Here is a 72,089-nt window from a genome sequence, read left to right as displayed (position 1 = left end):
ACCACAGATGTCATTGCTAAAACAGTTGTAAACTTGGATTTTTATCAATGGTTTACCCGACTGTGTCCGGTTATTTGAAGGGTGTCCGGAACATTAGCTGACGTAAAATTAGACCATGTCAAAAGAAGAAAAATTAGAAGCACTAACTGTTGAGATAACTACTGTAAGCAAAAATGATTGGTACGCGTAATTATCTAATTTTTAACCCACGGCTCAGCGGCCTATGGAACTTGATATAAACCTATCACAACCAAAAATATCACGACCGATCATGTCACTCTCGCATTGCCATCTATCGGTTCTGTAATCTGCTTGCATAATGTCTCCTTTTGCAGCTAATATTTCATTCGCTTGATGACATTTGGGGTCTTTCCCATTATAGCCCCCCCCCAGCTTAGTGGTCACATACAGTGTAGCCCTCCATCAATTGTAGCCATCCTAATTGTTGTGATAAACTTTTAAATAGTTTCAGAGGAAGCTGAACGATGGTTCTGGATACAAAAAGTCAACCCAAGCTGCTGACGAGAATGGGAGTTATCATATGGTGGAGTGCACTGGTGTTGGCTGTGAAGGGAATGGCTACATTGTCTGGTCGAGGATCTGGCTCCCAGAACGCTTCCCCAAGAACTTCCTGGCCCGGCTATTCCTTTGCTGGTTTTGTGCTCACTACAAGATCTCAGAGAGGAGCAGTCAAGCATGTGCCCCAGTACTGGAGGGACAAGCAAATTTCGAGGCAGACTGATTGCTTGTTTTGTTCGAAGAGAGAAAATAGAATTGATGCGGAACAAGAGAAACCTGCAATCTTAATCAGCTAAAATTTATCTAAACGATGATTTGACACCATTGTATGCACATTGTATGGCACATTGCTAAACACATTGTATGATGTTCAAAGAGCGTTTCCCAAAATTGTCGAATAGCTAAAAAGTGTTAAAAGTTGATATAAAATTGCTAAATTACTCGAACGTTTTCGCAATAACTTCCATCGTCAGGAGTTTTAAACTTGTTAAGTAAATATTAACAGATATGCAAATATACAGCAACGTGTCTTGATTATCCATTTACGTTTTCGAATTGTTCTAAAACTTTTACAGGTTTCAAACTTAAAATTTGTTAAAATGTTAAACGAAAAAGCTTTAAACCAGGCAAACAGTTCTTTTCAGTAGGGTATTTTTCTCCTTTTCCAAAACTCATAGTATTGATAGCTATAGTAATTCTACATTGACAAACCATACTATTTATCATGTCATTTTTCGGTCTTTAAAAAAAATTTTACGAACTTCAATATCATGTTACCAAAAACTTCAATAATACTATCGTTTGTCTCACAGAGACCTCGTTGGAGGAAGAATCGATTGCAACTCAATTCAAAATCGATATTTTTTCAACCGTTGTCACGTTAGGAAACATCAGAGCACATTTGTATATGCACGATTCTATTAAAGTTGAAGTATTTGTTACAGAGTTTGAAAAAACTTTAATGCTGAAATATAAGACTGTTTTGAATAATTCGTTTTTTCTGGGCTGTGATCATAGTTTGCCATCCAACTCCAAAGCAAAATTCACTGTGGACTTTGATAAAATTCTGGAAGAATTCTCTGAAAAAATTGATTGCTTGTACTTAGTGGGTGATATGAACATCGACCGACTCAAGCAAGACAGCTGACTGAAAAGTACACGAATAATCTCATAAATCACAAATCTTTCTGAGGCAACCTGGATCGGCGAGAGATAATCTACGCTGATTGATCATATATTGTGTAAAAGAATTATGTTTCTGTAGCAAAATTATTCTAGTTACTGTAACCGATGACTACGCTACATCTGTCACAACTCCAAATGAAGTTTTGAGCAACCGACCGAGCTTGCGAAAGCAACATGTTAGCTTTCTCCACAATGAAGTTGATCATAGCAGAATGTTGCTTGATCTCGAAAGACAGCTTTATAGTGTAGAGTGTAATGATGTGCCATATGTTGACATGGAATTTTTCGAAAATGTTCTTGTGTCTGTCGTCCAGAGTTATGCAACAATAAAGACAATAGTTTCTTGTATGTAGGAAAAGTATCTTGGCTTGATAAGGAAGTTCATCGCGCAATAGTAGAAGAAATAGTAATATCAAAAAGTAAGAAAACATTCAGATTCCTTCCGGGATTCAAATTGGTCATGAAAGCGGTCAACAGGCTAGTCGCGAATAAGAAGCACCAGTATTATAACAACAAAGTCCTGTGTACAATTTCAACAAACGACAAAATTTTCAGAGACATAAACGAATAAACGGTCACCGGGTAAAGAGCAAACAAAGCTCAGTTTGAATCGAAAGTGACGCTACTATTGATGATGGTGAGACCGTAGCTGATTTGTTTAATGAGTATTTCACGAACATTGCTGGCAAAAAGAAAGAGAACAATTTGATCAGACTTCGACGAAAATTATTTTGTCACCAGCCGTAAAGTCAATGTTTTTTTTTCCTGCGGGTGATGAAGAGGTAGAGAAAATAGTTACCACACTTAATGCCAATAAATCAACTGGACTCAATTGTATATCTGTGAAAATACTGAAACCTATGCTTCCGGTTATTTTTCCGTACTTAAGTGGACTTATGAATAGTTCATTTTCCCGAAAAAATTTTTCAAATTGTCTCAAAAAGGCAAGTGTAACTCCGCTTTTCAAACAAGGCTCAAAATTTGCGGCGATTAATTATCGACCAGTATCAATCTTGCCTGTTGTTAGCATAGTCTTGAAACGACCTATGTATATCACTTTGCATAGATTTATGAACAAACGATTCAATTAAAAACATTTAGTTTTTCGAAATACGTGCAGTGGAGTATTGCCAATCGCAGGGATAGTTGAGTAACAACGATTTAACATGTCAATTGAAAAGTTTTGTGTTTTCCTTGAATTTAATGAAAAATTCCATACCTTTAATCATGATTTGACGATTGAGAAACTGGAAAATTATGGTGTGAGAGGAATCATTGTGAGTTGGTTCTGCAGTGATTTCTTAAACCGGCAACAGACTGTGTTCATCAAAGGAGCATTCTCAGGTTTCTCATCAATAATCGGCCCTCTCCTTTTCATTATATATACGAACGACTCTTTTAAATATTTGCAAATATTTTGACATGGATATGTTTGCCAATGATGCAACACTTTTGTACTCTGCCAAAACTCTGAATGACAGATGCAAAAGTGGATCACTTGTAATCATTTAGATTTGAATGTTAAGAAATATGAACTCATGTGGATCTGTCAACGAATGACATATTTTTGGCTCCAGAATCAGAGGTTCAAAAACTCAGATTCTTTAAATTACCTGGGCATTCACTTTTCATGTTGATAAGGTTGTAAAACGCTTGCTTGTCGAATCATGTGTTTGCGATCGCGAGAATTAGGAGGTTCGTGAGTAGAAACGTTCTCATTCTTTATTACCGTTCCTTTATCGAACCGATAGTTCAATATGGTCTTTTAATCTATGGATAAACACTATTTTCTTAGATACATTAACTCTTTAATGAAAACATCTCGATCCATAGCCAAGCAATTTTTTCCTTCAAATTATCTCGAAATCTCAAAATCAATTCTTTGCCAGGATAAAAAAAATATAGCTGCATATTCCCTGTAGAATTAGCTTTCATTTTGTGATAACCCTGGCTATAGGGTACAATCGTGTTGTGAATCCACGTAGATTTAGATGTATGGATTCGAGGTGCGAATCCAAGTTTCCAACGTCAAATGGATTGTTACTTTTAGAATTGACTACAATCGCGGTGCGAATGTAGACAGATTAAATGAGGATGGATTTCTCCTTCAAATCCGCTAAGATTTTATCTAGTGGAAAAGAGATTAGATTGCGAACGACTGAATTCAATAAGAAGATTCAAAAGAATGAATAGTTGAGTAAAAGTGGGAGGTGTGAACAGTATGAAATAATGACTTTTTAGTCGGCGGTAATTTATAATTATGTGAACATTGACTTTTAGTTTTACAAGGACAAGTATAAAATAATTAAGTACATTTTACTAAATGAGAACTAAATTATGGTACAACCGTACCACATATCCTGCGCTGAGCGAAAAATTTTAAACTGCATCAGTATAAAATTTAGAATAGTTTTAAAATATGTACTGGTTATTGTAGATAGTATACATAGTGAGTAGCGATAAATGAGTGCCGTAGGATTAATGTAATTGAGTCTCGAATGTAAGAGAAAACTAACATAACGGAAACTGACAACATATGCAGTAAATTTTATGCACGCGATATAAATTAATGCACAAACGTGATGCGAATCCATCCAACTTATAATACGCGAATTAGCTTTACAAATGCAACATCAAATTAAAGGAATGTAGAACTAACACACATAGAGAATTAAAATTGAACAAAAACACGAAATTAATGGAAAAGCAGGGCAATTCCGAAAAGATTTGAACAATTACAGATTGGAAATAATTCATTAAGTTAACAATGAAAGTTTGAAATAGTTTTAGTTTAAATTTGGTTTTCCGCATCGAATACACTCATGCTAACTTCCCGAGCGTAATCTTCGTAATTGTACTCTTCAGGAGACCAAGTTCCCACTGGTGGTGGTGCAGAGGGGCTTGCAATCGTCAGTTCATAATCTGTATCAGAAACTGGCGGCCGTGTAGCTTCTTCTTGAAGAATTGTCTCAATCACCGGATTTGTTCGTTTCGGTTTCTTGGAAACCGGAGCTGTTGAGTCGTCACTAACCGAATTGACCGAACTTTCAAATCCGTAATATTCTGGGGCTCGTCGGTTTCGTTTAGTACTAGTATTTGATGGAGATGTGGTTGAAGACGTTACTGAAGGGGCAGCAACAGACGATGCATTTGATGTGTTCAGACTCACCGATGTGTGACGTGACCGTTTTCCTCCGGCTTGGGGCTTTCGTGGTTTTCGTGCCAACATTGCTTTTGAGATGTTACTATTTGCAGATGACACGCCCGATGCTGCATCTGACTGTGTTGGGCGGTGTCGAATTTTGATCTCCCCGCGAAACTTTTTCTTTAGATCCTTCGTGTGCTGTGCGATTTTTTCTTCCGTGGTTTTGTCGTATGGGAGGGGTCGACGTTGCGCATATTGCCATAATTCAGTATTCCTTTTGGCGCGAGTACCGAATTTAGCAATATCGCTATTGCGAACACTTACTTCGGGTACTCCTGGTTCTTTGATGACGGTTGTCGTATCCGATGTACGAACAACCGTACTTCCTGATGCCAGTGTTTCCCAAAGACCGCGAAGGTCTCGTTTGGATCGTTTAGTCACCTTGCGAGCGAGCTTCAAATCCAGTGACTTTTCCGATCTGGGGATGGGGTTATTTAGTTTTGGGTGTAATAAGAAGCGAGATACAGATTTGTTGTGTTCGCCGTTGTAGCGGCGTCCGGCGTCAACTTGTGCTCTTTGCATTGCTTCTTCAATTAGAATGTCGCTTCTGTCTCCCGTCACCCATCCATTGTCATCCAGGTAGTCCTCAACAGGGACAGTATCGGCGTCTAAATAGTGGTGAAGAATGTTTTCATATGACAGATTAGATGATTTAGGTGTTGTACTTATATTACTTAGTGGTGTGTTTGGCTTTCGTCCAAAATGCGCTTGGAAAGGTGTTACATTTGTAGTCTTTTGTTTACATATACGTAATTGATATACAATTGACTTTATTGCTTCTTTAATTGTGAATGTTTTATTTCTATTGTCTAATTTCATGCAGCCTAAGCGTCTTTTAATTGTTTTTATCAAACGCTCCAATAATCCTATGGCTCTATGATCGTTTACAGGGGCAGGTAGTATGTTAATATTATGTTGTTTGCAAAAGTTTTTAACTTTATAACCTATTAAACATCGTGCTTGATCAAGTCTAATATTTCGGGGAACACCGTGGATTTGAATGTAATCGTCTAAAAATTTTAGTACATTTGGTCCATTTGCTTTATCAAATACTTCTACAGAAGGATATTTGGAAAAACGATCAATACATGCAAGAAAATATGTATCTTGATCTTTTTCATTCGTGATAGGACCTCCAAAGTCAATCTGTATTTCTTCATTGGGCTCTGTACATGGCAATAAAGGTTTCCAATTAGACGCCGGAATAACAGGTTTAAGGTTCTTACCAATATCAGTGCAAGGCTTGCACTTGGCCGCTTTATTTAGGATTTCGCGGTGCATGTACGGCCAGAACGCGTATTGGCCCAGCGTTATCATCCCCCAACTTCCTGGATGCGTTAAGTGGAGGCTTTCCAAGACCGCGTCTTGAATTGAGTGTGGAATCGCAACCCGTTCGTCCACACAAACAAATCCCGAGCGGACGTGCAAGTCTCGCCAGTACGAGAATAGGTACGGGTTGACTTCCTTGCATCTCTGGGGTCATCTTGAAGTATGCAATCCCGTACCTCCTTCAGAACTGCGTCCTTGCTGGTCAGTACTGCCGGAAAGCCTTTTGTGAACAACTGTGTCAAGTTGTTCTCAAACACCTCTTCTTTGGACAATTCTACACTAGGGGAAGGGTGTCCATCATTTGAAGATCGAGTTGTTCCTGAATTTGGAGTGGATTGAAATGTCACTCGGCTGTGAGTAGGGGGAGTTTGCGGGTTTCGGCTGTGTGAAGCAGAAGTACTCATTTTGTGGTTTTCAATTACGTGGATATGAGTTTGGTTGGATTTAGTATTTAATTGTGATTGGATTTGAGTTGGATTTGTACTGGTATTAGAATGAGTTTGCAATTGTGCTGCGTGTGCAGTGTATTTAAGAAGCAACTGATTTGTGTTTCGATTAATGGCAGAAAGCGAATTGGAATAGTTTGTTGAGCGAGGATGTGAGGCACGTGTGGAATGTGTGTTAATGACGCTGTTAAAGTGTCGTGATTGGCAGGTTTGTGGTGTGGTATTTACATAAATTGCTGCAATTGCGTCACGAATGCGGGTAATTGTTGCTACCGCAAATTCCTCGTCATATTTGTTTGTAACTTTTGCTTTTTGATTTGGTTGGCGAGAAATATAATCTACCAGCCCCATTTTTGCACCAGGGATATGTTCAATGTTAAAGTCGAAAGGTAAAAGACGATCAATCCATCGCGGTAATCTACTATTATAAGATTTATTTGATCTATGTTCTTTCATCATTGAGAGTAATGCTCGAAGATCTGTGATGATTGTAAATGATTTGCCAAATAAATAATATTTGAATTATTCGACGGACCACACAACACCTAGTAATTCAAGTTCGTTAATGCTATAACGTTCCTCATTGGAGTTAAGGAATCGAGATGCAAATGCAACTGTATGCCAACCTGTAGGTGAACGTTGTTCTAATGCTGCTCCTAACCCTGCTCTAGAGGCATCGCATTTGATCCGCGTTTCCAAGTGAGGATTGTAGTGTGTGTTTTCTATGGCGTTTGCTACTCTATTTTTAATTGCTTGGAAATGTGTGTCATGTTCCGTGTTCCAAATGAATTTTGTGTTCTTTTTTAATAATGGACGAAGAGGATGACATAATTGGGATAAGTTAGGAATGAATTTACCAAGGTAGTGTACAGAACCTAAAAATGATCGAAGTTGTCTTAAATTTTTAGGTGCTGTTAGTGATGCGATTGCCGCTGTTTTTGACTCAAGTGGAGCTATTCCAGATTGACTGAATGTATATCCCAACCATTCTATTTCGGTTTTTGCAAAATGACATTTAGGTAAGTTGATTCGTAGATTATCCTCATCTAATTTTTGTAAGCACTGATAGACAAGTTTTAAGTGGTCTTCTTTGGACCCACGGCTAACCACTACAATGTCATCTAGAAAACAGTAAGTATTTTTTTAGTCCGACTAAAGTATAGTCCATTACTTTTTGGAAAGCTGCTGGCATATCAGTTAAACCGTAGAAACCTGTAATGAACCGATATGTTCCCGTTCTCTCACCGTTAATAATATTAAGGTTACAATGTCTGGCCGTTTCCGGGTCTAATTTAAATTGGCTGTATGCGTACTTCAAATCCAGTGTGGAATAATATGCTGTTTCTTGTGATGCGGATGTGTTTAAGTTTTGCTGAATTGTGTCAATCAAATTATCAATATTTGGTATTTGATATTTGTTTTTGTGCATAGACTTATTTAAAATTTTTGAATCTAGAGCTAATTTAACTGTTTTATCTCTTTTAACTGTAATAACTATAGGTGAGATGAAATTTTTGTCAGAACAACTGTTTAATTTTATGATGTGTTTTTCATCAAGTAATTTTTTAAGTTCTATATTAACTAATGGTTGTAAATTAATAGGTACTCGTCTTCCTTTTTGATGAGTAGTTGTAAATTCACTATGAAATGTAGACTTTACTGAATGTTTTAAAGATTTACCGACACAGGTGATGAGTTCAGGAAAGTCAAAAGAAATCTGCCGCTTAATTGGGCATTGATTTTGATCAATGTTTGCCACTTGTTTTGATTGGATAACTTAGAAACCTAGTTTTGGGAAAAGATCTCGTTCAATGATCGGTCGGTGACCATCTTCAACGACAGTTACATCAACATCTGTGGCTATCCCGTCGATACACTTTATTGATGTCTTGATTATACCTATTATCTTGATTATGTCATTGGAGAAAGTTTTTAAATCGTGTATTTCAGGAGACTGTATCCAATAGCTATCTTTACATTCCGATACCACTTTGTCTGCTAGATTTTTGTTAACGATCGTACAAACACTTCCTGAATCCACCAATGCTTTCGTGCTTGTATTTCCAACTCGAATGTCCAAATTTACGGGTTCTACCTCACGGGTGTCAGTTTTGTATGAAATTGCCGCTACACAATTATCATCGTAATCGTCGTAGTCTGAATCGTAATTGGCATCGTATATGCTCTTTTGTTGTAGGAGTTTGCTAATATTATTTACTTGTTCGGTTACTGATGTCGTGGTGCCGACTGTAGCCGCTTCCGAAATTGAGTCATCTACGTAATTTACTCGAAATCTAGGTTTGCTAGCTTGTTTTGGTTTTCGACAAACCTTAGCGAAATGGTTAGAGATTCCACAATTTTTACATATTTTCCCACGGGCGGGACAATTTTGTCTATGAGAGGGAGTCCAACCATACCCACAATTTGGACAGATTGTCGGTTTTACGAATTGATTTGTAGATGGTCGCTTTCTATTCCACGATACTTGGACATTGTTTATCGAATGGACTTCATTAGTTGAATTGGTTGTTGGGGTTCCAGAGATTTTTAGTTGTGTTTGTATGCCCATTTCGATACTGATCGCAACTTCAAGAGCTTTTTTAGGTTCTCGTGTTTCTTTTAGCAATTCTCTTTGGTTTTCTCCATCTTGCATGTTAGCGATAAACACATCCCGTATTATCGATTCCTCATGGCTTCCTAAATCACAATTTAGGGAAAGTTCTCGAAGGCACCCGTAGAACTTTTCCACTGGTTCGCCTTTCATTTGTTTTCGAGATAAGAATGTATATCTGTCAAATGTAATATTCCTTTGTTTGGTGAACACTTCATCAAGGCATTCCCAAAGAACTTTCATGGTCACTCTGTCAATTTGAATACTTGGTTCCTGTGAACCAAAAATTCGTCTCCCTTCAACTCCCAGGCTGAGATACGTTAGGGATACCGCTTTACTGTCGCAGTATTTCCAAGGCTTTTCCCCACATAGTATGCCAACAAGTTCTGCTTTCTGGCATCGGTTAAGCCATGAGTTTTTTAGCTGTTCATTCCTAGTACGTCTGTCTCTTTCGCTTTGAGCAGTGCTGTTTTGAACGTCCTCCTCGTAGATGGGTTCTGGAGGTAGGGTAACGTTGTCTGGGGGGTCGTCAAGAAGAGTATCAATTGATATTCCTTCTTTAGCCATGATGGCTAACTTTAGCATGACCTGCCATCTGTCCCATTGCAATGGAGGTTCCAACGTCGGTTTTTCCCAAAAGGGCTCGATTCCCAAGAGTGCGCGTTCTTTTGTAGCTGACTGCGCCATGTGATAACCCTGACTATAGGGTACAATCGTGCTGTGAATCCACGTAGATTTAGATGTATGGATTCGAGGTGCGAATCCAAATTTCCAACGTCAAATGGATTGTTACTTTTAGAATTGACTACAATCGCGGTGCGAATGTAGACAGATTAAATGAGGATGGATTTCTCCTTCAAATCCGCTAAGATTTTATCTAGTGGAAAAGAGATTAGATTGCGAACGACTGAATTCAATAAGAAGATTCAAAAGAATGAATAGTTGAGTAAAAGTGGGAGGTGTGAACAGTATGAAATAATGACCTTTTAGTCGGCGGTAATTTATAATTATGCGAACATTGACTTTTAGTTTTACAAGGACAAGTATAGAATAATTAAGTACATTTTACTAAATGAGAACTAAATTATGGTACAACCGTACCACACATTTAAATCAGTACATAAAAATTCTGCGAATATAAAATACCCCTTTCAACAGATTCGGCAAAAGCTTTGCACAAAGTACCCTTCGAACGGCTGAGAAAAGTCTCCGACCTCGGGGTCGTTGGCTGTTTCCCTCAAGTTTTGTTTGATAACCTAGGAAACAAGAAACAATTTGTCTCAGTTGACAAGATCAGATCGAACACAAGCAAGGGTCAGCTCTAAAAACCACAGATGTCATTGCTAAAACAGTTGTAAACTTGGATTCTTATCAATGGTTTACCCGACTGTGTCCGGTTATTTGAAGGGTGTCCGGAACATAAGCTGACGTAAAATTAGACCATGTCAAAAGAAGAAAAATTAGAAGCACTAACTGTTGAGATAACTACTGTAAGCAAAAATGATTGGTACGCGTAATTATCTAATTTTTAACACATAAAACCATCACATTTTGCCATGCCTCGCGGGCCACGGCTCAGCGGCCTATGGAACTTGATATAAACCTATCACAACCAAAAATATCACGACCGATCATGTCACTCTCGCATTGCCATCTATCGGTTCTGTAATCTGCTTGCATAATGTCTCCTTTTGCAGCTAATATTTCATTCGCTTGATGACATTTGGGGTCTTTCCCATTATAGCCCCCCCAGCTTAGTGGTCACATACAGTGTAGCCCTCCATCAATTGTAGCCATCCTAATTGTTGTGATAAACTTTTAAATAGTTTCAGAGGAAGCTGAACGATGGTTCTGGATACAAAAAGTCAACCCAAGCTGCTGACGAGAATGGGAGTTATCATATGGTGGAGTGCACTGGTGTTGGCTGTGAAGGGAATGGCTGCATTGTCTGGTCGAGGATCTGGCTCCCAGAACGCATCCCCAAGAACTTCCTGGCCCGGCTACTCCTTTGCTGGTTTTGTGCTCACTACAAGATCTCAGAGAGGAGCAGTCAAGCATGTGCCCCAGAACTGGAGGGACAAGCAAACTTCGAGGCAGACTGATTGCTTGTTTTGTTCGAAGAGAGAAAATAGAATTGATGCGGAACAAGAGAAACCTGCAATCTTAATCAGCTAAAATTTATCTAAACGATGATTTGACACCATTGTATGCACATTGTATGGCACATTGCTAAACACATTGTATGATGTTCAAAGAGCGTTTCCCAAAAATGTCGAATAGCTAAAAAGTGTTAAAAGTTGATATAAAATTGCTAAACTACTCGAACGTTTTCGCAATAACTTCCATCGTCAGGAGTTTAAAACTTGTTAAGTAAATATTTACAGATATGCAAATATACAACAACGTGTCTTGATTATCTATATACATTTTCGAGTTGTTCTAAAACTTTTACAGGTTTCAAACTTAAAATTTGTTAAAATGGTAAACGAAAAAGCTTTAAAACAGGCAAAAAATCCTTTTCAGTAGGGTATTCTTCTCGTTCTCAAAAAACTCATCGTACTGATAGCTACAGTAATTCTACATTAACAAATCATACTATTTATCATGTCATTTTTCGGTCTTTAAAAAAATTTAATGAACTTCAATATCATCTTAGCAAAAACTTCAAAAATACTATCGTTTGTCTCACAGAGACCTCGTTGGAGGAAGAATCGATTGCAACTCAATTCAAAATCGATATTTTTTCAACCGTTGTCACGTTAGGAAACATCAGAGCACATTTGTATATGCACGATTCTATTAAAGTTGAAGTATTTGTTACAGAGTTTGGAAAAACTTTAATGCTGAAATATAAGACTGTTTTGAATAATTTGTTTTTTGTGGGCTGTGATCATAGTTTGCCATCCAACTCCAAAGCGAAATTCACTGTGGATTTTGATAAAATTCTGGAAGAATTCTCTGAAAAAATTGATTGCTTGTACTTAGTGGGTGATATGAACATCGACCGACTCAAGCAAGACAGCTAACTGAAAAGTACCCGAATAATCTCATAAATCACAAATCTTTCTGAGGCAACCCGGATCGGCGGGAGATAGTCTACTCTGATTGATCATATAATGTGTAAAAGAATTATGTTTCTGTAGCGAAATTATTCTAGTTACTGTAACCGATGACTACGCTACATCTGTCACAACTCCAAATGAAGTTTTGAGCAACCAACCGAGCTTGCGAAAGCAACATGTTAGCTTTCTCCACAATGAAGCTGATCATAGCAGAATGTTGCTTGATCTCGAAAGACAGCTTTATAGTGTTGAGTATAATGATGTGCCATATGTTGACAAGGAATTTTTCGATAAGTTCTTGTGTCTGTCGTCCAGAGTTATGCAACAATAAAGACAATAGTTTCTTGTATGTAGGAAAAGTACCTCCGTTTGATAAGGAAGTTCAGCGCGCAATAGTAGAAGAGATAGTAATATCAAAAGGTAAAGAAAACATTCAGATTCCTTCCGGGATTCAAATTGGTCATGAAAGCGGTCAACAGGCTAGTCAGGAATAAGAAGCACCAGTATTATAACAACAAAGTCCTGTGTACAATTTCAACAAACGACAAAATTTTCAGAGACATAAACGAATAAACGGTCACCGGGTAAAGAGCAAACAAAGCTCAGTTCGAATCGAAGGTGACGCTACTATTAATGATGGTGAGACCGTAGCTGATTTGTTTAATGAGTATTTCACGAACATTGCTGGCAAAAAAATAGAATAATTTGATCAGACTTCGACGAAAATTATTTTGTCACCAGCCGTAAAGTCAATGTTTTTTTTCCTGTGGGTGATGAAGAGGTAGAGAAAATAGTTACCACACTTAATGCCAATAAATCAACTGGACTCAATTGTATATCTGTGAAAATACTGAAACCTATGCTTCCGGTTATTTTTCCCTACTTAAGTGGACTTATGAATAGTTCATTTTCCCGAAAAATTTTTCAGATTGTCTCAAAAAGGCAAGTGTAACTCCGCTTTTCAAACAAGGCTCAAAATTTGCGGCGATTAATTATCGACCAGTATCAATCTTGCCTGTTGTTAGCATAATCTTGAAACGACATATGAATATCACTTTGCATAGATTTATGAACAAACGATTCAATGAAAAACATTTAGTTTTTCGAAATACATGCAGTGGAGTATTGCCAATCGCAGGTATAGTTGAGTAACAACGATTTAACATGTCAATTAAAAAGTTTTGTGTTTTCCTTGAATTTAATGAAGAATTCCATACCTTTAATCATGATTTGACGATTGAGAAACTGGAAAATTATGTTGTGAGAGGAATCATTTTGAGTTGGTTCTGCAGTGATTTCTTAAACCGGCAACAGACTGTGTTCATCAATGGAGCATTCTCAGGTTTCTCATCAATAATCGGCCCTCTCCTTTTCATTATATATACGAACGACTCTTTTAAATATCTGCAAATGTTTTGACATGGATATGTTTGCCATTGATACAACACTTTTGTACTCTGCCAAAACTCTGGATGACAGATGCAAAAGTGGATCACTTGTAATCATTTAGATTTGAATGTTAAGAAATATAAACTCATGTGGATCTGTCAACGGCTGACATTTTTTTGGCTCCAGAATCAGAGGTTCAAAAACTCAGATTCTGTAAATTACCTGGGCATTCATTTTTCATGTTGATAAGGTTGTAAAACGCTTGTCGAATCATGTGTTTGCGATCGCGAGAATTAGGAGGTTCGTGAGTAGAAACGTTCTCATTCTTTATTACCGTTCCTTTATAGAAACGATAGTTCAATATGGTCTTCTAATCTATGGATAAACACTATTTTCTTAGTTACGTCGTATCTATATGGTGCAGAGAAAACTGTTTATTTTGATATTTTTCAAAAAAAAGAGAGAAGAAGTATATCTCGCCGTGAATCTACTATGCTAATTGTATACAATCTCAACATTTTGAACAATTTCAATGGAATTATTGAAATGTGTTTTGAAGTCGTTCTACGCTAAATTGCCTGCTTGCTATATTAACAACCTTTATCAGCATGACGTGAAAAATTGCCTTATTGAGAGGGGCGTCTCATCTGGCCTCTTCAAGAAACGAAGCCCGTTTTAAGCCTCAAAAAAGAATTCATTTGACTAGAGAGGATGCGATCCGTTGAAATATTTGATTAGTAATGGCTTTATTGTTCATCTTGTTTGTTGAGACAATATATCTTTAAAACGTTCCATAGACCATCTCAAAGTTTTGTTAATAAAAAAGAAGTTACTCCATAATTTGTTCAAGTATGAGTTGAAATTTATTTCTTTATTTTTTTAAACTAGTCTTATCTGTAACTATTGTGGAGCTTCTAGCTTCTCTGGGAAAATTTTTCAGAGTAGGTCTCTTTCAGGTGCTTTGGTAAATCTTTTCGAATGCACAAACTTATGTACCATGTAAAACACCAGAAAAAAAATTTTTTTCGTCCTCTTCTTCCTGATAATTATACCATAAGTGGGCTATAATTTTATGGGGGGGGCTATATTGGGAAAGACCAGATTTTTTGATCCTGAAAACATTCAGCAGGTTTGATTGTGCACGAAGTTTTTGAGGAATGTGTATTAGTGATCAAATTGGATATTGCAGCGAGCAAGTGCAACTGTTGTTGCTGTCGATGTGGTTTCAAAGGACACAACAGCATGGCGCATGCGGTTCGCTTCTTTCAATCTTTGTATCATACCGACACCAGGCAATCTCTGTTTCAATTCATTAACCCTTACAAATTTTAAAACCGAAAAAGTAATACTTTGCTGTAGTTACATGTCACCATCCGCTAACTACCATGTTTTTCTAAACGATTTTGAAATATTACTCACAAGTCTAGCACAGCTTGACCTAAAATGAATTATATTTAGAGGTTTCAACATAGATTCAATTCATATTTCTAAATTTGTTGACGACTACTATGCAAAAATTACACAAAATGGTTTCACTTAACATTCAGACTTTCCTACGAGAGTAACAGGCACCACCATAACGTTGATTGATCACGTGCTTTATAAAGAAAGAGTTAGCTCCGTTGAATGTTGTTTTTTTCCAATCATTACCGATCGTTATGAAATAAATACAAACTTTGGTCGGTCAATTAAAAATGAAGTTAAAAATATGACAATCAGACGGTATACTTTTTTGAACAATGTGAATGCCCTAAATGATATTCGAAACCTACTAGCATCTAAATTCAATGGTTTTCCTACGGTAACAGACTGTGCTTTGGAATGTGCAAAGAACCTTATTGAATTTATAAATTAAGCGCTAGACAAAAATGCTGTAATTGAAACAAAAAAAAATAAAACTAAAAAGTGTCCGTGGCAAACAATAATTTAAAAAGTCTTAAAACAAAAAAGGAACTATTTCTTCAAAAACTTAGTCAAATGCCTGAATCCTAAAATACGAACATTAAAAAATTGTAATGTTTGGAAATAAAGTAAACAAACTTCTTCGCTCAAACAAAAAACAAAATTTTATTAAAAAAATTCAAAAACCTACAAAACTGTAGGCGATCTTTTTTATAAAAGTTTGAGCTCAATTAGTGGAAGTAATAACAAAAATGATACAATTTTGACTGAAGATGAAGATGGAACTACCATTGAAAGTGATCACGAAGCTGATGGCTTTAGTAAATACTTTTGTTCCGTTGGTAAGAAAACTAAAAACTTGATAGAGAAACCAATGAATAAAGTTAACATAAGCCCAGCAAATAATCCAAAATCTATTTATATTTTCGATTGTACCTTTGCAGAAGCTTTCAATTTGTTGCAAAACCTTGATGTTAATAAAGGAAACTGGGTTGTATAGAATTCCTGCTACGGTTCTAAAACTTTGTGCAAAAATTCTTGAGTATCCTGTCTCATACTTAGTTAGTCTAACTATAACAAAAAATACTTTTCTTGACTACTTGAAACATGCAAATTTTTGTCCAACACATAAAGCTGGATCAAAACAGAAAGTTGAGAATTATCATTCCATATCAAAGCTTCCTGCATTGAGCAAATCTTTTGAAAGGGCAATGTTCAACCGTCTCCAAAACTCTCTAAAGAATGAAAATGTGTTATATAGAAAGCCATTTGGTCTCCAACGCAAGCGCTCTACAAAATATGCTCTAATTAAAATAACAGAGAGCATTCGTTTTGTGCAAAATAAATTTACCTACTACATTTTACTTCACATTAAGAAAGCTTTTGACACTATTGATCTTTATAAACCTCTTAAAAAACTTTCTGAAGATGGTGTTAGAGGTGTTGCATTGGAATGTTTTAATTGTTATTTGACAAACAGAACCCATTCCGTTGAATTAGGCGATTGCCTACCTCAAGTGGTGGTCATCATATTTGCCGTACCACAGGGTTCTGTTTAAGTACCATTGTTATTTTTTCTTTGTATAAATGATTTGCCTCTCTGTTGTGATCCATATATGTTCGCAGAAGACACAAATCTACTTTATGAATCCAACTTGTTAAACATTTATGCTTTGAATGATGAGATCAATCAGACTTAATCATGGTTTGCGGAAAAAAAGCTGCGTTTTAATTCTTCTAAGACACAACTGAAAACTTTTTCCTATAAAAATCTTAATGTCGCTCTGAGCGGTAAAAATTTTCATCAATATGAATGTGTAAAATATCCAGGTTTTTATTTTTATCGAAAATTCAAATATGGTTGTCATATAAGAGAAGTCGTTTAAAAGATTTTGCCTCAAGTTTTCGATCTATTCGATCTAAAGCGATTGAGAAAGCTTGTCACAAATCAATTTTTGCTTGTTTACTATAAAACCTATATACAACCTATCATGTCGTATGGTTTGTTACTGTAAGGATGCATCTCCAAAAAATTGAGTCGATTATACGTACTTCAGAAAAGAGTTTTACGGATAATTTACTACAAAGGCAAATGTGAACACTTTAAGGAGTATTTTTCGAAAAAAAACGTGCTATCCATATACAAATTTTAAAGAAAAGAATTATTAAAATACACCTTGATCTATGTTCAAAATAGCAAAGTAACTGAGAATTATTCTAAAAATAATACGTTTTTTTTTACAAGATCGATCAAAGCAGGTAAAAAAAATGCTAAAAATTTCACTTACGTACAAACGTCTGGTTCTGTACAACTTTTCGTTAGATCAAAATGCAATACCGCCCGTTAAAATAATTTATCAGAGTTTGCACTTAAGAGGTTAACAGACCGTATAATGAATACAATAAATATAAATGAAAACGTTTTTGAAAGACTGTTCATGTAATCTACATTTATTACTGAGTTATATGTTAATTATTCACTTTTTGCTCCCATGCGGCCTCCTGGCTTTGGAGTGTCCACTTCTGTGCCACATTTTCAAACTTGTCAGACATTTTTGCCAAACATTTGATCATGCATCGGAAAAATTTATTTCATGCTTCTAAATTAGAGTCCACTAGCTTCTGCACAGACTCGTTACAGAATAATTGCCATGTGACGAATTTTACTACAGAAAACTCGGCATTAAAAAATTTCCACATCACGTTGAGCATCCTCCTTCTCTAGTCCAGACCAGCTTGTGATGTCAACGCATTTATCGAGCCAATTTTCTTACCTACAAGTTCTGTAGAAGAGTTCCTTTAGTTTTTCTCTCGAATTCACTCTTCATCAGGACATTTGGTTAGTTCAGGTTCTCACTATTGTCACTTTCTAGATTGCAAAGCAAAAGCACGTCACTCATTAGCATGAAGATCGAGAGAGACAAATTTTTCAGACAGAGAAGTTGATCGACATAATTGGTTAACTTGTTTCCTTTTATCCACTTTACCATTTTGTTGGAATCATTCCAAGAGTTGAAATTCAGCGGATTTCGTTGAGACGCAGGGCAAATCATTTAAAAGGACTGGCGACACTTAAGACATGGATAGTTTTAGTTTTGTGAAGATCTTCAACTTGACCGCCAATATGTTTTTCAATAATAAAAACACTTTCGAAAAATCCAGGCACTAGGCATCTTTGTTCTTAACTTTGGGGGTTTCTAAAGCATTTCAAACCTCGGGGTCACCGTTAACTTACCAGGAAAATTTGATGAAAGAAGCGAAAGTTAGAGAAGGTTTTATTGCTCAGAAAAACAGAGGTGGCTGACTTTGCATGTATAGCTTTAGTAATATGGCGGTTGATTTCGGTCCTATGAAACGTTGTTTTCTTTTGGTTTTTTAAGCTCATTTTCTTTTAATTGTTTTGGGAGTGTTGTGACGGCTGTTTCTACCGCCTGGAGTTCTGTTAGCTAAAAAACAGATAAAAGGTTTACCTGCTCAAGTAATCCCGTGAATAACAACAATTCCTTGACGTATCCCGTCAGAACGAAAATACCGTGGTGAATCTTAACTATATTTACGATGCAGTGAGTGTCAAGCGTATAAAAAGATGTACTAAAAGACCGTGGTTTTCACGGTTGAAGATTTAGCTGCACACATTTTGTTAGGTGTAAAGAAAACAAAATAGACATTTGTTTGGTCGATGCTCAGTTTTGGAGCATATCACTGAAAATGACATTCCTTTGTTGACTTGGTTAATTTACCACAGTGTTAGAACCGATATTGGGTACTGACCAAAGTGAGGATTGAATTCAATCTTTGAACACTAAACCTACCATCAGAGCTAATCACTCTATTGAAGCTTCGTTTTTTGTTAAAGGCGTTGCATTGGAATGGATTAAATCTTATTTGACAAATAGAAACCATTGCGTTAAATTATGCGATTGCCTATGTCATGTAAAGGTCATCATATTTGGTGTAATACAGGGTTCTGTTTCTGTACCATTGTTATTTGTTCGTCGTATATTTGATTTGCCTCTCTGTTGTGATCCATATATGTTCGCAGATGACACAAATCTACTTTATGAATCCAACTTAAAAATTTATGCTTTGAATGATGAGCTCAATCAGATTGAATCATGGTTTGCAGAAAATATGCTGCGTTTTAACTCTTCAAGACACAACAGAAAACTTTTTCTTATGTAAGTCTTAATGTCACTCTGAGCGGTAATACTTTACATCAATCTGAATGTGTAAAATATCAAGGTCTTTTTCTTCATCGCGAATTCAAATATGATTGTCATATAAGAGAAGTTGTCAAAAAGATTTGGCCTCAAAATCTTGTTCTTAAGCGATTGAGAACGCTTGTCACAAATCAATTTTTGCTTGTTTATTGTAAAAACTGTATACAGCCTATCATGTCGTATGGTTTGTAAATGTATGGATGCACCTCCAAAAACAAATTGAATCGATTTTACGTTTTTCAGAAAAAAAATTTATAAACTTTATTATATACTATAAAGGCCAATGTGAACACTTTACTGAGTTGTTTTGAAAATTATTGTACTGTCCATATACAAATTTTACCTAAAAGAGCTCATAAAATACAAGTTGATCTATGCTCAATTTAGCAAAGTAACTGAAAATTATTCTACCAATAATACGTTTTGTTTTACAAGATCGCAGATAGCAGGTAAATTTAAAGCACCGAACTTAAAAAAAATGCTAAAAAACTAACTTGCAATACCGCCCGTTAAATATAATTTAACTGAATTTGCACTCAAGAAGTTAACAGAACGTATAATGAATACAATAATTATAAACTGAAACGTTTTTGAAAGACTGTTCATGTATTCTACATTTATTATTGAGGTATAAGTTAATTATTCAATGCTTGCTCCCATGAAGCTTCCTGGCTTATAAGGGTCCCTTTTCGTGCTATATTTTAAATTTTGTAAATTTTTATAAAACTTTTGATCATGTATCGGAGAAAATCAATTCATGCATCTAAATTAGAGTCCACTTGCTTCTGTACAGGCTAGTTACAGAAAAACTGCCACGTGCAGACTTTGATTTCAAAAAACTTGGCATTAACGCATTTCCACATCAAGTTGAGCATCGTCCTTCTCTAGTCCAGACCAGCTTGTGATGTCAACACATTTATCGAGCCAATTTTCCTTTAGTTTTTCTCTCTAATTCACTCTTCATCTGGACATTTGGTGAGTTCAGTTTCTCACTATTGTCAATTACAAGATTTCAAAGCAGAAGCACGTCACTCATCACTCATTAGCATGAAGATCGAGAGAGACAAAATATTCAGAAAGCGAAAGTGACTGATATAATTGGTTAACTTGTTTCCATTTATCTACTTTACCATTTTTTTTGAAAACATTCCAAGAGTTGGAGTTCAGTGGATTTTGTTGATCCGCAGTGCAAAACATTTAAAAGGACTGGCAATACTAGAGACATTTTTAGGCTCAGCTTTGTGAAGATCTTCAACTTGACCGCCTTTTTGCTTTTCATTAAAAAAAACACTTTCAAAAAATCCAGGCACTAGGCATCTTTGTTCTTAACTTTGGGAGTTTCTAAAGCATTTTAAACTTCGGGGTCACCGTTAACTTACCCGGAAAGTTCAAAGATGAAAGAAGCAAAAGTTAGAGAAGTTTTTTTGCTCAGAAAAAGAGAGGTGATTGATTTTATGATTTTGCATGTATAGGTTTAGTAATATGGCGGTTGATTTCCGTCCTATGAAACGTTGTTTTCTTTTTGTTTCTTTAACTCATTTTCATTTAATTGTTTTGGAGTGTTCTGACGGCTGCTTTCTACCGCCTGGAGTTCTATAGCTAAATAACAGATAACAGATTTACCTGCTCAATGAATCCCGTGAAGAACAACAATTCCTTGACTTATCCCGTCAGGACAAAAATTCCGTGGTACAGCGGAATTTTCTGTGCACAAGTTTGATAGATGTAAAGAAAGCAAAATAGACATTTGATTGGTCAAAGCTCAGTTTTCGAGCAATACCAATGAAAATGACATTTTTTTGTTGACTTGGTTAAATTACCACGGTGATAGAACCGACATTGGGTACTGAACAAAATGAAGATTGATTTCATTCCTTGTACACCAAACCTACCATCAGAGCTAACCACTCTAGTGAAGCTTCGTTTTTTGAACCAATATTCTTCTACTTTAATCTACTTATTATTTTAACTTCCAACTTTTTATTTCAAAAAGTACCACACTCAACTAATTGAAGATATAAAATATTGCACACGAGCGGCTGCTAATGGTGACAGAGATTTCAACCTAATAGAAAACCAACACCCAATAATATTGAGCGTTGTACTGATTTCAAGAAAAATCTTGTTTTTGTTTAAAAACCGATTTTTAACTCGAGTTTGAGGCCTTAACATCATGACACAAAAGAAGAAATGTGAACTGGTGTCAGGTTTTGACAAGAAAAGCCGCCATCTTTAGATTTTCAAGTGAGTACTCCCTAAAGTGTCGAATAGTATTTATCAAGTCGTACATGTTTTCTCTATAACAGAATAGCGTTCAAAGTCATCCGGATTTGAAATTGACATTATTTGAATTAAATTATACCATAAAACCTAAAATTTATTTGAAATCTTCAAAAAAACAACAGTTTCAAAGAATTGAAAAGACGTTGAGTTAAGTGTCAAAAACGTCGAAAAAGAGTTCGGGCTTCGAACAAAATTATTGAAACAGTTTGAACAACAAAAGCCTATAAATAAAACACAGATGGAACCGTATTCCTCAAAAACACTGTTACCGGACCGTTTCACGGGATCAAATGGTTTTGCAAGCTTTCCTGCACACTGTGAGCTCTTGTCAATAATAAAAACACTTTCAAAAAATCCGGGCACTAGACATTTTTGTTCTTAACTTTGGGGGTTTCTAAAGCATTTCAAACCTCGGGGTCACCGTTAACGTACCTGGAAAGTTCGATGAAAGAAGCGAAAGTTAGAGAAGTTTTAATGCTCAGAAAAAGAGAGGTGGCTGATCTTGCATGTATAGGTTTAGTAATATGGCGGTTGCTTTCGGTCCTATGAAACGTTGTTCTCTTTTGGTTTTTTTAACTCATTTTCAATGAATTGTTTCGGATTGTTCTGACAGCTGTTTTCTACCGCCTGAAGTTCTGTTACCTAAATAACAGATAACAGATTTACCTGCTCAATGAATCCCATGAAGAACAACAATTCCTTGACTTATCCCGTCAGGACGAAAATTCCGTGGTACAGCGGAATTTTCTGCACACAAATTTGATAGATGTAAAGAAAGCATAATAGACGTTTGATTGGTCAAAGCTCAGTTTTCAAGCAATATCAAGGAAAATGACATTTCTTTGCTGATTTGGTTAAATTACCACGGTGATAGAACCGATATTGGGTACTGAACAAAGTGAGGATTGAAATCAATCTTTGAACACCAAACCTACCATCAGAGCTAATCACTCTATTGAAGCTTCGTTTTTTGTTAAAGGCGTTGCATTGGAATGGATTAAATCTTATTTGACAAACAGAAACCATTGCGTTAAATTATGCGATTGCCTATCTCATGTAGAGGTCATCATATTTGGTGTAATACAGGGTTCTGTTTCGGTACCATTGTTATTTGTTCGTCGTATTATTGATTTGCCTCTCTGTTGTGATCCATATATGTTCGCAGATGACACAAATCCACTTTATGAATCCAACTTAAAAATTTATGCTTTGAATGATGAGCCCCCAAGAGTCTACTCAGATAACAGAACTTTTAATTTGAAGGAGGATTGCATGAGGACATAGAAACAGTCAGGTGCAACTCGACCCCAGAAAGGACTTGGGCGACCCGAATAAGACTTTACACAAAGCTTTAGAAAGAGCACTAAATAATGAAGCAGTCACGAGAATTGAAGAGGAGGACAATTAGCCGCGGATGTCTGCCATCCAGTTGAACAAAAATTTTTATTTAGTTAGTTTGATTAATGATTTAGTGCAAACATTGCAGACTAATAAATCTAACAAGCAAGATAATCAAAAGCTTTCATCGCAAAAAACGAGGCCAAAAGAGTTTCTTCGGGGAAATGAGCGAAGTTCAAGAGAAACCGGAGACAGAAACAGAACTTTTAATAGCTATACATGATGAGCGCTGATAATAGGCGAACATGGTGAGCGCTGATTACGACAGCAGAGCGCGATCTCAAACACAAGGAGGCGAGAACAGAAGCAAAAATTGGTCGCACGAAAGTCGTACCGAGCGGTCAAAAGCAGCGGTCATACCCGAGATAAAAAATGTCGCCGTTGACGTCAACGAAATATTTCATCTAAGGAAGGAAAAAAATGTTTCAAATGCTGCAGTCCAGATCAATTAAAACGAAATTGTCAGATTTAACACAAGAAGAAGCTGAGGAGGGCAGGGCTTCATTTTCAGCGGAATACGTAAAACCATTACTGAAAATGAAGCCATGCCCTCCTCAGCTTGTTCTTGTTTTAATATTGACAATTTTGTTTTAATTGATGTGGACTGCCGCATTTGAAACAATTTTTGCCTTCCTTAGACGAATTATTTCGTTGACCGCAACGGCGACATTTTTATCTCGAGTCTGATCGCTGCTTTTGACTGCTCGGTCCGACTCTCGTGCGATCAATTTTTTCTTCTGTTCTCGCCTCCTTGTGTTGGAGATTGCGCTCTCTTGTCGTAATCAGCACTCATCATGTTCGCCTGTTATCAGTGCTCATCATGTATAGCTACTATAAGTTCTGTTTCTATCTCCGATATCTCTTGAAATTACGACACTAGAGCGCGATCTCCAACACAAGGAGGCGAGAATAGAAGCAAAAATTGGTCGCACGAGAGTTGTACTGAGCAGTCAAAAGTAGCGGTCAGACTCGAGATAAAAACGTCGTCGTTGCTGTCAACGAAATAATTCATCTAAGGAAGGCAAAAATTATTTCAACTGCGTCAGTCCAGATTAATTAAAACGAAATCGTCAATATTAAAACAAGATTAAGCTGAGGAGGGCAGGGCTTCATTTTCAGCTGAATACGTAAAAACATTACGTGGCGGACACAGACAAGTTTGCAAAAATAATGTTAAAAAACAAACTATTAATGGCCTTAACAGATAAATGTTAAACTTTTCAGTGACACACTCTACCAGCACCTGGGAGACCTGAGCCAGAACAGTAAAAATATAAAAGCTGCCAACATTGGAAAAAGGCCTCTAAAGGGGTCAACAGCTTTTCAAGTCCAATTTCAAAAATTCGCATCAGAAACAACAGTTGAGTTTTTAGTGACCAAAACTGAAATAACGCCTTGTTGTTTAAGCTTGGAAATCGTATACAATTTTGACTGTATTTTAAATCCAAGAAAGAACAATCTATTTTGCGGAAAAATTGGAGAAACATTACAATTGTCCCCATCATAACGAAGTAAGATAAATCTGCTTTTTATTGCCGCACAGGAAAGTTCAAAAGTGAGGTCAGTTTGCACAATTTATGAGATAAATTTTTAAGAATTTCAAACGGTATGGGACTTTGCGGCCGAATGTACAATAAAATATAACTAATAAAGAACGCTGTACCATTCAGACGAATTTACTTAAAACTTACATGGGTAATCAGCAGTTCTTTTTGCAACCAATACACAATATATTTTTACCAACATTCCTAATATATGCATTATGCAACATGCGTTATTTTACATGAAAACTGTTTATATGTGCATGGTGAATTAGCAGCAGCCACAGACTCTTACAGAAAGAAAAATGGGACAAAAATACATTCAAACAAACCTATTAAAGTAATCAAAAGCAAAATAAAAAGTCTTCCTCTTTTTCATATCATGAATATCCGAAACTTCAAGAAAGAAAATACCTCTTCCGCTCGGACCGTTTATCGTAACATGCGTTTTGTTAGCCGAAATGAGAGTAACTTTCTCATAGCTATGAAGCATCAGGTTCTCTGCTGTTCCATCATTATTACTGGCTTCGGTATCCGATATGAAAACAACTTTGACCTCATTGTATTCAACCTCAACCTTTTAAAACAAAGCGAGGTTCTCCACTTGCGTCATTAGCAAACTCTTCTTCGAGGCTTTCAACTTCTTGCAGCTCAAAAAGTGAAACATGCACGGCTTCATCAGTCACTAAATATGTATTAAAATCAAAAAATGACTCGAAACAACATCCCCACCCAGGTTGAGGTGCCATCCGGAAGTGACCTCTGATCAGACCACGTCCAACGCACACGGTATGTTCCAAGACCAAAGTTACAGGGTCTGAGATTTGGTTCGAGCGCACAATAGTATGATCAGATGTCACTTCGGTCTGGGGATGGTATGATCAGAGGACACTTCGGTCTGGGGATGGTATGATCAGAGGTCACTTCGGTCTGGGATGGTATGATCAGAGGTCACTTCAGCATGGGAATGGTCTCATCAGAGGTGGATTCAAGCGCACATTAGTCTGATCAGAAATCATTTCGAGCGGAAGTTTTTTTGTTTGTTTTTTTTTTACCGAGAGATGTTGGCCCTGCCAGGAGGCAACAAAAAGCAGCATTCTGATCACAGAAACATCCAGAGGAAATTTTGATTACGAAGTTTTATCTGGAAAGCTGTCTAAATTCAACCATTGAGTTCGAAACATGCATTAATGGTATACTAAAAAAAATTTTTTCTTCGCAGTTGGGTTTTCTTTTCCTTACCAATTATACATTTAGAAGGGTTTTTCTTTATATGAATTTAATAATGCAAAAATCAATTTTTATTAAATAAAAATATTATATAAAAATTCTTTCATAGTGAAAACCATTCACTTATCAGATTCTTTCGATCGCAATTGAGTCGGATCAGAGGAGATTTCGAGCGCGCAAAAGTCTAATCAGGAGTGATTTTTGTGCGCACAATAGTCTAATTAGAAGTGATTTTGAGCGCACAATCGTTTGGACAATGGTATGATTTTGGTCTGATCAGAGGTCCTTTCCGTCTCGAAAAGTCTGATCAGAGACAGTTTCGAGCGCACTTCAACTGCACGCGGTCTTTCGAATGCACTTTAGTCTGATCAGATGATACTTTGGTCGGGGATGGTCTTATCAGAGGTTACTTTTATCTGGCACGGTCTGATTAGAGGCCACTTCCGGATGGCATTTCCAACTGGGCAGTAGGAAGCATTCAGCTTATTAAAGCCCACATTCTGACTTTGTTCTTTTTCCTAGGAATATGTTGACTTTGAAGAAAATATATATTGTAAGGAAACCCCAGTTGAGAGATCGACTTTATGGAAAGACTTATAAAGTAAACCTTGGGGGTATTTCCCCATCTTAAATACACAGTCGATATCCTGGTAGGGGTCAACCTAAAGTCTTTCCATAAGTCGACCAACGGTCTTTCCATGCCCGATATAGGTCAACCACGGTCTTTTCATATCCGGTACAGTTGACCTAAAGTCTGCTCATAGGTCTTTTTTTTAACCAAAATTATAGGGTTTCTCAGAAGCAGATTTTTGCAGCAGTAAACTTGTCTTAGCTTTTGGTAAGAGCCTTTTTAGTTTCTTTGAAGACTAGAGCCTGTGCACTACTGAGCTCCGTAAGGAGTGCACCTGACTTAGCAGCCAAAGAAAAACCAAAGACCCTAAAATAGCTAAGGCTAAAATCTTTTTCACCGCATTAACCACCTGAGTTATGTAATGGCACCGCACTCACCGCTTGTCTCTTATGATTTTGCGTCAAAGTCGATCATGACCAATATCGGTCGGTCGATCTAAGATCAAACTTGACCAATACCGTCGACCTAAGATTGACCATGACCAATATCTGTCAACCTGAACTCGACCATGTCCAATTTCGGTCGCCCTAAAGTCAACCATGACAATTAAGGTCGACCTAAAGCCGGATCATATCCATTACCCAATTTCATATCCATTATCATATCCATTCCAGTCGACCACTGTCTTTCCATACCCAATTTTGGTCGACCACGGTTTTTTCATAAGTCGACCTCTCAACTGGGGAAGTGACCAAAAATGCACATCAATTTGGGGTCTGATTCAATATGTGCTATGTCAGTTAGTTTATTTTGTTATTTCCATCGATTTATTTGATTTAAACAGGGGAAGTTAAAACATAAATTGTCAATTTTAACACAAGATAAAAATAAGCAAAAAACTAATACCAAAAAATGGCGAAATGAGTTTTTTAGAGCAAATGAATAAATTAATGCGTTGAGTCGGCAAAATACACGAAGGAGGCCCAATCTTGAAGAGTTAAATCGAGGCCTTCAGCAAACAACGCACAGATAAAGTAGCCAAAACAATCAATAAAAGTAAACAGGCATTGCACAAAATGTGGAAAATTTCAAGTATTCCAGACAAATGCTGGGTCATTGCAGGCTAAGTTTACAAATTTTCTTCATCTAGGTGTTTATAAAAGTAGATATGAGGGCTTCGGAAATGTCAGGCAGACACTAAACTGAAAATTAGTCAAGCAATTCAGTGTGCTCCTGAGCAACTGTTTAGGATTAGCCCAAATATAAATTGTTGCCTATGAGTTTCTTTATTTTCAAACAACTAAATATTTCATGGCTAGTAAAATTTGTGTCTTGGTGCCGCAGAGTACGCCCATTGAAATAAAATATGAATAGCAACCACAAACACAATTAACAACGGTTAAGCAAACAAACGCTACAGTCGCCAGTCTGGATGATAAATCAAACTGAATAAAAAAATTAAAAACGTCTCAGAGAATCGAAAAATAAACAAAACCAAAACAAATTCAAGAAAAGGAAAATCAGCGGGGACGTTTTTTGCTGTAGGTGGACCCCTAGTATTAATTCACAACTATTTATTATACTACTCATATTCTCACAAAAATGCTTATATTATCTGAAACATTCAATATTTTAATTCAAAAACTTTGAACAGGAAAAAGTTACTGAACACCAAACTATGTCAAAAACGCACCATCTGTGAAAGAAAATCGTAGTCCAGGAGTTTATGCTCTGGTTTCAGGTTTCTAACCCGGGCAAATATGGTTTAAATTTTCTTCAATAAGTGGGAAATTAATTGTGTCGTTCCAATCAATTATTGCAATTAAATTAGAGTCACCGATCATTTATTGCAGTCAATAATAGCCAATTATTGGAAATCCAATTAATTTCTCCAAATCGTTTAGTCGGGCAAAGATTGATACTTATCGGCCATCCAAATCCAGATCCAAACAAAGCAAGGTAAATTACCTTGAGTACTTGACGGAGCATCTAAAATGAATAGTATTCCACTGAAACATTTTTAATTCACAGGAAAAAAGTTTGTTTAAAAAACCACCATTTGACACACTTTTCGCAAAAACAGTTTGCAGTGTTAGTTTCTTTGAAATAATGATCAATAAAGTTTTTATTTCATCTTCTGACCAGCCTTCTTTACGTTTTTTTTGGCATACAGCCTACAAAAAGCTTGAAACGTATCAAACTACAATGCACACTTTTGCCACTAAAGACTCATTAACATCTACTGGATATGAATCTGATGATGCAGCCAGGTCTATTGACTAGAACGAGTTGAAATTGCGAAAAAACTCTCTTCAATTTTCTATATTCACGAGGGGCAGGATTTTGGCGAATGTAAAAAAAATAATAACTGAAACAACTTATCCATCAAATTAGGTTTTCAATATAAATTTAATCGGTTTGCAATACATAGACGTAAATTATTCGACGCTCTAGTTGATGACTTTTTCTACTACAGAAACCTGGTTTCAACTCAACCTTCATAAAAAGCAATTTTAATAAATGTCAATATTTATAGAAGACGCTCCAAAATTATGCAGAGTAGCCATTCGACATAATACCTTACGACAATAAAAATTGAAACTTTTATCAAGCCAGTTGACTTTTGAAAATGTGGTTATGTAACTGGAAAATAGATTTATTTTGAGATAACCCTATTTTATGTTGTCCTTTGTGAGCCGGTATCCAGCGATAACCGGCCCGCTTTTTTCCGATTTCATCCCACAGTGGATTAGAAGCATGGTCATGGACAGCGGTACGTTAGAGCTTGAATTCACAAGATCTCATAAAAGTGACCGTATTTTTGTTTTTGTAGTGCACTGGAAAACATTTTAAATTGCAAATGCTATGCGCAACTCTTTTTTACACTACTCATATTGTCACAAAAATGCAGATAATATCCGAAGCATTCAATTTTTTAATTCAAAAACTTTGAACGGAAAAACTTTCTGAACACCAAACTATGTAAAATACGCACCATCTGTGAAAGAAAATCGTAGTCCAGGAGTTTTTGCTCTGGTTTCAGGTTTCTAACCAGGACAAAAATGGTTTAAATTTTCTCCAATAAGTGGGAAATTAATTGTGTCGTTCCAATCAATTATTGCAATTAAATTAGAGTCACCGATCATTTATTGCAGTCAATAATAGCCAATTATTGGAAATCCAATTAATTTCTCCAAATCTTTTAGTCGGGCAAAGATTGATACTTATCGGCCATCCAAATCCAGATCCAAACAAGCAAGGTAAATTACCTTGAGTACTTGACGGAGCATCTAAAATGAACAGTATTCAACTGAAACATTTTTAATTCACAGAAAAAAAGTTTGTTTAAAAAACCACCATTTGACACACTTTTCGCAAAAACAGTTTGCAGTGTTAGTTTCTTTGAAATAATGATCAATAAAGTTTTTATTTCATCTTCTGACTAGCCTTCTTTACGTTTTTTGTGGCATAAAGCCTACAAAAAGCTTGAAACGTATCAAACTACAATGCACACTTTTGCCACTAAAGACTCATTAACATCTACTGGATATGAATCTGATGATGCAGCCAGGTCTATTGACTAGAACCAGTGGAAATTGCGAAAAAACTCTCTTCAATTTTCTATATTCACGAGGGGCAGGATTTTGGCGAATGTAAAAAAAATAATAACTGAAACAACTTATCCATCAAATTAGGTTTTCAATATAAATTTAATCGGTTTGCAATACATAGACGTAAAATATTCTACGCTCTAGTTGATGACTTTTTCTACTACAGAAACCTGGTTTCAACTCAACCTTCATAAAAAGCAATTTTAATAAAAGTCAATATTTATAGAAGACGCTCCAAAATTATGCAGAGTAGCCATTGGACATAATACTTTACGACAATAAAAATTGAAACTTTTATCAAGCCAGCTGAGTTTTGAAAATGAGGTTAAGTAAGCGGAAAATAGACTTATTTTGAGATAACCCTATTTTAAGTTGTCTTTTGTGAGCCCGTATCCAATGATAACCAGCCCGCATTTTCCCGATTGCATCCCACAGTGGATGAGAAGCATGGCCATGGACAGCGGTACGTTAGAGCTTGAATTCACAAGATCTCATAAAAGTGACCGTGTTTTTGTTTTTGTAGTGCACTGGAAAACATTTTAAATTGCAAATGCTATGCGCAACTCTTTTTTACACTACTCATATTGTCACAAAAATGCAGATAATATCCGAAGCATTCAATTTTTTAATTCAAAAACTTTGAACGGAAAAATTTTCTGAACACCAAACTATGTCAAATACGCACCATCTGTGAAAGAAAATCGTAGTCCAAGAATTTTTACTTTGTTTTCAGGTTTCTAACCCAGTCAAATATAGTTTAAATTTTCTCCAATACATGGGAATAAATTGGTGTGGTTTCAATCAATTATTGCAATTAGATTGGAGTCACCGATCATTTATTGCAGTCAATTAATTGCCAATTATTGGAAATCCAATTGATTTTTCCAATTCATTTAGTCGGGCAAAGATTGATACTTAACGGCCATCTAATTCCAGATCCAAACAAGCACGGTAAATTACTTTGAGTACTTGACGGAGCGTCTAAAATGAACAGTATTCCACTAAAGTATTTTTATTTCACAGGAAAGAAGTTTGTTAAAAAGACCACCATTTGACACAGTTTTCGCAAGAAGTTTGCAGTGTTAGTTTCTTTGGAATAATGCTCAATAAAGTTTTTATTTCATCTTCTGATCAGCCTTCTTTACGTTTTTTATGGCAGAAAGCCTTCAAAAAGCTTGAAACGTATCAAACTACAAAGCACACTTTTGCCACTAAACACTCATTAACATCTGCTGGATATGAATCTGATGATGCAGCCCGGTCTATTGACTAGCACCAGTGGAAATTGTGAAAAAAACTCTGCAATTTTCTATATTCACAACAGGCAGGATTTTGGCGAATGAATAAAGAAGTATAATTATTGAAACAACATATCCATTTAATTAGGTTTTCAATATAAACTTAATCGGTTTGCAATTCATAGACGCGAAATATTAGACGCTCTAGTTAATGACATTTTCTACTACGGAAACCTGGTTTCAACTCAACCTTCATAAAAAGCAATTTTAATAAATGTCAATATTTATAGAAGACGCTCCAAAATTATGCAGAGTAGCCATTCGACATAATACCTTACGACAATAAAAATTGAAACTTTTATCAAGCCAGTTGACTTTTGAAAATGTGGTTATGTAACTGGAAAATAGATTTATTTTGAGATAACCCTATTTTATGTTGTCCTTTGTGAGCCGGTATCCAGCGATAACCGGCCCGCTTTTTTCCGATTTCATCCCACAGTGGATGAGAGGCATGGCCATGGACAGCGGTCCGTTAGAGCTTGAATTCACTAGATCTCTGAAAAGTGACCATATTTTTATTTTTCTAGTGCGCCGGAAAAGTCTTTAAAATTGCAAATGCTATGCGCAGTTTTATTGTAATGGTTAGCAATGTTTTATTTCTAATTTATTACATAACTATTACATTACATTCAGCTTGCTTGATCGTTGGATTCAATTCACTTCGGCTCATTTTCCCTTCAATTGAAGTGTCGATTTCGATCAGACCGTTTGCTTGATTGGGATATTTTCCTGTAGCATTAATTGTAAAAATTGACCTCCAAACGTTTCGTTCGATTTTTCTACGGGAATCTTGTTTGAAAAAAGGGTTCACAGTTAATGCAAGCCATTAATTTGAAAAATTGAAAAACTGTCTGTGATAGAAAAACAGGAAATGTCGAATCTTACATGTTATTTTGTTAGCATAATTCGAGGGTACATTTTTTTGTTCAGCCACCAGTGAGCTCATACGTTTGCTCGGTTCTAACAAATGTGCAAACACTTCTTTATAATCTTAACTTCATTTAACTGTTCATTATTCTGTTACATTTATCGAAGGAGATATTGAGACAACACAAGCGTCCAAACTACCTATCTTTACTTGCAATCATCAAAAAATTTATTGACTGATGAAAAATTCACTGCTTGCAAAACGCTTTACAATAGGTTGGGCTTCACGCCGAGCGTAATTGTCTGTTTCGGGATTGAACTAATCTCTCTTCAAATTGATTTAGAGGGTAATGTTGAGCTCACAATTCAATACTGAGAATTGGGAAAAATTTCTACGTACGAGAGTTTAGACCCGTTTACTCGCAATCAGTCGAGAACACAAAAACACAGTTTCGAGAACTCACTTTAACTTTCGATGAGTTATATGTACTGTTTGGCCAGGGTACATAAATAAGAGGAGTATCACCTTTAATTAAGAGGAGTATTATGTTTTAATTAGGTGAAAAGTCTGGAGAATTTGAACGCCATTGTAAGGCCAAATGACTGCAGCAATTTCAACTTCTAAGGAAAAAAATAACTTTGTTCTTTAAGCGTGTAAAGCAACTTTTCACTTAAGTTCATTTTTTGCTGACTTAGGCATTTTTTACGTTACCTTTGAAAATTTTTGTGAATAAACAGGGTGTAATTTTCTAAGTAAGCGTTCTAAATTTCAAAGGAAAAATATTTTGTTGTGTTTAAAAAGTTCCCCCTTTGAGCAACAACTCAGAGAAAACAACAACATTGAATTGTTGCGTTCATCAACAGATCATAAGCTTGAATTTCTTACGACTAAATGTCATGTAATAAATAACAAGAATCATTTTCTAACGTTTCTTCTGCTTGAAACCTAGCGCACAAGGAGGGATGCAGCATTACTGATAGAAAATGCAAGTTTTACAAGCTGAGAAGTAGGAAAACAGTTCCTAAACTGAATCTTCAACACTTCCTTCTGCCTGCACCTCTAACCCTGCAGAAAATCTCTATGTTCAGTGATATCGATATTTAATTACCGACCAAATAATAGTATCTTTCCTACCTCGCAGTTTTATACAAAAAATATCTTTATTACTGAGAGAATTTGTCCGCAATTTCGTACAAGTTGATGCTTGTAATGGTAGTATTAGATGCGTTGTCTGGACAACTACTACACTTAAAGGATCACGTGTATATTCAAAGTCATAATTCTTTTCTACAATTCTTCAAGAATATAATGCAGTAGGAGTAACAGAGCTGTAGTAGTTTTGATCCAATTTTTGTCGTTTTTCCAAAACAACATAGTTGAAAACCTTTTTGTGCATCACATGAATTTAAAAAGGATCACATCGGAACCTATTGAAGAACGGTGTTTATTCAGCATTTATTATAACCTCGGCGCCTCCCAAGAATTCAATTGGTTAATTTGCTTCAACTGTCGTTAATTTCAGTGGAGGTGCCCACCAGTTTACAACAGGTGGTTTTCTTTGGCGGAGATTGCAGGTCACATCACTCAACAATGAATATTTATACAAAAAAACCCTAACAGTACATCAATCATTTACTCTTCATCGTCATAAGACAGGTTTTGACAAGAACTGGTATTCAAAATATACAAAATATGATTTTAGCAATTTTTGGTACCATATTGAGAGGATTTTTCTGAGACATGTTTTTCTCTTCTTGGGCTTCAGAAACAAGAAAAAGCGACCTGTTAGAGATGCCAGATTGGATATAAATAGGTTGATTGTCAATGGAATCTTTATTGTTGGAATATCTCATAACACTCCTAAAAATTGTAGCGTGAGACTGTTTTCCTGGAGACTTTGACAATCTAACTGAAAAACAGCTACTGAAGAAAAAGATCTCAATATGGTGGATTTTGACTAGAAAAAGGGAATAAAATCCCCTGATACATTTTTTACTACAAATAACTTACAGCCCATAATTTCAACAATGCAAACGTCAACCAATGCGAACAGCTTGATTCATTATATAATTACTTATAGTGCAGTTGCTGAGAGAACTCATCTGCGAGTTGTTGAGTTCAAGTTGATCATGTAGCAACTCCTTTAGTTTTCAGAGATATGAAGGGTGAAAATGTCCCATCAATCGAAAACAAATTACAATACAAATTATAGCTTTAAAAGTTTTGTTATCTGCACATATGGGCAAATTGGTTAAGTTTGTACCTGTCACGGCACCCCTATGAAAAGGATTCGGAATTTAACAACAATGTCTGATGCAATTTTCAAATGTTCTCCACCAAAAACATGTTTTATACAATTGTCAAACAAAATTTGTCTTTGCATAGTGTCATATCCCAGCTATTGAAAAACAAAACAACTGATTGAAAGAAAAATAAACACCATAGAAAAACAAGCGAAAAAACAGAAAAATAATAAACTCTTTCTCAAAAAAAATTGACTGTCAAACATGCTCCAAATTCAAAACCTATCAGCATCAAATGAAAATCTTGGGAACTCACTCAATCTGTTAGCTCAGTACTTCGACCACCAAAATAGCCTACTTTTAAACCTCAAGAAGACAGAGCACATGTTTTCATGCAATCGATCAAAAAAGTAGATTTATAAAATCATTTAAGGGCGAAATAAGGCAATCAAAATAGTCTGTTAAATACTTGGGAGTCCCTTCTGATAGAAATTAAAATTTGAAAATTCGTTTTCATTCAGAATCTTTTGAAAAAGCTTTCTTTTGGCAAGGGTTCAAAAAAAACTTTTTTCTGTTTAACGAAAATATCTCCAATATTATTCTGCACATGAAACGGTTCTCTTGCCAGTTTCTCTCAAACGACAGTCCAAGCTTATCTAGCAGTAGATAGTAGAGTATCAGCAGAAAGAAATGCTTAGTCCCAACCGCAGCGCTTTTGGTGTGGGGCGAGAGGGGGAGAGGAGATTTTACGATAGGTAGCAATAGGTAACCTTAAATTAATTCAAAATTGTTCTTCCTAATGTGAAACTGTTTAGTCATTAATTTTGAAACTTTTTCTCAGAGCCAACTAAATTTCTAGAAGAGTTAATTCCGTTCTTTATTAGGCAAAAACATTTGAATTTTAGCCCAACTTTTCAAACGAACAAATTGACAGTGGGTTTGAGTCAAAACATTCCTGGTTTTCATGTGTTCAGGCATTTAAATCAACTTCATCTGAATGAAAGAAGAGAGAAACTAGCCTAGAGAATTCAAAAGATTTCACGCAAAATGTTGAAAAAGTGGCAAAATGAGGTAAAGCGAAACATTTTTTTTGCTCGACGAAGTAAAAAAAAAACATGGCAGGACAATTCCTGACGTACAATTCAAAGAATTTACATTGACTAAACAGAAAACTGGACCTAGAACGGACTATGAATGGATTGGGAAAACCATTTAGAAAAAATTCCAATCCAAAAAATTGAAGAGGAAAAACCAAAGTGAAATTGCCACATGTGAACAAAAAACCACTCGCGCGAGAGCGAAGTTTTGTTCAAACACCGTTCTCTCACTCTACTTTAAAATTAGAGCGAAAAAAATTCACGCCGCAAAACCACTCGCTTTTTCGCTCCATTTTCTGTTTCGGCGTGACCAAAATCACAACTCCAATTTGACTTCAAAAATCATGAAAATGTGTGAACAGATCTTAAAAAAAAGCGCCCCAATACAATTCAAATTCTTTGAATTGTAAAAAAAATAGGAGCGCTATAATAGCCGGCTGAGATGAGGGCGGCTATTTAAAAAGCATTTCGTGTATTCCCTTTCTGCTGTTGCCTTCATCTTGGGACATTTTAAAATATCGTTGACTTAAAAGAACATTTTCTGATCACATTGTTTTTACTTTTTAGGGAAAAATCCTGCTCTCACAGCGTCGATATTCAAGAAAAGTCAATAAGAACCTGAAAGGGATTTCTGGGTCATTGAGCTTGCGAGTGCTCGACTGCGCGCGTCAACAAAAGTCTTTATCTGCGTGATGTAAAAAGATTAATTTTATACTTCTTTTGCAAGTCTCTTTGTTTCACCTTTTTAAATGCAGCGAAGACACAAAATCATAGTTTTAGTTGCTCGAATTTCTATAAAAAAAATGTGCACCTAAGGATGAAATTCAGATAATTACGCAGTTTTTCGTTAAGCAGTAAGTTGAGTGTTACGTGATGTCGGTCCAACCTGGCTGCACTTCCATCACATGGCCTTCCATCAGGCTATCTTCTATCAGCATCTTCTTAGAAATTCTTAGCTCCGTTTCTTTTAAAAAACCCATAAAAGTTGGATGAATTTGGTTTGATCTTTTTAAAAAGTAACACTGACATCGGACAACGTGTTCTCAAACGGAAGACAAAAACCAAATGGTCGGACAAAAAATCACCTAATACAGAATAACATGACAAATCTAATTGCTACAGCAGAGCAATTTATCCGAATAACCGATTTGGAAATACTTTAATTTTTCAAAAACGGACATTTTCAAACTTAAAATGGAGACCTAAACGTTTGATTTATTAGCCAGCGTATTTCGCTTTTCGTCGTTACATCATCCAGGATCTGATCGGTCAACAATCTTCGCAGCCTTTTATTAAATAACATGACTAAGAAATCAATTCAAAATTCATTTACAATTTGACCATCAATTGAACTTAAACGTGGGTCAATTTCTTCACAGTTTGAAGGCGTAGGTTCATTTAATTTCTTCAACTGACGAACATTCAAGTTTATTCTACGAGTCCTGATATATTCAATAGCTTTCTCCACATCTTCATCAGAAAAACGTTTCATTCCGTCACTAATCAAGTTTTCACTATCTGAAAAATTGAATTCTTGTGCTTCCTCTGCAAATTCTAATTTCGATTGTTCAAAATCCTCTTTGTTCATGTTGTCAGTGATGAAAATCTTTGGTACAGCGTGAAATCTTTGTCTGCAACTGTTTGTCATGATGACAACATCTCCCGAGTTCAGCAGCAATCTGATTGGCTCACGAGTCCTGTCCGCTTCGCCGAGTAGAAAGACAGCTGAGTGTGCGAGACTGATCGATACGAGAGGAGAAGTACTGTCCCACTCCAGGTTGTCACAGTGAATACCTACAAAAATCTGAGTCAAAAATCAATAGTTCAATATTCAAAAATTTCGATGTTCTAAAGATTCAAGTTCACATTTTTTTCTCAGCTTGATTACTTCTTTGCAATACCCCAAAGAAAATCTTTTCAAATCATCTGCTTTTGAATTCACATTAATCAAAAAGCGCGCCACATCTTACTCAAACGTTGCAATGAGTCATCAAGATCATTTTCGATGTCACGCTGGTTAACTTCATTCGCTTAATTTGTGGCCAACAAAACACTTTTACAAAAATAACACACTAACGTCGAATTAATTGCTCTCCAACGTCAGGCGATGGATTGGCTTTGGTAGTCGTTAGCTTAACGTTACGGAATCTGTCTCCACTTAGATGCAGGGGGGGGGGGGGGCAAAGAAACGAACGAACGAAGGTGGGAGGGGATATGCCCTCGCTTCATAAAGTCAGACTACTCAAATATGAAATCCTAAGAGCATTAATACCTAGGGTAGATCCTTCGGGATAGAAATTGACAATGGCTGTCTGTGGATTGTAGTGCTTTTGTGGATCTAAGTCCAGACAGTCCACGTAGAACCCACACAGTCTGGCCAGATCAGAGGGGAAGTCCACATAGTGACCAGAGTAGTACTTTTTAGTTTCCCAGTTGTACTGATATCCTACATACGATCATTAATACACTCAAAGCTCATTCCACTCTTTCATCTTGCATAATTCTGACATTAGAATTGTTTCCTTCTCTAGAGGACAGAATATAAAACATTTCTAAGCTAATAGACGTTCTCTTTTTTAAATTTACAATGCATTAATTGAACAAATTCAACCTACGCATGAATCTACCAGATTTCCATTGAGACAACAGTATTGATATTATTCGTACCTTATCCAGAAACTCAGAGTGAAACAAACCTAAAGTAGTCCATCTCAGTCTCTCAATCGGCTGTTTCTTCTCATTTGACGACTTTGTCTTCCTAAAGTGAGGATCATAATGCTTCCAAGGAAACCTGTGGGAACTCAAAGCAGCTTCTGACGTCAAGTTGGACTTGATGGGGTATTGCGTAAAGTCTACCAAAGCCCTCAAAATCCAAAACCATTTCGCCAGATCGTGCAATGAGTTTTGAATGAGGTAGAACCCAGCATATCCAGCTAATGCAGTCACTTTCCAGCTAGAGGTCGGCTTCAAACCAAGAGATAGACATCTTCTGGCGCATATTTCTTTCACTGATGTCGGTTGATCTGCCTTGTGCAGTTTAAATGTTTGGTTATTGAAATTTTGCAAATCAATTTCAGAAGCATTCAACTGTTTGCATTGTCGAAACTGATCTCGGAAATAATCGTGATCAAACTTTGCCTTCTTTTCGGGTTCGTAAGCCATCTGGTTTGACTTGTATCAATTGAAGCATGCATTATGAAATAATGTAACAGTATTAGTGATACAAAATTTAATATCAAAAGGGTCTTCTTCGTTTGGACCTACGTAAATTGTATTATTCATATTTTCGTCATTCTGGTAACACTAAGAGTTTATGAGGATTGGCTGCTTAATGTTGAATAAAAATTTCGCTGATTGATATCAGTAACCAGGGGCGATCCGGTAACGGATGATTGTCAATAGCAAAAAATTGTACGCAAATTTTTACATCACATACTTGATTAGCTTTTCGTTTTATTTGATAAGAGAAATAACTCTACTGTTCACAATTTTCTGCAAGAAAAAAATCGATTTTTTACTTGATTTGTCCATTTTTACCCATGTTTAACAGCGACCAGTCGTTTAGATATAACGATTGTCAAATTCGCATTGTCTCAAAAACGGCGATTGTATAGCTCAGTCAACAATTAATTGGTTACAAGTGCTAAGAATTATTCGTTGAGTGCAGCCGTAGCACTTTCACCTTTTGATTCAAAAAATCAGTCAGACCACTTAGTTGTCAACTGAGCCGTTTGTCATTTTGTGTTCGTCTTCATTTTATAACTATTTTGTAATAAATTTCCCTCAACGTCGCTTTCATTGCAACTTAACTGTCCTGTTGCTTAAGGTCGACAACACGGTTGTTCACAAAAGTAACTATATATGAAATTAATAAATCTGACAACTACAAATTTCAAGTATAAAATAAAAGAACGAAACATCCATATCGACAAACTAATAAGTACAATATAAGAATTAACAAGAGATTGCAAGCAGCTAAATGAACAGTTCACAACAGAATCATGTTTCCTCCGATAGGTTTGTTTGTTCTTCTATTTAATTATATTAACACATGGTGATAAGTACAAGGATTTAACAAAAACACCGAGTGTTCAATCTATGCAGTTTTTTTTGGGGAGGGGGGAGGGAGAGGAAACAGTTTCACTTCATTTTGTAGTGATGGTAGTAATGAATGGAGAAGCTATAGGAGGTTGAGACTCGTGTAGACTGACCTCCATTCAGCCAATAGTCTTCTTGAATTTTCCTGGTCCCTCTTTGAAAACTGCTTCCTGTTCGATTTGCACCCTAGAAGCTTCGAGTACTGCTCTTTCAGCTATAACACAAAAAAGACCTTATAACGTTTAATTGAAATTGAACTTTTCTCTCGATCTCTAAAACAAAGAGCAAAGGACCAATCGACGTGAGATTTCTAACCTCTACCGCCCTCCTCCCCCCAAACACACACACCAGTTGAAGTTCATGATTTTTTCCCATAAGATTAATGTGATAATTGTTTACCTTAGCATCCAGGACCTCGGCTTTGGCCTCCAACTCCTGTTGTTTAATCTTCTCCTGGCAATTTAGAAACAACTGTTTCAAATGCTGTTTATTCTCATCCACTTTCTCATCTAGTTCACACTGTTTCGCCCTCAGGGCACAGAGTACCTCGTCCGCACAGTCCACCCGAAGAGCGGGCAGAACTCTGTCGGTGTCTGAAGTTGTGCTAGCAGAAGAATAAGAAGTATCAGTTTGAGTATCCAGGTCATCACCTCCAACTGTTGTGCTATGATGATGGTGGTCAGAGGCCTGTCGAACGGATTCTAAACCGGCCGATTCGTCTCCCTCATCCAACAGACCTTCAAACAATACACGTAATCTTTATCAGGAGCATGCATCAATTCAGAATTTGAGAACAAATTGCTTTCGAAATCATTTTGATGGTCGACTGAGATAGATATCTAAGGAAAAAGTTTATTAAGGTTATAAAAGGTTTGTTCATTTGTAAGAGAAGAACATCGGGCGTTTCAAATAGGGTACACTATCTCGATTGTACATTTGTTCCTGTTTAATTGGGAATAGTTCCTTTAAACACAAATTTCTCATAGGAATCCTGATACAGAATATAAACAATCATAAATTGCAACAAAATCTTAGTTCAAAATCAACTGACAATTAACTTGGTTAACATGATATTTAATCAAATATCAGCAGTCCGTTTCTTTTCTTCACAACAAGAAAAAGGCCTCTTGCAATATGCTTTTGTTCTCCCCACTTAGATCAGGTACGAACAAAAACTTGTGATCTTAGGCATTAACTTAGCTAGAGGTCTTTCTTCTGGATACATCATGTAGTTTTTCGGGTTGATGACATTTTCAAATTGAGTCCATTTGAAGTTGCTCGCACCATATTCAATTTGATTTTAGTTTGATGCCCCCACTCATTGGGTGACAAAAACATCAGAGCGCTAATAATTGACGTTAAAATTTGTTGCCCCTGCTGATTGGGTGACTTATAAAACAGATTTTTGAATCCATGCCAGCAGACATTTATTCTACAAGTACGCTGTCCTCTCAAGTATCGTGATAAATATTTGATAACTTTTATCCGATTACAACTGGAAGTCAACATATTTCTTTAAGGAATAAAAGCTCCATCTTCATAGCGAAACGATCTCGATTTAGATCTAGTTCCTCTTATGCACAGATTTGAAGCCCTTAAGATTGCAAAATTCAATCTCAGTTTGACCCAGTTCATGATAATGCTGTAGGGTTTATCCCACTTAGAAGCGAGTCTGTCCGCCAGTCTTCTGAGAAAAATTTTGCTTTCACTGGCCATCATGCCGTCAACACTGAAAATTAACAGAGTAAATGCGATATGTTTTTCATGGCAAGCCTCGGAGTATTTTCTCCTCTTTTCGTCAGCGCAGCTTTCCAACACATCCTCTGGATTTCTGTTGCTGTAAGATTTAGCCTCAGTGTCTGTGACACGGATATCAAACGAGGCAGTTTCTTGCGGGCTCCAGACACCTCTTATGAGAAGATCGGCTCTTAAAGCTTTCTGATTTTCTGAATGTTCACGAATTACTGGTTCTTTTTGAGTGTAAGTCCATGCAAGGCACGATAAGTCTCCCAATAAATCTCTAATTTCATTATGCCTTTGTGTAATCAGGCCTCCTTTTTTGCAGATTAGGGCATGCTGAACATGGAAATCTTCACCACAACCGTCATATTTCACAGGGAGGTTTGCTAGGGGTAAACCGTATCTTAGCGCCATTGAATCCTGGAATTCGTTCTTCGACAACACAAAATTGTCTCCCTCTGACACTTTTGCGGTTAACCAACAAGAGTTTCCCGTTTTGAAATTCCGCTCCATTCTTTTTCTCTCTGATGTGCATGCTTGTTCTAACAAAGCCTTATAGGTATTACTTTGCTGGGACTCATTTTCCTGCTGCAAACTTTGTTTGCTGCTGCGAACGTGAGTTTTGTGTGCGTCGACGTCCAATGCCGTTCCATTCACAATAGAATCCGAAATCAGTGATGATTTCTTGGACGTTTCAAACTGTTCACTCGCTTTTACCACTGGGTCAGGAATACCTAATCCTCCATTCTTAGAAGACAAACTGAACAGGCTACGTTGGAGATTACTCACATTATAAATGTTAGTTACGGTTGATATGAACTGGTTTTTTATTGAATCTTCTAATAGTTTCGAAAATTCATCGCAGCCTGGGACAACCCTCATGAGAAAATTCCATTCGGCCGGGACTGATTTAGTGAACACCGAAAAACTCTCACACGGGCAGAAATTGGCCGCAGCGCTCAAAAGTTGAATCTTCGCCTGCCAATTTTTGATTTTTTCATGAACAAATTCTTTCATGGTAGTTTTATCGCCAATGAAGCCTCCAAGATAACGTTTTCCAGTTACAATTTTCAAATCGGTTTTCTCAAAGCAACTCTTGGCTTCAACAACATGGTCTGGATGAACAATAAGGAAGCTTTTTTGGCTCAGGGTAGTATCCATACTTTGGCCCCTCATCAACTACTTGTTGCAGCCACTGTTTTAAGTCATCGAACTTTCCACAAGCCGCGGCATCATCTACATAAAAACTTTGTTTATGTTTCGTCGGGTTGTGCAATTTTTGTATTAAAAGCAATAGAGCAACACCATAAAACAGCATTGAAAGAGGATCGCCTTGAGTTGTCCCTTCTTCGCTGCGGATAAAAACATTAGTATTGCTCAGCACAAGTTTAGAGCTTTCCTGGTAACTATTGTACAGAAAAGTGGAAGCTCTGGACCAAAGGGTTCTAGCGTTTAGAAGTGCGGAACTTCTGTTTATAGAATTGAACGCATTTTTTGCATCAAGCAGCAACAGACCAAAACCATTGGAGGACTTTTTCTCAAACAACTCTCGAAGTCCATGAATCGATCACTCAATTCCACATGACACTCCACCCGCCAGTTGTTCTGATCAAAACGCATACGCCAAGTCATCACCAGTTAAGTCAGCTACTGCTTTACCGAGTAATCTTCGCGAAGTTTCAGCAATGCCGATTGGCCTGACTCCTGGCTGTTTATCTAATGCAATAAGTCGACATGAGAACAAGGCTTTGATTTTACGCCACGAAATGATTTCGTTTGCGATCAAGTTATCTAGCTGAGAAACTAAGTCTCTCAATCTGGAGCTTTCGAGACCAAACCTAATTAACGCATCAAACCAGTGGTTGGCGTCTGATCCAGAGGGTCCTGAAACACCGAAAAGTTTCCGGGCTTGTTTTTCAACGGTACTACTCGTTATATTCTGTTTTTCCAGAGAAGGTAGTTCAATTATGTTGAATGTCCCCTCAAATAATGGTGAGGCTTTCGGGTGCTTTTCTTGCAGAATTTCGGTTACAGTTCTTCCGTCTATTGAATCAGAACACTCGTTCCGTTTTTGTCTGCAAGGAACCTTGTTGCATTTTTGATGTTCCCTTCTTGAACCATTTTCGCAAACACTCGGATTTTCTCGTCGGGGTCGCTTTTTTGAGTTCTCACAGCTCTGCTCGAGAATTGAGTACATTTCTTAAAAGATTGAACAAGAGGTTGAAATTTTTCCACCGACCACTCCTTCATCCTATTTTCAATTGTTATTTTTACATCTTTGGAGTGTCTCACTTTGTTGTCTCTGTGGAGTATGAGAGCCGAAAAAAACCAGAAGTTTCTCTGATGGAATATTTGATTTCAGGAACAATTCAAGTTCGCAATTTAGTATCTCGACATACTGTTTACCAATTTTTCCCGTCGGCAATCCGTAAAATTTGCATCTGCGTGTGCAAACAGTATTCCATATGTGTTCCCAAAGCACTTCGTTCTCATGAGGCACGCTGTAATTTGTGTTTTTGAGTGGAAAAATTTCTTTCATCAAAGATTCTTTCTCTGCATTGATAAAACTTTATCTGCACGATTATTATCCCCTAGATTAAGCCTCGCTAAACGTTGTGTTAAACCACTAGAAGAAGACTCAAATCTAAATTGCGCTGGATTTTCAAAAGCGTTTTGTATCAAGTCATTTACCTCATCGGTCATAACTGTATGCTGCTTGAGTTTTTCTACCAATTGCAGATAAATCCAAACTGAATAGGAGTCAAAAGTAGTGTCATACTTTTTATTCCAATTCACATAATGGACTCCTGGTCTGTTGTTTTCGTGGCCAATAACTTTTGCTTTGTATATGTTTTTATCGTGACCAGGAATCCAGATTTCAGTGTTCTTATGGATACAGAATGCTTTTACTTCAATCAGATAATATACAGAGATAGCGGCCAATGAAAGTTTACAACCTCCTCATCTTTTTTCTTGAAAAAGCTTGTCTAAACAATCTAAGACAACAATTTAGAAATCAGCGCTCATGGAGAATAGGAGAATTGTTCTTTTCGAACAGGTAGATTAAATTTTATAACCCTGGGGTTAAAAATTTCCGACTAAAAATAGTATACATTTAGACACTATCTGCTGATAATTGAAATGAAAACTTAAAGTGACATTACAGTGAAGGACTCTCACCAAAAGTTTTCAACTCCTTTCGAAGCAGATTCTCCATGCGGCAATCCTGTCGGCTTTTCACCCAATCAAAACTTTCATCACCGAGCTCTTGATTTGACCTGTCAATCTCATCACATTCTGACAATTTCACATCAGTTTGGAGAGACTTGACAGCAGCAGTGTTCACCAGTGAGGAAATTATGAGTTGAGTTAGTGGACCAATAGTACAGATGTCCGGATCACTCTTGGACAAATCACCGTTGCTGAAATTAATAACCAAATTGTTTTCAAACTCCGGTGTGATAGCTAGAATACTTTTTGAACAAAAAAAGATTGACAGCCGTGCCTAAAAAAACAGCTAATACAAATCTGCAATAGAAGTAGCAATAGAAGTTAGTCGTTGCTGACAACGCAGTTCCACAAGCTCTTAAAGAACTCAACAACTTGCGACTTACTCACCGGAAAATATCCGCCGTTGACGCGCTAGACGCACATCAAGATTGAAACAAAAGAAGAAAAAAGAAGAGATAGAAATTGACCACATTTTTCTACATTACTACATTGAGTAATTCAATGCGTGAAAGAAATCAGAAGTCAAACGGGAAACTCGTGACTTATGTAAAACGAGAAATGTGATCAAAAGGTAAAGCGAATTACAAAAACTTAGCAGGAAAAGTCCTGACTTACAATTCAAAGAAATTTCTTTGACTAAACAAAAGACTAGACCTAGAACGGACTATGAGTGAATTGGAAAAATCATTTCTAAAAAATCAGATTAAAAAATTTAAAAAAAAAACAGAAAATCAATGTCAAAATTCTGCATATGAACAAAAACCACTAGCGAGAAAAGGAAATTCGGTTCAAACAAAAAATAGGCCTAGAATGAACCATGAATGCATTGGGAAAACCATTTAGAAAAAAATATCTGATCCAAAAAATCGAAAAAACAGTAAAAATTAAAGTGAACTTGCCGCAAGTGAACAAAAAATCACCAGCGAAAAAGCAAGTTTTTGTTCAAACACCGTTTTCTCACTACGTTAAAAATTAGAGTTCAAAAATTTCACGCTGCAAAATATCTCGCTTTTACGCTCCACTTCATGTTTCGGCGTGACCAAAATCACCACTCCAATTTGACTTCAATCATGAAAATGTGTGAACAGAACAAAGACAGCGCCCCAATACAATTCAAATACTTTGAATTGTAAAAAGGAGAGCGCCTAAATAAAAGCCGTTTGAGTGGCTGACAGCGGCTATTAAAAACAAACATAAGCCGACTAACGTCGAACGAATTGATGTCAAATGAGTGGCGCGGAAAAAAATTAGAAGGGTGCATAGCCTGGAAAAACTTTGACTAAGTAGGGGTTAGAACCCAGAACTCCTTGGTTGAGAGTCAGGGACATTAAGCAATTCGCTAGAAAAAAACATCGCCGGCAACTTGCCGGAAAATAGCTGCCGTTGATGCTCTTGACGCACAACGGTATTGAAACAGAAACAAAGAAACGATATAAAATGACCGACATTTTTTCCAAAGTTTAAAAAAGGTGTTCTAATGCGGTGGGCAGTTTCAGTTAGATTATAAAACTACACTTAATTCAGCTTCTAAACTGAAAGCTTTTCAGCTTAATCAAAATTTCAGCTTGCAATCATTCTAAAGAACTTCGATAACCTAATTCTCAATGATTTAATGACCAGGCTTTATCGGTTTATCCCTTTTCTTTTGATTTTGCTCTTTTAATATTGACCGCAATCATTATATTGCGCAATTCAAATCGTGAAAGAATTTAAAATACATTCAGTTGAAACAGTGAGTGAAGTAGTCACGAATCAAACGTGAAAAAGAGCACTTATGTAAAACGAAGGATGCCTAAATAACACCCGTTGAGCGGCAAACGGCGGCTATTAAAAATGAAAAAGTCAAGCGAGAAAAATCACTCGAGAAGTGAAATCCAAAAATGTTCTAGAAAATGGTCAAGCAAAAAAATTGCATAGAAACGACATATAGGTTTATATTAATTGCTTCAAACTACGTTCAAAAGCAATTAAATATACTTTTCAACTGATTGTCGTTATATCTCAACATGATTTGGAAACAATTTTCTATAGTATCTAATGTTTCACCAAGTGCCCTTAAATATCCTTAAAATAGAGTGAGATATCGTCAATTGACCTCTTCAGCTCAACATAAGGTAATAATCCACATTGAGAACAAAGCGACTCAAGTGTGAACACACAAAAAATCAGCAAACAAACAAAAAATTGACTCCAAAACCTGTCGAACACCAATACTCCTCTTCATGACCTTAAAAAAGACCAATAATAATTTTCATTTCCGCAACTTATAAGCAATGGTCTTACTTAAGTGACCACGCTCTAGCAATTATGCCGATTTATTTTTTTAATGTACAGAATAACTATCTAAGAGACTATCTATGTACCTATCTCTTGCAAAAACAGGAGCCTAAAAAAGTCCGCTGATTGATCATCACAGTTAAGAGCAAAATATTGCACCCAGAAAACAGAGCAGTCTGTCAACGTTGTAAATCTGTGGTTTTCAAAATAAATGTCAAATTTGAATTATCTAGCAGTGTAATTGAACACGAGAACAGAAAAACAACCGTCAGATGAATCGCATTGGAGAGACTGGCTTGGACTTGTCTTTTGGCCTAGATATCTCAGCTAAGGGAGGCAACAAGCGGCAAAGAAAGGCTCAGTTACAAAAATTGCATTAAGAATCATACAAACATAGCTGGTAGATTGCGAGAAAATAGCCTGCAGAAAATTTAAATTAGTTGCCTTCAAATAACCTTCAACTAGGGTGACACACAATCACTTGACCTTATCTCTTTGAATTAAAGTGAAGAAAAGTCACTTTCAGAGTGAGGAAGTCGCTTTTGAGATTGAGGAAAGTCACGTGCGACCAGAAACTTAATCACACGAATGAACAAAAAACTCGCTCAACTAAGAGTGAGAAACGCCGTCGCGCACGCAATTCAGTTGAAATTGCATGAACGATTGAAAAGAAAGCAGGTTTGAAGTGGTTTTGACGTCATATGGTCGTAACAATAAACTTGACGACGAAAATAAAAAACAAATCCGGAAGCAACTCGAAGCCTCAAAAATTCACAAAAAACGGGCAGCTGAAGCCATTGCTATTTGTCTTAAACCATTGACTCATTACCTCCACGGTCTGATCTAAAAATCGGTGAAATTTATACCACTATCACCAAGAGAAACAAAAGGCAGCAAAATTTTTTTTATTGAAAACGTTAGGCCAAAAATAACTCACATCGATATCAAATGCCATAAAAAAATTCATGATTCTAGTCGCAAAAAAAGATCGCGAAAGCAAAAAGACAGATAATAATGTTAGTATCTAAACAAATATATTCGAAAGAAGAACAATACTCACATTCAAGACAGAAAACCACTACAGTTAGCTTTCTAATCACTTCGACTTCATAGTAATTCAAAAACTAAATTAATCATAGAAAAAACATGAGCAACAGAATAATATTCAAAAGCAGAAAATCGTTTAAAAATAACACCAAGGCCCCACGGAAATTGCAGAAACTAGTTATCAGTCGAAATCTTGGAAAAAGCTTTCCATCAAAATCTCTGTACTGCCTTATGTTAATGAAATCAATTGCAAACCAAAGAAATGACGAAAATCTGAGAAAAAGCGGAGCATTAATTTTTTAACAGCTGAAAAAAGCAAAATGACGAATATCAAAAAGCAATATGCAGCTGCCAGGAGAATGTTAGAGAGATACAAACAAGAATGTAAAGAATATGGACACAACGTAGAAAGGACCAAAGCAAAAAGACTACTTCTTGATTTTTAAAGTTAAAAACCAAATTAGAAAAATAAAGAAAAACGAATACATTTCATTATTTAGCATTTGAGACATACAAAAAAGACAAAGAGCCATCCGAGACAAAGAGCCATCCTCCTGAACAGATAAAAACAGTAAAATCAGAACTCAGAATTCGAAACAATGAAATATTTTGCAAAAAAATGGTCAAAATATTTAAGACTGCATTTATGAAAATTTTCCTGTATTTCAAATATTTACCGCCGAAAAATAATTAAATTTTAATTGGAAAAATAATGAAAATCTCTGATGTTGCAAAAAAATACTATTTCTACTAAATAAAACCAAAAGACAAGCAAAACAAAGTAAAATTGGAAAGAACTACCAAAATGGGATTAGCATTTGCACAATTTTATATAAAAAAATAACCTCGCGATAGAGAAGGGCGTTGAGAAAATGAATTACCAAAGAGACGTAGCCATTTAAAATGATTTTCTTAAAAAAGACGGCTGAAAGTTCCAAAAATGAGGAAATTAATAGAAAAAAGCAAAAAAATTAACTAAAAAATCAAGAAATAAGTGTCCACTTTGAACTTGAAACGCATTTTCAGGCTTTGCAAAACACTGTGGTAACAATTGCCGAGGATTGAATTTCAATATTGCATCGCATAAAAATTATCTCTAGAATAAAACCAAATTACATTAAAACAACAGGGCCACTTCGACCAAAGAAACGGCTAAAAACGGTTATCTGTTTTTGGCATTCTGTCAAAAACAGTTTTCAAGGTCAAAAAGGTCAATCACTAAACGCAGCGCAAGACCAAAAAACTTCTCTCGTTCAGAAAAATAAGTTCACACGGCACTTTCGCTTTTAGGTCAAATTGCCGTGTGAATTTTAATTGCTATTTACCATATCTATTTTGATTATAATTCTGATGCTTTAATTTCTTTATCTTTTGCATCTGATGCTTCAATTTTTGACTACTGTCAGGATTTATAAATATACATAGGAGTTGACTTGCTGCCCCCAAGTTGACCGACTACCCTTTTAGAGGAGGGGCTTTCTCTTAATTGACCCTTTTTTTAGGTAAAAACGACGTCTGAACGAATAGTATTCAGGTCGTAAAAAACCAAGAGAAGGCTAATAATAGCCCCAGCTATCACTGTGCGACTATTAAAAAGATAAATGATCCATAGACCATTAAAACGGCAATCGAAAAAAAGTCTACCATTTGAAACAGATAGACTGCTTTTAAAGAAATATTTCAAAGTCTGTTAATTAAACTTTAATTCTTAAAACGGACAGACGTCTACACAATTCTTAAAACGGACGAGTTCTTACCAAAATGATCAAATTTCTTGCGGTTTACCTGAAAAGTTTTCCATTCTTTTTTGGTGACGCCCTCTTTCCATTCGTTGCTGATAGTTTGCTCTTTTTACAAGGTATACCACTGTCCCCATTAGCCGATCTGAGGTCGTTATTGTTGTGGAGAGAACATGAATCAATCGATGGATTCTGTGAGTCTTCATCCATGGACATACTACCTGGTTCCGGAACATCGAACAGTGGACCAATAGATGCATCTTCGTAGTTGCGACTCAGAGCAATCAGATACCTACAACCATATTACTTCCAAAAAAATCCAAATTACTGGGATTTCTTTTCTATTCCTGCAAAATATTGCTTCCAAAAGCCTGTGTGAAAAGGCTGGACTAAAGCTTTTCATAACGAGAACAGATATAGCCAATCAAGAGATGGTACTACACAAATTTTACCGACATAAAGGTGCAGTAATTTGGCTAGATATATTCCTGGATAACGGGAGCGTTTGGGGGTTCACATACTGAACAGCGGATAATCATGCAAATTATTCTGTTCCTTCAACTTCAGCAACAGGTTTCGTTGTTGACAAAAGCTATATCATATGTGAGCCCCGATTAAAAATAGCCGGCATATTGCTGGAAAGAAGCCTCGACACAGACCGTTGCGACCTTTAGTTGAAAAAAAACCACTGAACAAAAACTGCAGAACTGTTCTCGGAAAAAAAATTGGAGTCTTTCCCATTATAGCCAACCCCCCCCCCCCCCCCCCCCCCAAGCCGACTGGTCAGATAACCTATAGCTCCCCACTCATGGTAAACATACCATAGGGTGGGCTATAATTTCAAGGAGGGGCTATAATGGGGAACGACCCAAAATTTAAATTTATATTCCTTATTTTCAAATTAAAATTTTCAAATTGAAATTAGAGGGCTTTACAAAACTCAAGTAACTTCTATAAAATTTCAATGAGAGTTTAAGTTCTCAATTTCGATTTCGTGTGTGAGCCCAGAACCCATTTTCTTGAGTGAGACAAGTCATGTATGATTGATCCAGACGTCATGTACACAAATTCAGCTGAAGAGGGTTAGAAGTCAAAAAGAAGAGCTCTTTGATTCATTAGCGCGTGATTAAATGGTCGCAGAAAAACGACGAGATAAAAAACAAGATCGGATAAGGCCTGAACTACAATTCAAATAAAATTCTTCGGATTAGCGAATAAAGAGACGTAAAAAGACTGAAAACTCTTATTTGATTTAGAAAACTATTCAAATGAGCAAGTAGATAAAAAACATTGCCGAAAAAATTTGGTCTTCCTCAAAGCAAGAACTTTTTGCAAAAACAATACAAAAAATCAAGTTGAAAACAAAGCTGGCAGATTACCAGAAAATAGCCGCGATAGCTTCGTAGACGTGCAGTCTGAAAATGGCAGTAAAAAGGCAGAACAAAAAATATTTATCTTAATTAAGGGTTGCGATGTTATATTTTGATTAGGAATCTGTATAACTTATTGCTGCTCCGATTAGCTGCTCTTAAATAACCTCAGTTGACACTATCTCTTTGAATTAAAGCATAGAAAAGTCAAATTCAGAGTGAGAAAGTCATTTTAAGAGATGCAAGTCATGTGTGACCAAAAACTTAATCATGCAAATGAACAAAAAAACTCGCTACACTAAGTAAAAAATGACGTCAAGAACGCAAAATAATTGAAATTGCATAAACGAATGCACAAAAGCAGGTTTGAAGTGATTGTGACGTCATGTGGTCATAACAAAAGTCTTGACGACGAAATAAAAAAACAAAGGGAAAAAATTGGGGAAAAAATTAGCTAAAAACGGAAACAAATTGAACAGTTCTGAAAAGTTAACAACTCCTTAAAGTAAAAAAAAAAAACACAAAAACTGAAAAGCTTACCTTATGCAATTGAAAATACTCAATGACGCACACAATAATGGGAAACTCAGAATAGATAACCGACTTATATAATTTTGAACAAAAGAATCAAACTGCGCGATTAAAATCGCTGTTTGTCATTTTTGTCAAACATAGCTGGCATATTTCCCGAAAATAGCAGCTTTGTAGATATGCAGTTTCAAAACGACAATTAAAAAAACGAGAAAAATTTCCGCTGCTTATTGCTGCTTTTATCAGCTGCTCTCAAATAATTTTTATTTAGAGTGACATACAATCATTTGACCTCATCTCTTTCAATTAAAATAGAAAAAAAATTCTCTTAGAGAGCGAGGAAGTCAGTTTTGAGATTGAGAAAAGTCACATGTGGCCAAACACTTAACAACGCTAATGGACAAAAACAAGTTCAAAAACTGAATGACATCAGTCACTCAATTCAGTCAAAATTCCATGAATAAAAAAGCAGACAAAGACAGCGTAACGTCATTATCGTAACAAAATCTTGACGCCGAAATAAAAAATCGAGAGAAGGACAATAATAGCTCGCTATCGCAGTTATTAAACATAGCCGGCAGATTGCCGGAATAGCTGCGAAAGAATAGACCTGCGTGCCATATAATAGAGATAGAAACAGATACAGATCTAAATTGAAAAAAAAAATCGACGCCGCTCAAAAAACTAGGTAAAAAACATTCAGCGATAAATTAATAAAGCTTGTTAAAATTCATTCCGAAGAAGCCTCGTATTAGGCCCTTTACTGCACAAATGAGTTCCTTTGACCTTAAACAAATTCAAATTAAACTTAAGTTTTAAAGTGCAAAAGTCATTTTATTGAGTGAGGTAAGTCACGTATGTCAAATCACGTAAGGTAAGTCAAAATCTGATCACGCAAATAACCTAAAATCTTTCGCAAAAGCGAGTGAGAAATGACGTCACGCGCGCAAATGCCGTTAGTGAGAGGAAGAAGTCATTCAGAAAATTAAGACTTTTTCAGCTTTGCGGTGTGAACAAATGTAAAACGAAAAAAGAGCGTCAGACGACGAAACAAAAACAAATTCTTTGAATTGTAAAAAACCAAGAGCACCGCAATATAGCTACGCTCAGCTTACAGCTTCGCAGCTATAGTAAAAAATAGCTTTATAAAAACAAATTCGTAAAAACGGTAATTGAAAATGCCTTCTAGCAAGAAGCGTCCTTTGAATTTCGAATAGATGCAATGAAAGAAAACAATGGCCCAAAACTACTAAAAAAGCCTACAAATAGTTGAAAACCATCCAACTTGATTTAAACTGATATTATTGTTCCGACCCTCTTGAGGGGGGAGGAACTATATACTCAAATGGGTTTTTTTTTTTTTTGTTCAGTGAATTTTCGCCGATCGATACATTCATCGTAGAGAGTTGAGAGTGGTATCATTAGAAAGCTCGTCCAGCGTAGAATATGGAATTAAAAAGATTTTTTTAATTTTCGTTTTCTACAGGGAGTTATCGAGGTTTAAAGTTTTGTGAAAATAGTGTGAATTCCGTTGATTTTTATTCACATTTTACGGAATTTTCGCTAATTTTTGACCAAAATTTCGCCAATTTTGCTAAAATTTGTCAACATTTTTTAAAAACTTGTTGTTGATTTTATTTTTAAATATAAAAAATCTTCTCGGCTTTTCTTATTTTGAATTTCTTCTGAGAACTTCAGAGAAGTAGAGTGAATTCCCGTTGTTTTTATTCACATTTTCCGGAATTTTTGCCTAAATTTTCGTCAATTTTGCTAAAATTTGTTATAATTTTTAAGAATAGTGTCGTTGATTTTATTTTTGAAGACGAACAAGCATTGTTCATTGTTTTGATTTAATTTTTTGGTCAAAAAATGTGGATAAATATTTCAAAATTTAGCCTTTTTCAACAAAAACAGCACGAAATAAGCTACTTTAGTCCGTTTTGATTAAGTTTGCCGACAGTACACCTCCAAACAACACTCATACAATCTTTGTAGACTCAGAGGGGGGCTATTTCTACTTCAGAGTACGCTGAGAGTGCTCTGTAGTTAAAACTTTGCCTTTTTTTGCTAACTTTACTCGTTGATTATCAAAAATGCAGAACTTATTTTGAGTTTTCAACTAACAAATTATCTATATCTGCAACATTCGAAAATCAAATGTTCCTAACGGACAATAAGCAATAGCAGGGCTTGTTTTGGGCCATTCTTGGACTGCTACCACCCAAAGAAATCGGGTTGTAATCAGTCGGTCTTTTTTTTTTAAAAAAAAAGGACCCTTTCTTTAAAAATAAAAAACAGAACATATCGAATCAATGCTCAGGAGTGATAGGTCCAACCAGTTTGCTTACTAAAAAGCTCCAAGCTAATCCATTTAAATTTTAACTTGAAAGTTTATGGTCGTTTCTTTTAAAAATAATTGACTTTTCAATAAATAATGGCTTAATTAAGTTTTCCTCTATTTTTTTCTTAATTTGTTCAACTTCCAGCTTAGTGTCTGCAAAAAAAGAATGCTTCTTCTTTCTACTGATTTAACATTTCTTTTCGGTTGCAGTTTTAAGCCTGAAGTTATTGTTTTCTGGCTTTGATACTACAAGATTTCAGATTTTTGTTTGTTTCGATATTTGCCAGTTTTTCACGTTTCCGAATTTTGTCACATTATCACATTATTGACAGTTCTCTTGTCACATTATTAGCGTTAAAAATAAAGCACAATTGAACATATTGAAATCCTGAATGATATACATAATCGTTTTAACGGCCTCGACGCCTCTTTCTTGAAGAAATCAATTGAATTTTTTAATTTTGTTTTTAACTGTCATTTATACTTTGTCGTTTCGGTCGTATGAAATTTCCTGCATAGTGATAACTTTCATTGGCTTTTCGTGGAAGAATAGAAGAACCGATATTCTGATATTAGTAAATAGCTGATGGCTTTCATGACTTTGAAAACAATCGTTTTCCAAAATTAAAAAAAAAAACTTTTTAACTTCGCAATTTTGTTCTTTTTATGTTTCTTTTTGTTAGCTAATCTCGTTATTTCATTACAGGTCAAATATGACATTATGGGTGTCAAGGGAATAAAAGGGATTGGTGTCCCAAAATCTTTTTTTTAATGAATTTGTTATGACCTTAGTGGCTTCGACACCGGTTTTTCACAAAAATGTAAATTAATTTGATTTTTGTCTTATTTGACGTTCTTTTTGTAGATGCGAGAAATATTCTGGGTAACTGCAGGTCTCGAGGGCTTCCTTTTTTTTAATAAACGACCCTATTCAAATAGTTCTGTTTGTAATTAATGCCTTTTATGACATTGAATGTAATTTTTATTCGAAAAAAAAATTGAAATTATTTCATACTTTAGCACTTCGCTTTTTTGTCTACTTGTTACCTAGTCTTACTAATGAATGGCCACGTACTACTTTATAGCTGTTTGATGAAGGCGCAATCGAATATATTTTGAGGGACAAAATATGGCTCGAGGGTTTTGGCAGCGTTTTCTGGCAAGTTTCAATTGAAATTTTGTTTGTTTTTTTTTGTTGTTCATTTTAGCCGCTTTAAAAAATGAATAAGGACAGGTCCTAATGCCCTTCTCTAGAAACAGTGGTAATTGTAAATTTGTGGTAATGTTAATTGATTCCTAATGGTATTTATTACTTTGAAGTTAACTGTTTCAAAAAAATAAGTTATATTTTTCACTTTAATGTTTTTGTTCTTTTTTGTATAATTGTTACCAAACCTTTTTATGGACTGGTCGCATATGGTTTCTGGTGATTTATTAGTTATTTTTGTTTAGTTTTAGGTTTATCTGACGGTATGTTGACTTTGTTATTAAATTTAGTTTTTAAGAGGGAAAAAAATTTTTTGATGTAAATAATGTTTGTTGCTGTTGTTGTTGTTTGTTTTTGACGTTCATCTTGACTCGCTTTCTTAATATTGACATATTACATCAAGCTAATGCATCAATTTTTAACTCCACTGAGTTATTTGCTTTGGAGGCTATCTTATCGTTCATACAGAATTTTTTGAAAAAGACTTTTCGCAAAAAATAATTTTTGGGTTTTTCTATCTGTTCCTCATTTGCTAGACAATTATGCCAAAATTGTGGATGGGCGGGGTCGGAACTTTATGTGCCATCGCACATTACCGAGCCGCCTTGTTCGCCCAAAACGTCAAATCAATTTCAATTTTATTGATTATAGCCTTTTAAAACCTTCAGAGCTGATAACAATAAGTAAAAACAAAAACCTTTTGAAATAGCCACATGCGAACATAAAATTTCATTGGCTTTGAAATATTTTTTCTCACCTCAGCTTCTCTCTCCCTGATAACCAGTGGTACAAACAAAAATCCACCTTTCGCCCCAATCTCTAATTTGATCGGTTGCAAAACCTCATTTTTCACGCATTGCACTTCCCGCACCAATTTCCACTTCACAGAAATTTTGTATCAAAAAAGACACTCCTCTCTTCGAGTTGTCAAAAATAGAGCGCACCAATACAATTCCAATTCTTTGCATTGTAAAAACCAGGATGAGACTAACAATAGCCTCGCCATAGCTTCGGGGGTAATTACGGTCACAAAACTCATCCTTCAGCATGTGCTCCTCAACTGTTTAGTCAATTCATATTTAACATACTGTTCTGCTTAAAGTGTGAGACATACTTTTGCACATCTTCTGGTGTGATGCTGGCACAGTAAGTGCTGTCCAGATACTTCCAAAACTGGGCCGGTGTCTCTGATTTGGCTTTGGTGAGGCTCTCCACTGGACTGATGGATGAAAAAGCAGCGGATGACACAACACTAGATGCAGCGGAATGTGTATCTTTTCTGGCTGATCCTCCTCCGCCTCCTATTCCACTGGACCCTTTGCTGGGAGAATGATTGGCAGCTGCAAACAAAACAGACTTTAATTGACAACTTAGTCAAGGAACTAAATCCCCCTTGACTCACAGCCAAAAAAAAACCACATGCTTAAAACAGATAGAAACGTTTCTTCAAATGCATTACGAACATAGTTTTGACTTAGATCAATTTGAACAAAATCAAAAACTATGAATTAAATTTACCTTGCGATGCTCTAGTGCTGAGCTGCATGTAAGCTCGCTATATTTGCGACAGCATTCTAGTCAACCTTCAGTATTTCAGCCGAAGTTCGAAGTAAGAAATTTCGAATACAAATTAAACCAGGTAAGACATGTTTTATGAACTAACAATATAACCAAGGACATTGAATCGGCAACTTACAGGAAGCAGCATTGCCAGCAGCTGCAGTGTCCACTTTGAAAGGAGAAACAACCAAATTCTGAATTGGGTTGTTATTCTTCAACACCGAGGCAGCTCTACTTGAAGGACTCTGGGCTAAGTAAGGGAACTGGGAGCTAGAACTGCACTGGAAATTGCTAGCAGAGGAATTCTGCAGTTCCTCCAAGTTGCTGTTTAAGCACATGTTGCGTCTTGTTACCCTGTAAAAAACATCTGTATCGAAAAGCTGCATTGCTACAACATACTCAGTTTATAATAAATTGATTGAAAATTAAATTTACAGACGGTGTACAACTACAACTTATTCTGAAACTCAGCCAAATTTGTTGAAGGATATAGATTCTGCTTCAGTTATGCATTTCACAACAATGTCCCATAAATTTTAATAAGCAAACGTCAGACAAGGCAAGCAACTGCACATTAACAGTGTCACTTGCATGTTAGAGAGTTCCTCTTTTAAGTTCGACCTGTGAACTCTGTCCATTGATTTTGTATCGCTGTTATTTCAACAGAACATGCTATAACATGTACAACAATCGAACGAACTAATTTGAATTCACAACTGCTTCACGAATCAATTAGAGTGATTAGGCAGTCGAAAAATTCAAAGTCATTCACGAAGTCCTTCCGCAACAAAGTCAGATCTATATAAAACCCATATAAAAGTCAACAGCTCGCAGATAACTGCTTTGATATTTAGCGTCATAGCAATTAATAACGAACATAAAGACTAACGCCGGGCCAATTGCTTTCAAACGACCGGCGAAAAAATGGGGAATTTTCGGAAAAGTGAATTTTCGACCAAATAGTCGAAATGCCCCCCTTCCCGTAATAGTTACTACACAGCTATGTATCATACAGGTGTGCAGTGAGCATGGGGCTGTGAGCGAGTCGACGGGGGTAGGAAGGGGTACACGCGGGGTGGGGGTAAATCGGGCTGGGTTGCGTGTAGGAGTGTCTGCAGTCGTTTCGATAGGTATGAGGGACTGTAATGGGAAGAAAACTTCTCAAAATGGCCGTTCGACCTTGATCTTTACTAGTAGCTGCTAAGTACTATGTATTAGTAACCCAGCTACTGTTAAATACTTGAACAGAGAAGTCAACGGTCGAAAACAGAAATCAATGAAAGAAAGTCCCAGCTCAAGTCCTGATCAAACTTACTTCAGCAGAAATAGCTGTAGAATACCAATACACCTCTTCGGTTCGTAGGAAGACTGCAGGACTAATGTAATTTCTACAAATTTCCTTTGAGAGCAATTAGTTGCTGTCAGCAGGCTTGCTGATTCGGTTTTGGTCACACTAATACGAGGAAACGCTACAATGCTGATTTTAAGAAGCGCAGACCTGTGAGACAGTAGCAAGAGCTGGGTACGAGATGCCAAAAGCGACAGAAGCTACCTTGATGTTTTACGAGGGGGTAGCGCCCAAAATTAATAATAGCTCGCCTAAAAAGTGGGGAGATATATAAAAGCTGCATAGATCGAGTTATAATATCGCAGAATGATTGCTTCAATTTTGAGGCTGAACTCCTATATCACCAAATGGGAGGGGACTCAATCTATTAATTGATTCTTCTCGACTCACCCAATGAGAGAAGAGTTGAACAAATTTTCTGAGTAAACGAAAACAACGGAGATAAATGATGATATTAAAGGTCAGGAGGGGGACGGTAAAATCAGTTAGTAGACTGTTGATTTGAAATAGAACCATGTCAGCAACAAAGTATTTTATCAAAAATATTTAATAACCCCAAACTTACGTAATCGTTGCATGTAGAACATCAAGTGGGTTTATGTCTGGACAATCAGTAAAACTGGTGAACACAGACATTTTCCGATAATTATTGAGAATTAGAACAGAAAAAAAACAGTAAATCAGTCTATAAGCGTAACCAACTAACGTCGGAAAGATTTCTTTCGAATTACTAGTTGGAGCTCGTTGGAATTACTACTTAGATCACTCAAAATGAGGATACAAAAGATTACTTGAAGATTCAAAAGATTACTAAAATTCAAGAAACGTTGGCATCAACTAGAAACACACAAATATTGCAATAAAAAGTGAATAGATGAGCAAGACCTCTATGAACTGCAATCATATTTAAACATAGCTGGCAGATTGCCAGAAAACAGTCGCAATAGCTTCGTGGATCTTCAGCCTAAAAAAACAGTAAAAAAGACCGATCAACAAAATTATTCTTTTCATTAAGGGCTGAGATATTTTGATTAAGAATCTGTATACGTTATTGCCGCCTCTATTAGTTGCCCCCAAACAGCCTTCAACTATGGTGACCCACAATCACTTGACCTTATCTATTTAAATTAAAAATAAAAAAGTCATTTTCAGAGTGAAGAAGTCATTTTTGAGAGTGAGGAAAGTCACGTGTGACCAAAAACTTAATCAGATCAATGACTAGTTGGAGCTTGAATCTGTAACAGCCTGCTTCAGTCGCGCGGGGGGTAACTAAATTCACTTAGATCACTTAAAGTGAAGATTCAAAAGATTACCTGAAAATTCAAGATTACTAAAATTCTCAAGAAACGATTGCTCGTTTTGATAGAGTTGGCATCAGCTAAAAACACTCAAATATTGCAAAAAAAATCATAGATGAGTAAGACCTTTAATAACTGTGATCAAATTTAAACATAGCTGGCAGACTACCAGAAAGAAGCCGCAATAGCTTCGTTGATCTGCAGCCTCAACAAACAGTAAAAAAGACAGATTAAAAAATTATACTTTTCATTAAGGGCTGAGATGCTATATTTTGATTAAGAATCTGTATATTAAGTTATTGCTGCCTCTATTATGAGTGAGGGAAGTCACGTATGACCAAAAATTTAGTCACGCGAATCAACAAAACAGTGCGCTCCACTAAGAGCGAAAAATGACGTCACGCACGCACTTTAGTTGAAATTGCATGAACAAATGAACAAAAAGCAGATTTGAAGTGATTGTGGCGTCATATGGTTGTAACAAAAATCTTGACGAAATAAAAAACACAGCAGACAAGTCCTGACGTACAGTTCAAAGAATTTTCATTGACTAAATCAAAACTAGACCTAGAACGGACTATCAGTGAATTGGGAAAACCACTTCCAAAAATAATCAGACCAAAAAATTTAAAGAAAAAACTGAGAATCAATGTCAAAGTGCCGCATGCGAACAAAAAACCACTAGCTAGAAAAGGAAATTTGGTTCAAACAAAAAAACTAGGCCTAGAATGAACTATGAAAGGATTGGGAAAACCATTTAAAAATCTGATCCAAAAATAGTAAAAATCAAAAGCGAATCTTTGTTCAAACACCGTTTCCTCTCTCTACTTTAAAAATAGAGCAAAAAAATTTCACGCTGCAAACCACTCGCTTTTGCGCTCCACTTTCTGTTCCGGCGTGATCAAAATCAATACTCCAATTTGACTTCAAAAATCATGAAAATGTGTTAATAGATCTCAAAAAAAACAGCGCCCCATTAGAATTCTAATTCTTTGAATTGTAAAAAAAAACCAAGAGAATGCCTATAATAGCCCCAGCTATCGCTGTGCGGCTATTAATAAATCAATGGACAATCATTGATACTTCACTTTGGTCTCCCTTCAAAAACTTCCTTTTTCGCCCTGGACGTTCACCGTCCGTGCAATGAGCACAGTCCGCATTTGTTAAACAACCAAAACCAACTTAACACCTCCAACTCATCGTAAGGCTCTTCTATTCAACCAGTTTTTCTCGTTCTGTAGAATTAATCAGTCGACGTTCTGACCAGACAGGGTTCTGGTGAGACATTCTGACAGACATTCTAACAGACATTCTGACAGATCATACAAACAGACAGGGCAGCAATAACTCCATGGGTCACATAGGTTGCAAACCTTTTAGGAAAAACAAAGACACGTGGGTTTCATTGCATTCTAAACGTCTTCAACAAGATATCGCTTTGAAATACCAAAGAATAATGACTAACCAAGAGAGTTGATCCTCCAAAGCCAGCTGAATAGCCTCCAACTCCTCAGCCTGAATGGGAACATCGTGTGCTCTGCCAATGACTGACTTCAGCTTGGGCACGGAGTCGAAAGAGTTAAGCTGGAACTGACAAGGTCTGTAGCAACCTTCCTCGTCTGCATTGGAGCACACACTACCACCAACACCACCACCACCAGCACTGCCACTGTTACCAACAGCACTGCTCATTTGCGATCTGAAAATTACCCCAAGTGAATATACAGATCTTTTATTTTAAGATTTAATAGCAAAATTTTAATGGCAAAAAATTTCGTAGTAGAGTGGCTTACAGAATCTATCGTTTCGTTGCTGTAATATTAAACATTCAAAATTGGAACTATTTCTTTTTTTTTTACAGAGAGGGAGAACTTTTTAAACATAACTGACTAACGTCGGGCGAAATGCTCTAACACGACCGGCTTCGTCAGTAGCTAGGCCCGGTTTAATGAGGCTAGCTTTAGCTTTATTGAAGGGGCGTAAGTAAGCGCAGCGAGGGGGGTGCAACGGGGGGCTGATGGGGTGGCAACAGTGGGGGAAGGGAGGGGGTAAATCTCTAAGAACCGCCCTCATTTTCAACTTTTAAATTTTTGAGCTTTTCCCGCTGCGGCGTCATTTTTACTTTTCCGGATGGCCCACTTTCCTCTTTGAACTCCTGAAGTTCAGCAATCTGAAATCTAGCCTCGGAATACTTTCTTCCCAATTTCTCCAGCTCTTCCACTAAAGACTTCTCACTTTTGGTATCGGTTACAGATCCAAAAGATAAAATTGAGATCTTGTCACTATCTTGTTGTGAGATGAAATCGACATCGGCGAACTCGCAAGCATCGGTTCCTTGATCAGCTCTTTCAACAACCTCTGTTTGGCGACTTTTAGAATCTTTCACAGGGTTTTTAGCGGATTTCAGCGAATTCAATTCTTCAGTTAGTTGACGGACTTTATCTTCTAACTCTAAATTTGCGTCTTGCATAGCTTCCTTCAATAAGGCATGAGACTGAATTTCTTCAGTAAGTTTCTTTTGTTGTTCCATTATTTCATCTACCCAGGCGCTATTAGTCTCTGTTTTGAGGGCCGCAACATTACTAGCTCCGCGAAGATGCGCCTCCTGTACTGGGTTCGAATATTCGAGAGATGACAAGCTTGTGTTAGCACCATCAGGTGAAGATCGGAGTATAATGGTTAATTGTCTTAAATAATCCATCTCTTCTTCAGTTTTTCTCAGCTCATCGTCTTTGTTCGTTAATTGAATTTCTAATTCATCGCAGCAATTTTCTAGTTTTGAAATTTTCTTCTCTAGCTCAGAGAAATCGCCGTTGTTACTAACAGAGGCTTTTCGTTTTTCTATGGTTACTCCATTAAAACTAGCGTCACATCCGTTATACTGACTCTGTTTATCTGTTGGCAAACAGTATTTGCCGTTAACGCGCAAAAGATTTTCTTCAAACGGCCATGAAAAATCAATTTCTCTCAATCTAATTTCAAATTTTAGCTTAAACGAATCCACGTCAGTGGCCATAGAAATAAATTTTTCTACAAATCCTGCATCCCGTAAGTAGGCTTGCGCTGAATACCACGTGCTGGTAAGTTTCGGTATCAAGCTACTAGTGAAAAAGGATGACAAAATACTCTGTGACGCTATATGCCGTAAAAGCGCTCTTCCTTTTCCTGTGCTGGTCTTAATTTCACTTAAAGCGTCAAACCGCTTAATATGCCCCGCAAAATCCATGTCTTTTCGAAAGCAGGTTGCAAAAAAGTCGTAATAATCTGTATTTCGCTTCTGTTTCAGCCCTCTACGCAGCAAATCTTCTGTTCTAATGAAAAATAATATTACTCCAGGGTTCTCTTCGTTCAGCTGAGATTTTGTCGATCCTCTTACAAAATCTAAGCATTCTTTCAACCCTCGTAGAATTTCTATGCTTTTTTCATTCATTGGGCTTCTAAAACTACCACTCCAAAACCTGATCGAGCGGCAAGAGCTAAGAGACCAATAAAAAGATTATAAACCAGACAACTTTAATTTCAACAAACTCAGCTCAACATTTCTCGGGGTTTTCCCATTCCCATATATCCCCCACCGTAATTAAGACAATGGCATATAATGAAAAGTCAATATCAACATCCAAAGTTACTAAGATAGCCAAATATTTAGAATATAACCGACTAACGTCGGGTAAAATGCTCAGTAGCTAGGCACGGTTTAGTGAGGCTAGCTTTAGCTTAATTGAAGGGGCGTAAGTGAGCGCAGCGAGGGGTGCACCGGGTGGCTGATGGGGTCGTTTGTCAAATGGGGTGGTGTCGCAACAGTGGGAGGGGGTCAATCTCTAAGAACCGCCCTTCGCACCATAAATAAAAGTTCCAAAACAGATTACGTGAAATGCATACTTGAAGACTAGTGAGCTGAAAGGCTCTAACAGCACTTCATGCCCGCTGGGCGCTACTTGTTTATCCCGTTTTTGAGGACGAAAAGTCAATTGCGTCAGATAAAAAATTGGTCAAGAGAAAAATCGTATAAAAAAGACCGACAGGACTAATACAATTGCTAAAAACTTCGTTCGAGAGCAATTAAACATTCGTTGTCGTGCCTGCTTCGTTCAAATCTTAGTGTAGAAGATAATTCGTAACCTTTGTACCCCAAATCATTTTCTTCTGGGTAGGCTCTCAATTACCCCCCCCCCCCCCAGATTATTCTGAGACAAGGAGATAACAGTCACAAAATATTGAAAAAGGTGTCGACAATTAGCTCAGCATTTCAAGAACCAGAATACCTTCCCGATCATCAAAAAGGCTCAAAATGGAATAAATCCTGTCCTGTTTTTTCACTCCTATTCTTACAACCCCCTATATTTTAAACCCGATTTTTTAACCCCTATATCATTTAACCTCTCAATTATTTAACCCCTATATTGTTTCCCCTGGTTTTAAGATCGCTATAATTGAGCATAATTAGGCCTCAATCAATTCTATTTAGTCTAATTAAAAGAGATTAAAATCGGAGTGAAATGATTCACGTGTGAATATGCTTTTCACACCTCAATCATTTCACCCCGATTTTAATCTGTATACTCATGGATCATAAATATCCAGTAAATAGAGCTAACGACTCAATAGTTTAAAGCAAAACTAAAACAATTAGCGAATTAGTTATATCATCTAGTCCCTAATGGGGCAATTAAAAGCAATTGAAAAGGGGATGGAACTCTTAGAACGTTTCTCGTTTCATGGCAATTTGAAATCAACATGATAACCTCCGACAAGAAATATTGGTTGTAGAAGGTCGCCAGTTTTATGTTGAAAGAATATATAAGTTTACAACTGCCTGGAATTGCTCAAATGATCAAAGTTACAAGTACCGCGTTTCCGCATTTACACAAGATGGCGAACTTATTTGCGTAAATGGTGAGCACAATCATAATGCATCGATTGGAAAGCCGGCCATACGAAAAAATTTAAAAGAGATCAAAGCCCTGAGTGAAAACTGAACGCCCGCAGCAGCCGTAGCTTCTGAAATTTTGCCAGGAGTTGACGTTGCCTCGACTCAGTGTGCGTTGCTGTTAAAACCAAATTTATTATAAACATCGCAAGAACCGCCGGATTGGCACTTTGATATACCCGATAAGTAACAAGAATTTTTGCGGCATGACAGCGGAAAAATGACAACTAGCGTATTTTAATTGTTGATGATCCGTATATGACATCGGTTCTCGGAGGTTTTAAGTTTTGGCTTGCGGATGGAACCTTTAAATTATAGCCCAAAAACTTCTCTCAAATTTAGGGACTTCATGTATATATTCTCGGTATTGATCCAACTTGTTTGTATGCCTTCCTTCCAAACAAAACGGAAAAAACGTCCGACCGATTACTTGATGCCTTAGAAACCTTTGCCCCAGAATGTAAGCCCGATAAGGTTATGATAGATTTTGAAATTTCCCCTATTAAGGCCTTCCAAAATCACCATTCAACTTCAATGCTATCGGGGTGCTTTTTCCATTTAACCCAAAAGTGTGTTAGGAAAACTGGAGAATTTGGATTAAAAAAACTCGTGTTCGAAAATCATGAAGTGGCCCTGGCACTTAAAATGATCCCTGCTCTAGCTTTCGAAAAAAAAATAGGAAATAGAAAAATCGTTTGAAAGGATCGCCAAAGAAATAAATAATGTCGCAGATCAACAGCATTTAGTTAGCTTCCTTATTGAGAAAATAGACCAGCTTTGTTTATACTTCCAACCAACTCATATCAAGGTTCATTTATTGAACCGTCCTCCTATATTGCCCCACAAATCTGGAATCAAAGAGACGCAGCAATAGAGGGAATTGCAAGAACAACTAATGCTATTGAGGGCTGGCATTATAGAATACAAGCCTTGTTCAGCGGATCCCACCCCGGAATTTGTAAACTTTTGGCTACCTTTTAAAAACACGCTGCGGTGCAAAAGTAAAACTTTTTGAATGCCTCATCCGGGCAAAAATTGTGAGAGCTTGAAAGGAAATGTGCAGAACTCGATGGAGATTTACCGGGATGAAACTAATATTCAATTTTTCAGGGCTATTGCCTGTTTGACCTAGTTGTATTTAAAAATAATATTGTGTTTGTGTTTTTGTGTTAACTTAAATTTGAAATCCATCTGAATATTTTTGAGGAATTGGCGCCCTCCTTGTGTCCCCACGGAGTTACTTCGAAGCTTCATATTATGACGCTTTAGGCAATTTTATCCCGGGCAGACTCCGTATTTATTTTTCGATTTCAAACAAACTCAAGGTGTTCAATGCCGCACTCTTTGAGTAGTTTTGTGTTATTTAAGTCATTTGGACTTTAGCTTTGCTAATTGTTCTTTTGGACGCCGAAATAGATAAACATTTCGGTGTTAAATTGATTTCGGGGTGAATAAATTGCGGGGTTAAATGACTGAGGGGACAATTATATAGGAGGTAAATTATAGGAGTTAAATAAATCGGGGTGAAAAGTAGAACCAATAAAAACCAGACAAAATTGAAAATAGACTTCCCATTGCACGTTACTACGCGCTGCCTTTGACCACTAGCTAGAGTAATTGAAGTCTACCCGGGCTCGGATGATATTGATCCCTCACTGAAAATAAAGTCAGCATGTGGCAAAAAAGTCAGCCCAGTAGTCAAAAGTGTTAGTACCGAAGTTTATCTCCAAAAATCTGAAATATTCAGCGCCCAGCTTCCCACATTTTCTTTATTAGGCCAATAGAACTTTGCAGTCCACAAAACTTTTCTTCATACAAAACTGTCAAAAAAATTGCATTATTTGCAATTAGAACTGTCTCTCTAGATGAGCTCATTTCACTAAAATGTTCTTCGTTTCACTAAAATTCTCCCTGACAATTTTAAAACGAAATACTTTTGCTAGCCACCTACATGTATATGCTTTAACCATTAAACTTCAATTAAAGTAAGTTCAGTAAGGAACGAGCTCAGTTTTGCGCCTGTAAATTGCAGGTGTAGGTATATGTAGAACAAAAGAAAGCACTATCATATTTTCAACGTAATACACAACACGATCTTCAGACTCAGAACGCATTGAGCCGTTTCACATTTGCTACATCGTAGCAAGCGTCATTGGCATTTTTCCAGGCTGATAAAGTAAAAATCAGGCAAAAAATAGTTTGTGAAACTACCATACACAAATTTTTGATCGAAAGCCGCACATTTGATGGCATTACCATACACCGTAATGCGTTTAACCCATAAATTTTGATCAATTTTGCCAACGCTCATTGGTATTTCCACAAAATTTTTCCATATAGTCCTTTCCAGTCTTCAATTATTTATTGGGCAAAAAGTTCTAATGTAACCAATTATCGTCAAATAAACTCAAATCAATTATCGTCAAACATCAAAAGATGCTAGCTTAAAATTACGTATGCATTAAATACGTTTGCAAACCGATCATTTAGAACTCCATTACATAAGAAATGGGGACCTGTAATTATTAAGATTTTTCATACGACTACAAAAAAAAACAACAAACAGGGAAAAAAACAAACAAAAATTTGCTAGAAAACGATGTCGAAGCCGCCATGACCATAATCTTTGCCCTAAGTGACCAATCATTAATGAGACTAACTAGCAGACAAAAGAGGTTAAAAACATCGTTTGTATTTTTCGAAAACAAATAAATTAAAGATCAAGAAATCATTAGCTATAAATTGAACTGAAAAAAAAACAGTCTTGTCCATACCTCTAAACGAGGCTATTAAGACTTTTTTGATCAGTTGACCTACGTTTAGCCCTACGTTTACAAAAAGATCTGTCCTACGTTTACAAAAAGAACTTCAAAGAGACAAAAAACAAAATACTTTTGTTTTCGGAAAGCCAGTTTCAAAGCCGTTGAAACCAGAATAAATTCACTTTAAACGTTAGATATGTTAAATCTCGCCTTACTTTTATGCCAGCAACATGATATGTGACTTAAAAATAATGAAACTAGGTAACAAGTAGAAAACAATCAGCAATAAAATAAAATTATCAAACAGGTTAATTTAGTCCTCCAGAGGAAACTCATGAGATCGGACATTATTCAGAAAATTTCATACGTTAACGTCCAATAAAGATAAAAATCAAAAGAAAACAAAATCGGAAAAACCTGTGTCACACTTTATAAACTTAATTAATTTGCTGAAGGTTTTATGTATGTTCAACTGCGCATTTTTTCGACGCCACAAATGCGACATAACTTGTGATTAACGAGATTAGGCAATTAATGAAAACAGACAAAAATAAGAACGGAAGATGCAAAGTCAAGAGATAAAAATTTTTTGAAGGCAATATTATAAAAGTCATTAATACCATCAGCCATCAGTTCAATTAAAAAAGAACTCTATCTCGTTCGTTCCTCTAAAAGAAGCCATTGAGACTCGTCATTAATTAAAATATCTCATACGTTTACAAAAAGAACCTCCCACACAGACCAAAAACAAACTAAATTTTTGGCAAAAAACCGGCGACCAGGCCAATAAAACCATAAATTCATTTGAAAAAAAATTTTCTGCAATTACGCCTTCCGCCAAAGCAAAATACCTGATATCTGACTGGTATTTAAAAAGATTGGTAACAAAAAAAAACCAAAGCAAAGCAAACGATTCGTTCTTTAAAACTATTATCTTAGTCATGAAAATTTATCAGCTGTAAATTGAAACAAATAAATATGTTAGTTTGATCCCCAGGGCAGCCACAGAGTCCTGCCACTCAGCAGAATTTGTCATACGTTAAAAACGCACTTGAAATACAGACTAATAGAAAATTTTTTTTTGCGAAAAACCGTTGTCTAAGCTACTAAAAACAATCACTTCACTATAAAAACAGGTATCTCCAAATGCAAAAATAAAACTAAAAAAACTCCTTTCCATTTCTTGAAAAAATAATGTTTGAAGTCATTAAAACAATCAGATAACAGCTAAAATCAGTTGAAAGGCTCAATTGTTCCTCCATAACCAGCCATTAAAACCTCTTATAATTCAGAAATTCTCATACAACTACAAGAAAAAGGCAACTGAAGACAGTGAAAAATTCATTAAATTCTTCTAAAAAACGGTGTCGAAGCCGTTAAAACTACAATCCATTCTTTAAAAAGTTATATGTTCAACTGCGCCTAATTGTTAAACACCAAAAAGCCATAAATGACCTATCAACAACTTGATAATACGACAAAACCCCGGAAAAAAACCTGACAAATGGGCAAATGACCAAAAACCAAAATTTACCGAAACTAGTATTATCGAAGCCAGAAAACATTTTCTAGAAACGTAAAGCCGCAATAGAGAATAACAATTATCTTAAAAGAAGATGTATTCTCTCTGTGATGAAACTAAGCTACAAATTGACTAAAATAAGGGAAAAAGTAGGAAAGCTCTTCAATCAATTGTTGAAAACAAATGATTTTAAAAGTCAAAACGACAATAAGCTTTGAATTAAAAACTTAAAAAACTATTACCTGGCAAATGTTGATGAAGCCATTTGGACATGTCAATAGTGAGCCTTGATGTGAAATGCTCTGTTCTGTACTTAACATTAAAAAAAGGCAATAATTTTTCAAGAAAAAGACAGCCACTGATAAAGATTCAGATTATTTGCGGATTTTAGAATTCAACGATTAGACCAAAACTAGCCCTGCTATTATTTTTTGTTCTTTATTAACATGCAATGGTTTCCAGTGTAATGGATAAAGATAATTCGACAAAAAAGTTTAATTATCAGAAAAAAATGATGCTGTTTGTATAATTATAACTTTGATCAATTTTGCAAATGCTCAATGGTATTTCCGCATAATTTTTCCATACATCCCCATCTTTTAGTCCATTCTAGTCTTCAATTATTTATTGGGCAAACAGTTCTAATGCAACCAATTATAGTCAAATCGACTCAAATCAATTATCATCACACATCAAAATCTGCTACCTTTAAAATTACGTATGCATTAAATACGTTTGCAAACCGTAAATTTTAGAAAAAAAGACAACCACTGATAAAGATCTAAATTATTTTTGGATTTCAGAATTCAACGATTAGATCAAAACTAGCCCTGCTATTATTTTTTGTTCTTTATTAACATGCAATGGTTTCCAGTGTAATGGATAAAGATAATTGGACAAGAAAGTTTAATTATCAGAAAAAAAGCTCTACGCTGGAGGGCTCTCTAATGATACCACTCACAGCTCTGTACGATTAATATATCGATCGGCCGAAATTGATTGGACAAAAAACCCATTTACGTATATAGTTCCTCCCCCACTATAGTGGGTCGGAACAATAACAATCACATTTATTTTCCAAGAAGTTTCTGAGGTCGCCAATATAACATCAATAAAAACAATTTTTGGACTGACATTTTTTTCGACACACTGAACTTGAATGGTCAAACGCATGGGAACTACACCATATAACTTTCAATAACCGAAGCCAGCAATTAAATACGCTTAAACTAGACGTGAGTTCATAAAAAGTGTATTCATTCTGAAATTACAGTAGAGGTAAGCATTACTAATAAAGAGATTTTATGTTCTTATGGAGCAACAAATACTTAATTAAAAACATATCCCAACGCTGTACAATGACAGGAATGACAGAAAAATTCGGATAACAGCTGTAAAGTGACTTTAAAACTCAGGGACAAAACCAACATTTGAGCAAAAATTATCGTTTTTGCTAACGCAACTAATACAAAAAATTCCAGTTCGAATTAGAAAAGCTAAGATGACAGCTCATTCTTGTTGAATGAACTTCCTTGAAAACAGTTTACAATTAATAACTATAAACGTTTTCAAGAGGTACGTCAGATAAGCTTTACAGCTAGTTTAGGTGACGTCCCTTTTAAATTTTACGTCCCCTCATCAATTAAATTTTACTTTCCAGAAAAATAAGAGTAGTTTGTACCTCAGCCACTAATCAGCCAAAAATTAAAGTAAAAAAGAGTTACTGTCGAAAAGGTAGTTTTGGAAAAATTGATTTATTAAATTTTTGAGCTGCTTCGAATTCATTTTTTGAATTTCAATATCTGAGGGAAAAAGGCAAATCGAGTTGCAAAAATTATAAGTCTTAGTCACCCTTAACCGCAGTGAGTTTCCAAGAGCAGCATTATTAAATTTGACCTGCCTTATTAAACAATTTTTTGAGGTTCCGTGTGTGGTATTTACAGGATGACACGTTTTCAAGATCAATGAAAGAGCATTGAGATCTCTTAGTAAATTCTTCAACAGTTTCCTTCAGAAGCTCAAGAAAGTATAACTCAAAAACAGTGAGTATTTTGTGTTTTCTGTAGTAATGTTGAAGGCTATCTGTCTCTTTTTGTTTGTGCAGCCATAAACCAAAAAACCGTAATAGATCACGGGCTTAGCAAAAACTTTATAAAACTGTATCAATTTTGAAATTGGATAATAGTCGCGAATTCTATAGAAATCACCGCAGATGCTGTTTAATTTGTTCACAGTTTGTTGAATACGAAAGTCAAAATTCAGTTTTCTATCAAGAGTTATACCTAAATATTTTACAGACTCTTGTAGTTCACAATCTGGTAAAATTTGGTTCAAATTAAGCCCCAAGTCTCTACCAAAATAAATCAACTGAGATTTCTTAAAATTAACGCAAAGTTTTTTCAATGAACCATAACATCACCTCCGTAATGCTTTCTTTAATATTTTTTTCAATATCTTTTCCACCACAAAGTATGTTGGTATCGTCAGCAAACAATGTGATTTCCGATTTTTGCATATTTGTTGGCAGATCATTTACAAAAATTAAGAAGAGGAGTGGGCCTAGCACAGAGACCGGTGACACCATTTTTAAAAATTTTTATCTCAGAGGTTTTGGACTGGAAGAAAACATATTGTTGGCAGTTGTTGAGGTAGGACTGAATAAGTTTTCTAAAATGGCCCCTTAAACCAAAAATTTCTAATTTGTTGAGTAATAGTGAGTGATCAATGGTATCAAAAGCTTTTGTTATATCAAAGAGAACTGATGCGCAAAGGTTTTTGTTATTCATAGACAATCTAATATTTTCAGTTATTTCAGCTATGGCATGAATACATGATCTTTTTGAGCGAAAAGCAAATTGTCTACAAGAAAAGAGTTTGTTTTTGGAGATGAAGTTAACCATTCTTTTGTAAATAAATTTTTCGAAAATTTTGCTAATGGTTGGTAGCAAACTTATTGGTCTATAGTTTTCGGGGGCATCCATCTTGACTTTTTCATGAAGTGCCAACAATTTTGCAAATTTAAAGCTCTGCGGAAAAGAATGGCTCTTTATGCAATCATTGAATATGTCAACTAGCGGTTCAACTATTACAGGTAAACATAACCGAAGAACCAAGTTAGTGATTTGATGAAAAAACCACTTGACTTAGAGTTTTTCAAAGTTTTTACAATGGACAAGACTTCCAGTACATTTGTACTATGCATGAAAAATGATTTGTGGAAACAATTATTGCGTTGGCGTTGCTGTAATTAAGAAATTTCAGACAGAATTTTTTCTCCGATAGTAACAAAATAATCATTTAAATGGTCAGCGTCCAAATCTACATCTTCCCGCGTCTCTTTTTTGTCAATTTTTAAGGTATGAAAAAATGTTTTGCCATTTTTCAGATCTGTCAACCGCGAAAAATATGCTCGCTTTGATTTTCTAATTTCGCTTGTTATTCCATTTCTCAAAGAAACATCTTTTGGTTTATCAGACGAAATCCATTTTTTTCTGGCTTGATCGCGTTATTTAAGAAGGTTCTTAATTTCTTTATTAAACCAGGGACATCTATTTTTAGTTATAACTAATTTTTTTTCCTGG

The 72,089-nt window shown here is 36.1% G+C and overlaps 2 protein-coding genes across 2 annotated transcripts; both read right to left on the bottom strand.

The window, feature by feature from the left end:
• Nucleotides 1-36,804: 36,804 nt before the first annotated feature.
• Nucleotides 36,805-39,217, bottom strand: LOC142352971 (nucleic acid dioxygenase ALKBH1-like). The gene is made up of 3 exons (XM_075405134.1): nt 38,204-39,217; nt 37,780-37,953; nt 36,805-37,301 (listed from the first exon to the last, which is right to left on the bottom strand). Exons 1-3 carry the CDS (start codon nt 38,667-38,669, stop codon nt 36,826-36,828), a joined length of 1,116 nt encoding a protein of 371 aa, XP_075261249.1. The 5' UTR covers nt 38,670-39,217; the 3' UTR covers nt 36,805-36,825.
• Nucleotides 39,218-39,346: 129 nt separating this feature from the next.
• On the bottom strand, nt 39,347-60,989 carry LOC142352969 (uncharacterized). The gene is made up of 7 exons (XM_075405132.1): nt 60,760-60,989; nt 56,785-57,002; nt 56,203-56,428; nt 49,686-49,931; nt 44,526-44,767; nt 40,005-40,342; nt 39,347-39,819 (listed from the first exon to the last, which is right to left on the bottom strand). The coding sequence occupies exons 1-7, from the start codon at nt 60,984-60,986 to the stop codon at nt 39,688-39,690; spliced, it is 1,629 nt and encodes a 542-aa protein (XP_075261247.1). The 5' UTR covers nt 60,987-60,989; the 3' UTR covers nt 39,347-39,687.
• Nucleotides 60,990-72,089: the final 11,100 nt, after the last annotated feature.

This window comes from Convolutriloba macropyga, chromosome 14 (genome assembly GCF_964194025.1).
Source record: "Convolutriloba macropyga chromosome 14, txConMacr16.3, whole genome shotgun sequence".
Lineage (NCBI taxonomy): Eukaryota > Metazoa > Xenacoelomorpha > Acoela > Convolutidae > Convolutriloba > Convolutriloba macropyga.
Note: the sequence above shows the minus strand (reverse complement) of the source record. Positions and strands in the feature narration are given on the sequence as shown.

Excerpts from the sequence above, each read along its gene's own strand:
- LOC142352971 (XM_075405134.1), bottom strand. The coding sequence starts at position 38,669 with ATGGCTTACGAACCCGAAAAGAAGGCAAAGTTTGATCACGATTATTTC. Across the intron at positions 37,954-38,203 it reads ACTGAGATGGACTACTTTAG|GATATCAGTACAACTGGGAA; the intron begins GTTTGTTTCACT and ends GATCGTATGTAG. Across the intron at positions 37,302-37,779 it reads TCCCGAAGGATCTACCCTAG|GTATTCACTGTGACAACCTG; the intron begins GTATTAATGCTC and ends AGATTTTTGTAG.
- LOC142352969 (XM_075405132.1), bottom strand. The coding sequence starts at position 60,986 with ATGAGCAGTGCTGTTGGTAACAGTGGCAGTGCTGGTGGTGGTGGTGTT. Across the intron at positions 40,343-44,525 it reads AAAGGAGTTGAAAACTTTTG|GTCTGTTGGATGAGGGAGAC; the intron begins GTGAGAGTCCTT and ends TATTGTTTGAAG. Across the intron at positions 39,820-40,004 it reads CCGAGGTCCTGGATGCTAAG|CTGAAAGAGCAGTACTCGAA; the intron begins GTAAACAATTAT and ends TTTGTGTTATAG.